This window comes from Cyprinodon tularosa, unplaced genomic scaffold (genome assembly GCF_016077235.1).
Source record: "Cyprinodon tularosa strain WSP-4 unplaced genomic scaffold, ASM1607723v1 ctg358, whole genome shotgun sequence".
NCBI lineage: Eukaryota > Metazoa > Chordata > Actinopteri > Cyprinodontiformes > Cyprinodontidae > Cyprinodon > Cyprinodon tularosa.
In genome coordinates this window covers 266,019-338,107 of record NW_024039072.1, presented here as the reverse complement: position 1 = coordinate 338,107, position 72,089 = coordinate 266,019, and the positions used below count along the sequence as shown (strand labels likewise).

The window sequence follows — 72,089 nt, the reverse complement described above, 5'->3', positions numbered from 1 at the left end:
AGAGAAAATACAATTTTGATCGACTTTGATTAATTGTTTGAAATTCAGCGATTACTACACAGAAGTACTAAATAAAGATGTTAATGTTTAGTCCAGTTCTGTGTGTTAAATATCTAGGTGTTTTTATGTGAATGTGGGTCTTTTAGATAAATTTTTGTGATTTTGATCATGTTTCACATTTTATTGTCACATACTCGCACTGGTCTTGGTCTTGACTTGGTCTTGGACCCTAAAAGTCTTGGTCTTGGACCCTAAAAGTCTTGGTCTTGTCTTGGTCTCGGGTTAGGTGGTCTTGACCACAACGCTGTTGTTAATATTATGTTATATATTTCATGCTTCCATGTTTTTGTTTCTACTTTGTCTTTGTACAGATACTTTCTTGGACTGCTTATAATGACAATAAAGGCATTCTGATTCAGATTTTGCAACTACGGCTAATATGTCTCCTGTCAAACTCCAGGTCTCGGTTCTCAATTATGATTTCATTTTTGTCTAAATACAGATATTTTTACATGTCATGCATACCACCAGTTGTATATGACAACCATCCAGTCTGAACTGATGAGGACATCAATGCAACCCAAAGTACCACGTATGGAGGGGACACAATTTGGATTTTTTTATTTAGCTTTGAAAACATTGGAATCGGGTTGTCCAGAATGTGTGAAAAAGTTGGACATGAGTCGCATATCCACACAAAAAATGGATTTGGGTCACATTTGCTTGCAGTGTGACCATAGCATAAGTTAAGTAAGATGTAAGTAATCCAGCCACATATATGTCTGCAGCTTTCTTCAAAAGATCAGAAGATTGGTAGTAGATTCATGGAGCAATAACAAATAACAACTTCTAACTTAAAAACATCAGTTAAGATTGTAACATGTGCAGAACCAGTAGTTTAAGTCTGTGACATATGCACATGTAGTCATGGTAATGCTTTTGCAGGTAAATGCCAAGAAAAGCTAATGGATTGGACCTTTCCTGAAAAAAATATTTGCCATCTGAAAGCCCTTAATGTAGATGCTTCATCATCTACAATGTTATTCAAAGAAAGGGAATCCTTTGTAAATGGAATTGTAATTATGAAGGGTTGGCCTAACTACAGTATATTTATTTACAACACATTTGCTTCTCAGCTTTTAGGGGTAATGTGGTTCTGCTCTCTCCCTCCTGCCAAGACCTACAGCATGTGCTGTGGTGATGTGTAGCCAAGTGCGAAGCAGCTGGGATGACGATCAGCCTTCAAGCCAAGCCAACGGTTTTAACTATAAAAAGGTGACTTTCCCTCTTCATGTTGGAGGAGGGTTCCCGCCTCAAGTGGAGGAATCTCTGGAATTCCTGTCCTCTTCACCACAACCAGTATTGTGGTGAAGTGGTAGCTGATTCAAAAGGAAAGCTCTCGATTTACCAATTGAACTATGGTTCTACCCTCACCTATGGAAATCAAAGGCAGGTCATAACCAGAAAAGCTAGACCTGAGATACAAGGGGTGGAAATACACTTCCTTTTCAGGGAGGCCTGACACTCTATTACAGATAGGGTGAGAAGCTTGGCCATCTGCGAGAGGCTCAGAGTAGAGTTGCTACTCCTTTCTATTGAGAGTTAGCTGAGGTTGTTTGGACATCTGTTCAGATGCACCCTTACTACCTCCCTCCCTAGGGAGGTGTTCCAGGCACGTCCCAATAGGAGGAGGCCCAGGGGGCATCCCAGAACATGCTGGAAGGACTATATCTTTTGAGGGGCCCAGAAAGACCTCAGGCTTCTGAAATTAATGATAATACTATAATTATACAGGCTGTCATCAAAATGGTCAAATAATAAAGTGTTTGATCAAATTCCAAAACATATCAGTGACATTTCAATATAACAGAATATAGTCTGTTATATTAAAGTCCATATGGATTCAGATCACAGTGATCCTCAGTGTTGGCAGTCAAGGGATTAATACATGAAATCACCAGCTCTATTGATAAAAGAAGTTTGCAGTTTGTTTGTTTGGATAAAAAAAATTTGGCACTGGAGTGGATGAACAGCTACGTAAGGATCATAAAATGGACTTTTATGGTCATGCTTGGACTTTCCTTGTGGTGTCCCCCAGGGGTCACTATTGGGACCAATACTGTTTTTTTTTTACACAAATGACACATTTTAGGTTTCAGGGCTCAGTGTAACTGTTTGTTTACTTTCAGATGATACAAATATTTTCTGTATAGGTGAGAGCTAAAAAACAGGTTTGCCAAAAAATTCCTTTAGTTCTAGAGAACTAAGTTCATGTTATTTTAATTTCATCAAGAATATTTAGATGTAAAATTTAAAGTATATTTTGATATAAGTGGAAAAAAAGTCTTAGTTTTGATTACTGATTAAAAATCAACTGGAAGCCTCACATCAACCATATATAACTATATAGAAAAATTTCTAGTTTTTGTAAAGCAAAATATTTTATATTTTCACAGTGTTTTGCCCAGAAGTATTACACATTCACTACTGTTCACTGCTTTTACCATACCTATTGTATAGTTTGGCATCAACACCTTCAGGAGATCACTCAAACTACTATGCACACTGCAGAAAAGAGCCATCAGTATAATCCATACAGCTGGATATCACACTAATCTATTATTCTTTCATTCCAGGTAGCCAAAATTCTCTAGTAGAATTTTTAAAGCTCATCATTAATGCATAAATCTAGAAGTAAACAAGTTAAAACATTTTTCTGAGAGAGATAGAGGCAACAATTACAGGGATAATCCAAAATTCTAAATTTGATGTGCATAATGACAATCATATGATATTACATCACCACAGTCTATTACCACATCAAATAAGAACTGACTATTGATTTCCTTAAAGGTACAGTGGAGAATGTTCTTTTTCCAGGTGGATCATCAAAATAAGTGGTCCTCCTAATTATCAATCATTCTGGTGATATGTTTACATAAGGCTGTCGTATGTGCTTGTCCTTATTTTCAGTTACCGGAGGGTGAGTCTGAGTTTCTTTTTGGAAAGTAAGCTTGTATGAGCGATGCACACAGCAAATTTTAAACAGAGCGTGCACGAGTAGAAATGGGCTTGTGCATGCTCTCACACACGTTTAAAAGGCATTCCCTCTCGGGTGTGGGTACAGGATTGTGCATGTGCATTTTATTTTATTTTTTCAGAAAGGCATGAACTGACTGAAGGAATAGGTGTACAGCTTGAAACCTTTAATCTCTACACCCAGTAGGGTGTCGATTCATAGTTCCATATTATCAATACAGTAAATTTACAAACCTTATGGAAAACAAGACAATCAGTGAATTCTTCTTTAAGGATATCAGAATCTACAGGTGTTTGTGTTTAATAAGTGTTACAGGAAATCTGCCAAGAACAACAAACAAAATTACATGAGAATGAGAACAAATGAGGGACTCATTGCATTTAGAAATGACCTGCTTAGTCAAAACTGGAACTTTATACTACAGGAGAAAAACATGAATAAAGTTTACAAAACGTTTTCTAATATACATATCATAAAATATGTAGCAAATAGGGTAAATACACACTGGATCACAAAAGGACTGCAGAATGCCTGCAAAAAAACAAGAACCCACAACATAGAGGTCAATAGAAACAGAATCTAGAAAGAAAGGATGTAAGAATAAATAAGTACAAATTTTAAGAACATCTAAACAGGATTATTATTAATAAGTTCTCTTAGTAACCAAATCAGGGATACCATCAATTCTGTTCAGCTTTCCAGGAGTCTCCCTGATATAGATAGTTGTTCACAGAATGCCGCGAGTCGAATAAATGATCCCGGATTTTAGACTATGCGGATTTTAGACTATCAGTCAGGTGCTGACTAATAGTTTGATTGGATCAATCAGGGGGCAAGGAGGGGGCCAGTGTGTTTTCATGGGGGCACAGAAAAGCATGAAATAAGAAATAGGGCAAGGGATTCCAATATATTAATAAGGCGGTATGAGGTGAAATATCTTTTCAATTAGGTTAAAAAAAATTCCATTTCTTATGAGGTCAATATACATTTATAATTTATGAATTTTACATGTTTTTGACTTATTTGAAGTTAAAACTACCGTTTTCTATAAAATTTGAATTAGAACTCAAGAAAAACTGTTAAATTCATGTGTAAAAATTAGAGCATTTTTTTTTATTTGTAGTGGGGGAAAAAACAGGTTTTTGAATAATTAGTAAAATAGAATTTTAAAAGAAAAAGAATGAAATAGATCCAAAGGACCTATCAGTAACCATGTCTGTTCCAGTGCAGATCATCATTAGAATTTCTTTTAAATATTGTGTTTTCAGTACAGGGGCCATAACAGGGGGCCAGGACATGATCTACAGGGGCACTGGCCCCTGTTGGCCCCTGTCTTGAACCGGCCATGGTAAGGAATGATGTCACCATGGCGAGGTGCACTGTATGCTGAAGTCCCAGGAAAAACAGAAAGCATGACCGATGTTCAATGCTACAAGATTGAAAGTATTGAAAAAAAAAAAAAAGACCATTACTGTTCTGTTTTGAAATTACTGTTAGTTAATAAACAGTTGTTGAAAAGGGGTGGGGGGATAAGCATCCCAGGTATATATATATATATATATATATATATATATATATATATATATATATATATATATATATATATATATATATATATATATATATATATATATATATATATATATATATTGCACTGTATATACTGTTAATACCCTTGTGCACCTTCTTCTTTTTGACTATTTGAACTTATGTAACAAGTAAATTTCTCCACTGTGATATCAATAAAGTCAATCAATCAATCAACTCAGTTCAAATCATGAATCTGTTAATGCGCTCATATAAATGGCCATGTTCAAAGGTAGCAGACCAGTTACAATGATAAGCGCAAAGGGAAGAGCGCAGGCTTTCTTCTGAGAGAAGCAGAAACTCATCTTGCCGAAATACGAAAAGGAAAAAATATCTAAATGAAAAGTCAAACAAGGTGGTAAAAAAGATGTTCTTGGCCATTAATGGTGGGAGCTGGTTCAGACGCCTCCCTCTATCCTTTGCTCAGGACAAATGACCAGGTTGCCCACACCCTATCGGTGGGCATGCTTATTACTTAAGGTCCTGACTAATGAGAAAGCAGGCTAGCCAGTTACCTGTGATTCCTCTTTTTATAAGGGTGTGGTCAACCAAAAGTTATCTTGTAGGTCTATAAAGTTGTGAAACAACATCCAAAGTACTATACTTGCCTTATCCCACCCAAGGCCCGCGTCTACCTCTTTTAGTCTTACAAGCCTATATTACCAAGGTAACCAGATCTGGGCTGTAGCCAACACTAATGCCTAATTAAGAAAACTTCCAGTAACTTATAGTGCAACAGTTAAGGGACTTAGCAACAGTTGTTCTGCACAAGGGTATAAAACTATACAAAGGGTTTACATTTTACTTTAGGTGTCAAAGTAGCTGTTGAATGAAACTGTTAATTATAAAACCTGTGAAGATGACATGTGACATCACTCAACCTCAGCTTCAACATTATTAAATTTAGAGTTATACTGTCTACTGAAGAAAGCAGCAGAACTTGTGTTTGTCTTCAGCTAAGGTAAAATGCAATAATTTTCTCTTGTCTTAATAAAAAATGTTCTATTTTAATTATGTGGAAAAAAGTTTTCGTTACTATTACCATCTAGAGCAATGAGTAAAATAAGTATTCAAAGTGGCCTCTGCTGAATTTGTATTTTTTTATCATTTTGTTTTCCTGTAGATGGCAAACGCTTGGCAGTTCATGCTCTTTTGTTGGATGTGGATTCCTCTGAGTGTCCCATCCACTGTGAGCTTCATTGGTTCACCACAGCAATGTGAAAAGGCTAGTTTTGTACCAGGTTACAATCTGGGTGGAGAGGGCTTTGACATTGTGAAGATGGAGAGAAAGGGGGCCTATGTCATCGACGTGGAAACGTGGAACCTTGGAAATGGCACTTGCAAAATGTACAGAAACAGCTACCTGAAAGGAGTTAATCACAAGGTCCCAGTTGCTGTGGTTAACTGGAGAACCCTCCCGAAGTGCAACATGAAGGTCTCTAACACACTCTACGATTCTGTTGAATCTCTCGTCGAAGATTCCACATCATCGGTGACCAATGACTGGAAAATTGGTCTGAACATATCTTTGGGTAACGCATCGGCTAGTTTCAGCCTTGGAGGATCACATTCCAGGGTCTCTAAGTTTGGCATGGCAAAGTCCAAAGAAGACCGCTACAGCTTTGCCCGCCAATCTGTTGATTGCAACCTGTATAGGTGAGTGTACACATAAATTAGCAATCAAGTTTATGGTGTGGTATAGTTACATTTAGAAATAATTTCAGTGGGAATGAGAACAATATCGGCAGATGTTCTGTTTAAAACAAGAGGCATTTATATAATCAGTTCATCAGAATTTTTGTCTTGTAACCGTTTTCATTAGATGTGCATTCAATGCATAAAAGGTAACAAAACAAAAGATAAGAGTAAATTTTTCTAGAAATTACAACATACACTGGCGACACATTATAACACAGAGGAATTATTGAGAACTGTATAAACCTTAAAGATATATATTTTAAAGGGGACAGCTTTAATAGTCAGATTAAAAAAGGAAGGAACTTTAAGGTTATTTGATGGAATCTTACACTGTTAGCACAAAGTAATGTTTAGAGATTCATAGAACTCAATGATGTGTTCAAGTTTGGCTTGTTAACAGATTGTAGCTACCGGTAATTACATTTATTTTTTTTGCTTCACAGGTACAGAATCAACACAGCTCCTCCTATGAGTCCTGACTTCGTATCAGCTGTGAATTCTCTCCCGCCATATTCCTCCATAAATAGGTCTCCTTATCAGAATCTGATCAATATTTTCGGCACTCATTACATAACACAGGTATATCTTGGAGGGGAAATAGCAGCAACAACAGCCTTTCAGACCTGCAAGGCCACCATGGAAGGGCTGTCAGAGACGGAAGTTAGTGATTGTTTGTGGGCTGAAGCTTCAGCTAGTTTTGCTAATATTTCTGATCAAACCACCATGGCTAAACACTGCAAAGACAAGAAAAAGAAAATGAATGGCAGTCAAAGTTTTGGCTCTAAATTTAATGAGCGTATCACAGAAGTGCTTGGTGGTGACGAATTCGGAATTGTACTTTTCAATGTTGATTCAGAGCCTGATGTCTTTAAAAACTGGTTAAACTCTCTTAAAACCACACCTGATGTAGTTCAGTATAACTTGAAGCCACTGCACATGATACTTCCAGATAATCATCATGCAAAAAATGGTCTGAAACGAGAGGTGGAGCAGTACATTATGAGAAATGTAGTGCTGAAGAAATGCTCTGAATCCTGTCAAATAGGACACAGGTCCAGCAAAAGGGATCCCTGTGCTTGTGTTTGTAATAACAACCAGAATATCAAGTCAAACTGCTGTCCTGCTGGGAAAGGTCTCGCAACACTGAAGGTGTACAAACTATTTGCAAAGGGTTTGTATGGTGATACGTGGTCAGAGACAGATGGTTCAGTGGAGGTTAAGTATGGTGACCAGCTAAAGCGCACCAAAATAATCAGTGACAATGACAATCCTAGGTGGCTCGAAAAATTTGATTTTGGACCCATTGTTATCAACATGCAAAACAAGCTGAAATTTTCTGTTTATGATGAGGATACACAGTGGAACCGTGATTTGCTAGGTCAGTGTTCTTTTGATCTCCGTAGAGGGCTTGTGAAGGACACCTGCATGTTTGATCATGGTACGTTCTACTTTACCTACCTGGTAGAGTGTGCACCAAGCCTCGGTGGCAAACGGTGCGATGAGTACATTTCCTCCCCCATGGACCCTTCTTTGACCAAAGCGTTTTACACCAGAAATAGTGTTCTGCTCGGGGATGCAATGAAAATGTTTTCAAAGCCAGGTAGTACATCAGGTTCTGGCAAGCTGTAAGATTTTATTTTATTTTTTTTTACGAAATGCATTTCCTGTCTATTTTTTGTGAAAGATATCAACATTTAAAGTAATCTATGCTAAATGCTAACTTCTTTGACCAAAGTATTTTAAACCAGAAACAGTGATCTGCTTGGAGTTAGAATGAAAATGTTTTCAAAGCCAGGTATTGGATCACGTTATGGTGAACTGTGAGATGGTGTTACAAGCACAGTAAACACAACTGTTTTAAGCTTGAAATATTATATCCTTTAACTTTGGAGTAAAAAAAATATTAATCTTCATTTCTGTTAAAATAAATGCTAACTGGTAAATGTATTTTTCTTTCCTATCTGCTAAATCCTGCAATAAAGCATCCAAAAAGACAATGTACTTTTTTTGTTCTTTTGTTTAAATGGGAATATTTTCTTCTGAAAATGTGCAATACAGTGTAGGTGAACAGTTTATTACACACCCTGTCAAATGGAAGAGTAGTTAGACATAGTTTCCTTTTATGACCTGTCCTAAAAAATGCATCAGTAATAAAGGTCATCAATTGGAGCTACATAAATAAATTCCCATGGTACGAATATGTCTCAATGGTCAGTTTAACCAATGGGGGGCAGTGCATATGTTGCCTAGTCCTTTAGTGGGCACCCCTCAATTTAATCTACTTCTTATCCCCAATTTGCAGTAATGGGTGTCAAGGGGATAATATCACTACTTTCACATTTTAATAGAATAAACCAGTAATAGTATTCAAATATGAAATGTAACAAGTGCACGTCTAACCGAGAGGGTTATTAGTGTGAGAGTGAATACAGAGATCAATTAAGCAGGAAGCCCAGTTAAGACAATGGCAAACCTCTACTCCATAATTTTTATACACATTTACATCATCAGTAGCCGTTTAGATTCCATATGCATCTAATTACCAGCTAAAATAGAGCATAAAGAATGAAAATAAAATATATCACTCACCAAAGATGCTAATTATTTGTAAACAAAATCCATCCTTCTGTCTTTTCACAAGAAGTCTTTGTACCTTCATTTAGTATCAGCCATTCTGGACAGAAATACTTTTAACAAAAGTAAATCTAGATTGCAGATTGTCACTAGCTTAACTTGGCTGTAAACATTTTTCTCTAACGGACCAATCAGAGGACAGAAAATGATGACTTAGGGTGGGCCCACTTGCTGGCCCTGTGGGGAAAATCTAAATTCTGATTGGTTGAAAAAAACATTCCTCAGTAATATTGTTAAGGTAAAATCAGCCAGCACTGCTGATTCTGAAGGCTCTGGGCAGATTTGATTGACATAGCAACAAACTAAACCTGAATTCTGATTGGACAAAAAAATATAGCAGCCACATAATCGTAATGGAAGCAGTGCAGCCAAGAGAAACACTACAACATCAAGAGAATGGACTGTTTAGACTAAATTAATACAGTTTAGGTTGTAATTGTAGATTAGTGTTTCTGATTGATCTTAGGCCACCAGTGAAAGCCTTGAAGTCTCTCAAAGCCCACCACTGAGTTGAACACATTTAAAGTTTAATATTTTAAGTGTTTATTACAAATTAGCAATGTCTCTGGACTTTGAAGGTAAAAATATAACCTATTTTTTTAGAGATATATTTGTAATGAGTTGAGGCTCTATACTTGTAGATAAACTATTTTAACCCCCTACCCAGGGTTATATTGTAATAACTACTCCTAGAATGTTTAAATGGAGTGGTTGAGTCAGAATTAACTTTAATAAAGTTCAGTGTCGTTGGATGAAGGAGTTTGCCCTGCAACCAAAGGGTTGTCTCTTCAAGCTCCTGCTTTCAGTGCCATTGTGTCCTTGGGCAAGAGACTTCCCCTGCATTTCCTCCTGATGTTGGTTACAGGGCCCTGTTGCGCCTGTATATGGCAGCTTCGCTTCTCTAACAGAAGCAAGGCTGCCATAGACAGCCAACTCATTTAATTAGTTGAATAAAGTTTCCCATCTAACTTTTAAGATAAATAAATACTGAAAAGATTAGAAAAGTTAATGATCAAAATCTTAAGTGTTCCTAGGAAACCAAATGGCCTCCGAGAAACTTTAAAATATATGTGATAGTTCTGAAAGAGGAAGTCTAGAATTAATATAACACTGACTGGGGTGTGAATTTACAACAAAGTGTAAATAAAAGGCAAATTTAAAAGCTTTTTGCTTTCTTTGCAAATTAAACCAGGGCAGTTGCTGAGAAGCGCAAATAAAAGTCAGAATAAATTAACAGTTTGCATTCAAGGTTCACTGGTTTCTTTTTAACTGTAATACAGTTTAAAAAGCAATCCTCACAATTACTCATTTCATGAACAATGTGCACAATGTGTTTCCAAATTAGATCTGTTAAAAGGCTGCTGGGAAGGACATTTGACAGAGAGAGCAAAAGAGATCACTGCTTTTGTGAGTCAGGAGTGTCTGTATCACTGTGGTCAATTGTGCTACTATGACGACACCTCTCACAACCCTGCTCACAAAGGTGAAACGTTCTGTTAGTCACAGGATTGTCTCAAAGCACTTGAAATGATAGCAGTCTCCCTGACAAGTGAAACAGTTTTAGTAGCTCCAGTTTTACCTCACTTTTAAACTTGCCGTGGATGCTTGTGATGTTGAAAGAGGAGCGCTTTAGCTACAAACTTCAAGGATAGATACATCTGGACCTTTATCTAATTAAAAAGGCTGAGTTATCACCAGCAATATTCCACTATAGAGAAGAAAACTCTTGCTATGGCCTTTGCTTTCCAACATGTTGAAGTATATGTCCCCTCGGCAGGTGGTGACTTTGTGGTGCTAAGGCATCACAAAGCCCTAATTTTTTTGAAAATGTTTAAAACATCTAGACAAGAGGATTTTGTTGTGTTTTATTCCACTTTACAAGCAAAGTCAATGGAAACAAATAGACACATCTGCAATCGACAACAATTATTTAAGATTTCCAGAGGACTTCTCCATTGCAATTCGCAAGAGCTATAGTTAAACGGACAATGTCCATGTGCATGGCAATTGAATGTCTTAATACATCGGGTAAAAGTGAAAAGAAAATGAGTAATTTCACCTTTCGAATTCATGATCCACCACGGATGGGTTTGTCGTTGGATTGCCAACTTAGTGGGTAGATTTGCCATCGAACTTCTGGCCAGAGAAAAAAGACGACGCATAGTGCACTGGTTTTCGCCATCATGGATAATAGCACGTTGTGACAAACACCAGATACACGGCCACTTGCTCAACAACCGATACCGCAATGTGACATCACAAACCGCTAGGTGGCAGTAGTGTTCTCTGACAAACATGGATAAAAACTACTCTTAATTAATAAATAAATTAAATTAAATTCAGTTTATTTATATAGTGCCAAATTCACAACACATGTCATCTCAAGGCACTTTACAGTTCAACGAGATCATCCAGTCAAATTGATACAAAGTTTTCTAATCTAAGGAAAACCAGTTGATTGCATTGACTCATTGACTCAAATACAATCCCTCACACTAAGCATGCTTGTAGCGACAGGGGAGAGGAAAAACTGCCTTTTAACAGGAAGAAACCTGCAGCAGAACCAGGCTCATTGTGAGCGGCCATCTGCCGAGGCCGACTGGGGTTCAAGGAGACAGAAGCAGAATAAGACTTATCCTTTATTGAAAAGTATGTCATAACTTCATACTTAAAATTCTTTCAGAAGTTTGTATTCTAAATGTGACCGGACTTTTCCATTAAGACAAATTAAGCCTGATAATTAAATACATAAATAAACATTAGTCTTATAAAGGTTGAAAGATGAACAGGTTGTTGAACATTGTTGAAAATCTTTTATTTTAGTGTGAGAATAAAGAGGGTGAAGGATTTGAGGAGAAGTTACCCGATGGAAATGGATGTTTTTGAATGTTTGTTTTAAAGTGAAAACTTTCAGATGTATCATATTTTCAAGTTTTATTGGATCATTAAAATGATTAAGTTAAATATGCTGTTACCACCAGCTTTACAGCTGTTTTGTATTTCGCTTTGGTTGAAAAAAACTGTTGCAAAAATAGAATGATATAACATTTGCAAGAATCACACTTGTACACAGTAACTTCCCTCTGCATTAGTACTGTATATCAAACAAGTAAGTGGAAATCACCGAGCAGAGCTTGCCATCTACAGTGAAGGTAAGATACCAAGGTTTATACCCCTCATCTGCTTTATTTTTCCTTCATTTGTTTAAAATAAGTTTTTTTTCATTAGATTTTTTTATTATTGCCATCCTGTTCAGTGAGTACATTTTGTATTTTAAAGTCCATCCTGATTAATCTGTTTTGAGTTTCGTTTATGTTCTTTTCTTGTAGATGGCAAACATGTGGCAGCTTATATTTCTGTTTTTGATGTGGATTCCTCTGAGTCTCTCATCCATTTTGAGCTTCACTGGTTCACCACAGCAATGTGAAAAGGCTCATTTTGTACCAGGTTACAATCTGGGTGGAGAGGGCTTTGACATTGTGACGATGGAGAGGAAGGGGGCTTATGTCATCGACACTGAAACATGGAACCTTGGAAATGGCACTTGTAAAATGTACAGAAACAGCTACCAGGCAGGAGTGTACCAGAAGGTCCCAGTTGCTGTGACAGACTGGAGAACCCTCCCGAAGTGCACCATGAAGGTCTCTAGCACACTCTACGACTCTGCTGAACAGCTCACGAACGATTCTACATCATCTGTGACCAATGACTGGAAAATTGGTCTTAATATTCCTGTAGACCCGTCAGTCACTATTGGTGTTAGCGCTGGAGGGTCACATTCCAGGGCTTCTGAATTTGGAATGAAAAAGTCCAAAGAAGATCGGTACTTCTTTGCCCGCCAATCCATTAATTGTAACTTTTATAGGTGAGTACGAAGATTGATTATTGTTAATAAATTAGATGTTTCGTTTTTGTGCTCATTGTAGAATGTTTGAAATAGTACCATGGTTTATAAAACAGTGTGAAGAAATTACATTTTCATAATAATGCAAAATCATAGATAAAAGCAATACGACAAAATAAAAAATCAAACAGTTAAAATAATGCATTGAACTGTTATGAGCAAAAACAATTGACTGGGCTACTCTATCACAAACTATGAATTTAAATATTGCCGTCCTCTATAACTCACAGTCGCATAATTTTAACTTTTATCGAGAATTAAATGTAATTGTTAAACAACTGGACGATTAAAGACAGACAAAATGGTATGGAGACTAGAACGATCGCTGGTCTGACAAAAATTCTAAGCATAAAATTAAGGAACATACGACAAAATTTAAATATCAACACTTGATTAAAGGATCCACCAGGATAACAAGGCAAACTAAGAACTTCACTGACTTAGCATTTAGGAACAGAGGAGAAAGAATAAAATGGATTACAATTTGACAACTGGAATCTCAGAGATACTTTGAATGTTAGGAGACGTTGCCATTAGATGAAACGTGATAGAAAAAAATTCAAAGCAAAGGTAAATTTAAACAAAAGCACTTAAAAAACTTTACAGTACAGTTTATTGTTTATCTTTTAACTTTTTACTAGTATGTTATTCTTATACACTTTTCTAAGATCCAAATTTGTGTGACCATTTTTTTTCTATAATCTTTTTGTTGCTGTAAACACCTAAATTAACCCATTGTGGGACAATAAAGGGATTTTCTATTCCATTCTATTCTATTCAAACAGAAGTATTTTGTAGAATCAGCTGAAGAACTATTAAACGATTTTCAGCCAGTCAATTCTTTCAAACATTCACCGAGAATGCCCTCAGCATACAAGAGTACAGAAGTAATCAATAAACTTTAAAATTTCAACTCTAATGACATTTTTAGGTTAAATAGCTATTTTCTTAAAAAGTATAAATATATAATTTCAAGCCATTGCCACAGGTTGCTAATCTTTCCATAAGAATTTGTGCAGTTCAGAGCGCTTTGAAATAGAAATCTCTATCCCAGGGTTTAAAAGTGGAAGCCAAGATTCAATGAGCTATCATCTCTGAGCAATCGCTATATCGATTTTACAATTTTTATCTAATATTATTAAGAAAGTTGTTGCGGCACAACTGACCAACCACCTAGAAGCGAGAATGCTCTTTTACCCATACCACTTTTGGTTTACACTATGCTTTTCAACTGAAATAGCAAACTGCTTTTTAAATGAAAAGTGAAAAAGTCCCTGTGTCAAGTGGGCTTCAGAGATCTAACCCACATGCAGATAACCACTCAGAGACAAAGGAAAAAAGTTAACTGGTTTATTGCAGAGGTTACAAGCTCAGAGAGAGAGATAGATTGAACAGGTTTTCTCAGAGGGAGATCCAGCGATCAGGTGAACCGGAAACTTTAGGGGGGAAATCACAAGGATGAGTTCAAGGGCCGTAGGGAAAAATTATCGAGGCCGATCAATGGTTCAGTAAAGACTCAAATTCGAGGGGCTCTTGGAAGATCGTTGGGTCCAGTTTGTGAGTGTTATGTCCAGACAAGATTGTACTCGCTTGAGGGCGGACAGGCAGACTAGTGATAGGTCCAGAGGAGCAACAGAGCGGACTGTCACAGGTTTTTCCAGAGGTGGGCTTGAACGGATCAGGTAAAGGTTTCCCCTTGCTCAGAGAGACACGGAAATTTCCTTTCAAGGTGGTAAAAGGACCAGGCTTATCCAGCGGATGAGGAGAGTTATCCTACCGGACAACACAAAGGAGAAAAAGGCAAACTTAGACTCAGAGAGACAACAGCACATGGTTAGACTCAGCTAATCTCAGTTTGGCTAGAGTACCCAATACTGGCAAACACTCTGGCGTCGAATTGGTGACAGTCTGCTTTTCAAATACTCCTCTGGTGATGTAACCTGACAACAGCCAGATGCATGTCTCACTCCGCCTAGCTCCGCTCACATACATCTGGGAACCCGCCATAGGAATTGCCTTTACTGAAGGCTGGGCCTTATCAAAACTCCTTGCATATGATTGGATAAGCCACTTGTCTGTCATCTTTATTGACGTGCTATTTCAACCACTCACACCGAAGCTAACCCGTGACGCTGTGAGAGGAGGAGCCATTTGGTAGATCAAGCTCTTGCCAAATCCGGTCGGGAGAAGGGCGAAAACATCGTTTCCACTAACAAAAGCCTTCAAAGCCGTTCTCTGATGTTCTTTTAATTAAACAATATCAGATAGATTGGACAACACAGAAGAAATAGCAGCATCAATGCTAACGCTTGCTTCCTCAATGCGAGCCGCCATTGTTGTTGGAATCTCACGGTCGCTTCTCCACTCCAGGACACACCCACCCTGCGTCCTGATTGGACAGACCATAAATTCGGTTGGGGAAATCACTTTCAATGAGCGGGTTCCCAGATGTATGTGAGTGGAGCTGGGCGGAGCGAGACATGCATCTGGCTGTTGTCAGGTTACTGGTGATGACCCAACGAGCCAAAAAACAAACCCCACAAAAATGACCCTAAAACCCTGGTCATGAGCAATGTGGTGGGAGCTGCATTTATGGACCATATAAAATCATTTGAGTTAACAGTACTTTGCATTTATTTGAAATGCTATATTTTGATTTCTCACACGAGGCGCTGTTGTGGTGAATATTTCATCTTAAGTCTAGAGTACAGAATGATAAAGTTGATCAAGTCATACCTGCACTTTCAAACACAATAAAAGGCTCCACAAGGCTCTATAGTTGGCCCTTTGATGTTTAGTCTTTTTATCAATGACTTAACTTTGCACTACTGAGGTGCCAGTTGTCAGCTCTATACGTATGATGCAGTTCTTTATGCAGCCACCGAGTTACCTGAGCAGCCTGCAGCTGTACTTTCCACCAAAATGTCTGATATCTAACAGTGACTCATCCAAATAAGTCACTTTTAAGTCTCTCAAAAACAGTGACCATGTGTTTCTACATCAGAAAGCTGGAATTGAAATAAAGATTTAATGTTCAATTACAAAATTAAGAAATACATTTTGTAATTCTTCCAGTTACAGAATTTCAATATCTTAGATTAGGTTTAGATCCTAAACTAAAATTTGACAAGCATGCTGTATGAAGAAAATAAAAAAAAATAATACAAAATAATCTCGAATTTTTCAAATTATTCAGAAGCTACTGTACATACTGAACTAGGCAGCTACCCAGTTGCATGACAGCAAAAGCTGTTCTTACAGCAACAAAACTAATTATACAACTGAGTGATATAAATTTCAAATAAAACGCCAACATGGCATTATCAATGTAGCCTCGTGAGACCATCCTGATCTGAGGTGTGACGCAACGAGAAGCGCAACAGTTCAGTCTAAAGAACATGGCGGCTTCAGCCGATGAAACTAGCGTTAGCGTGGCTATCGAGCAAGTTTTATCGGAATTACAGAGTATTTCTTCACTGAAAGAAGAGCAAAACACTGCTCTGGAGGCTTTTCTCAGAGGAAAAGATGTTTTTGCTCTTCTCCCGATTGGTTTCGGCAAGAGTTTGATCTATCAATTGGCTTGTGCCTGGCTTGTGGTTGTCGTTAGTACGTCATATGCTTCGTTGATCTGATTGGTTTATTTGGCCCGTCTATCACCAACATAGGCCAATCAGCTAACCAGTATTTTCGCCCCTTCTCAAAATTACTTCAACGGAAGGTTTCCAGATGGATATGCAGAGCAAATCCAGCTGGCGGAGTCAGGTTATTATCAATGTACCACCCTGGAGAAATATAAATTAATTTATTTTGATAGTTTTAGCAAACATTGTTACCTGATTCACAAGTACATTAATCATTTAACACTGAGCCACTAAGTACATTTATTGAGAGACATCCAAGTTAGTAGAAGCTCCTTAAACCATGACTGTGAAATACTATACTGCAGAACCAGTTATGGACAGACGGCCTTCGCTGTAAAGAGCTCTAAGCTCCGGTACTCATTACTATCTGACATCAAGACTGTAACTGATTTTAAAATGTTGACTTCCAGACTCAAAAATTTGCTAAAAACAAACCAAAACTGCACCAATTTTTATTCAATTTGAGTAGATAAGAGTTGTGTATGAGAAACATGCTTTATAATTTCATAATGTTTTTTTTATTTAATTTTTTTAATGGAAGTATTGTAGCCATAGGTGGATTAATGACCGGGCCTACCGGGCCCAGGCCCAGGTGGCCAGAGGCCCCAAGGGGCCAGGCCAACTTGGCCCCGCGGCCATGATCCAAGCAAAACTACTTTTGCAAAAATAATAATCTTAGGCCCCAAGGGGCCAGGCCAACTTGGCCCCGCGGCCACGATCCATAGAGGGTAAGAGGCCCCAAGGGGCCAGGTCAACTTGGCCCCACGGCCATGATCCATAGAGGGTAAGAGGCCCCAAGGGGTCAGGCCAACATGGCCCCGCGGCCATGATCCATAGACGGTCAGAGGCCCCAAGGGGCCAGGCCAACTTGGCCCCGTGGCCACGATCCATAGACGGTCAGAGGCCCCAAGGGGCCAGGCCAACTTGGCCCCGCGGCCACGATCCATAGAGGGTCAGAGGCCCCAGGGGGCCAGGTCAACTTGGCCCCGCGGCCACGACCCACAGAAGGCCAGAGGCCCCAAAGGGCCAGGCCAACTTGGCCCCGCGGCCGCAAGCCACAGAAGGCCAGAGGCCCCAAGGGGCCAGGTCAACTTGGCCCCGCGGCCACGACCCACAGAGTGCCTGAGGTCCTAAGGGGTCAGGCCAACTTGGCCCCGCGGCCATGATCCATAAAGGGTAAGAGGCCCCAAGGGGTCAGGCCAACATGGCCCCGCGGCCATGATCCATAGACGGTAAGAGGCCCCAAGGGGCCAGGTCAACTTGGCCCCACGGCCACGATCCATAGAGGGTCAGAGGCCCCAGGGGGCCAGGTCAACTTGGCCCCGCGGCCACGACCCACAGAAGGCCAGAGGCCCCAAAGGGCCAGGCCAACTTGGCCCCGCGGCCGCAAGCCACAGAAGGCCAGAGGCCCCAAGGGGCCAGGTCAACTTGGCCCCGCGGCCACGACCCACAGAGTGCCTGAGGTCCTAAGGGGTCAGGCCAACTTGGCCCCGCGGCCATGATCCATAAAGGGTAAGAGGCCCCAAGGGGTCAGGCCAACATGGCCCCGCGGCCATGATCCATAGACGGTCAGAGGCCCCAAGGGGCCAGGCCAACTTGGCCCCGCGGCCACGATCCATAGACGGTCAGAGGCCCCAAGGGGCCAGGCCAACTTGGCCCCGCGGCCACGATCCATAGAGGGTCAGAGGCCCCAGGGGGCCAGGTCAACTTGGCCCCGCGGCCACGATCCATAGACGGTCAGAGGCCCCAAGGGGCCAGGCCAACTTGGCCCCGCGGCCACGACCCACAGAAGGCCAGAGGCCCCAAAGGGCCAGGCCAACTTGGCCCCGCGGCCGCAAGCCACAGAAGGCCAGAGGCCCCAAGGGGCCAGGTCAACTTGGCCCCGCGGCCACGATCCATAGAGGGTAAGAGGCCCCAAGGGGCAAGGTCAACTTGGCCCCGCGGCCGCGACCCACAGAGGGCCTGAGGTCCTAAGGGGTCAGGCCAACTTGGCCCCGCGGCCATGATCCATAGAGGGCCAGAGGCCCCGTGGGGTCAGGCCAACTTGGCCCCGATCCATAGAGGGTCAGAGGCCCCAAGGGGCCAGGCCAACTTGGCCCCGCGGCCACGACCCACAGAGGCCCCAAGGGGCCAGGCAAAATTGGCCCCGCGGCCATGATCCACAGAGGGCCAGAGGCTCTCAATCATTATTATCAAAGCTAATTCTCAAATTGGATGGATCACACAACCTCACTCACATATTCTTTATCAATTATTAAAGGTTGTTTCTGAATTTTGATCACATAACTTAATGCAAATATTCTTGATTGATTGACAAAGCTCATTCTCAAATTTTGATTACACAACCTTACTCTGACAAATTATCATTATCGAAAAGCTCTATCTCGAATTTGGATCACAGAATCTCACTCAAGTATTCTTAGCTGTGCCCCTCCCCCATCGAGTCTTTCATAAACCGGTCTGTTCTTTTAGAATCTCCTCATTTGGTATTTTGAACTCGTGAGAGACTGCTCAAAATTTGGTTTCCTTTCCCTCAGTTCAGACTCAGAGATAATTTGAAATCATTCAACAAGAAGTTTAACGCGCGCACACACACACACACACACACACACACACACACACTTGAGTTGAGCATTACTTGGAAATTCTTATATTTTCCATTTTGCTGTTACTATCAGCATCTTCCCATTTTGTCCTTTTCTTTCGAAAAAGTTTACAGTCTGACATTTGTCACTGCTGTCAGTTAATAACTTTTTGGTCTTTGACCCATTTTGTCATTTTCTCGATTCGATCGTCACTGACCACTCTCTCCTGTCTGGCAGACATCGTTGCTGCCATCATAGCTAGCAAGCTGCCTGCAGATAGCAACATTTTGGTGTCCTTTGTGAAAATATTTAGATAGAAGACAAAAGTGCACAAAGTTGTACAATTATTATCTTTTCAAAATATTTGTTTCACTGTCAGTGTGATTGACCGACTTTGCCGCTAGATTTTGTGTCTTTTGGCCATACCTGGCTAGCGACTAAAAACATCATTTAGCGACTTTTTGGTTGTGAAGATAAGTGGTAAAAGCAGATCTGCCTGTTGGTCTTCCCACATTTTGCCATTTGGTACTTTGCACTCTTGTTGGTCACTCCAAGGCATTGTCCCTGCCTTCAGCTAGTCACTTGGCTCTTTTGGAATATATTTCACTGTAATTGGCTCTCTCTCTCTTTCTCCTCAGTACAAATCAGTCTGTTCCCTTGCCATTTAGACATTTTCTTGATTCGATCATCACTGACCACTCTGCTCTCCTGCTGTCTATCAGACGAATCAGTTGATTCTCTGCTCTCAATTGTCTATGCTAGTAAGCTGTTATTCTCTGCTTTGGAGTGTTGATGCTGGGTTGCTAGTTTTCTAAATCACCTCACACACTTGAAGGAAGCAGCACCGATCATAAACACACAAACAAACTCACACACACACACACACACACACACACACACACACACACACACACACACACACACACACACACACACACACACACACACACACACACACACACACACATAGTTGGTTTCTCTCTTGTGATAGGCAAAGAGCCAATGTGCAAAGAAAGAAGGGAAATATGGATCATAAACGTTTAAGTGGAGGAGCTAGAAAAAAAATTCAGCAAGAAAAGAAAAAAAAGGAATCAGTTTTACTTGAGAGTGTTCCAAATATCTCCAGCTTCTTCAGTACAAAGACATCTGCTGAAAGCAATTCTATAAATGCTACTGCAAATTCACCTAAGGTTAGCAATGCACCTGAGCTAGCATGTAGCTCCCAAGATCCTGAGACCACTACAAGTGTAGACACTGAACCAAATGCTTCTGATGCTTATGATTCAACCAATTCAGCAGTAGCCAGTTGCTCGGATGAATGTGAGGTCACTGCACCTCTGGACAGCATAGAAAATGAGCTGAATCTTTCTTCAACACCATCTACAGTGACAACGTTACCTAGTGATCCCGCTAAATGGGCTGAGACCCTCACTGAGTCAATGAAGGAAGTTCTTATTCAAAGAGGTGCAAAATCATTTCACAACCGTCACAGCCATTATCCAGCTTCTGTGAGGAACAGTGGGCTAGGAGGCAAAACCCGATGCCTAAACAATGAACATTTTACTTCACACTTGCCCAATGGACAACGAGTACAAAGAGAGTGGCTGATGTACTCTCCCTCTACTGGTAATGTTTACTGCTTTGCATGCAAACTGTTTTCCCCAAAAACGCATTCTTTTGTGACAGGCTATTGTGATTGGAAACACTCAGAAAGATTTGGTGAACATGAGCGAAGTGCTGAGCACATAACCTGCATGCAAGCAGTCTTGAACCGCGCCAAAGGTGCCACAGTTGATGCAGACCTGTTCAAACAGTTTCAGGCAGAGAGCAGCTATTGGAGGCAGGTGTTACAAAGAGTTGTTGCAGTCATTAAATTCCTTGCAGAAAGGGGCCTTGCATTTAGGGGTAAAAATGAATCGTTAGGGTCTCCTCTCAATGGGAACTACCTTGGTATTCTGGAGGTCCTGGCTGAATTTGATCCCTTTCTAAAGGATCACATCAGAAAGTTTGGGCAGATGGGTCGAGGTAATACCTCATATCTGTCCTCCACCATTTGTGAGGAATTCATTGAATTGATGGGTGCAAAAACCAAACAGGCTATAGCAGATGAACTGCAAGCAAGCAAATACTACTCTATCATTGTGGATTCAACCCCAGATTTATCTCATGTGGACCAATTGACATTCATATTCCGTTTTGTTAGCAAAGAGGGCAGTGTTGTTGAACGCTTTGTGGGTTTTGAGCCCATTACTAGCCATACAGGTGAAAGTTTGGCTAACTGTGTCATGTCTGTGTTGGAAAATCTAGGGTTAGAGCTGTCAAATTGCAGGGGGCAGGCTTATGATAATGCCAGCAACATGTCAGGGAGGTATAATGGGTTGCAGGCTCACTTAAAGAAAAGCAACCCATTAATACACTATATTCCATGTGCAGCTCACTCTTTGAATTTGGTGGGAGTCAACAGCATTGACAGATGTGGAAATGAAGTCTCTAAGTATTTTGACTTGATTCAGTCTATTTACAACTTCACAACTGCATCCACACACCGATGGGACAGGGTATTTGGCAATTCCAACATAGATCTCACATTTAAAGCTTTATCCAACATGCGTTGGAGTTGCCGTGCAGAATCTACCAAAGCACTGTGGCAGAACTACAGTAAAATAAAAGCAGCACTACAGGTTATTTCCACTGATGACACAGAGAAATGAGACACACGAACTGAAGCTGACAGTCTAGTGCGGAAGCTGGATTCACTTGAGATGGCCTTCATGGCAGACTTTTGGGACACTGTTCTGTCCAGATTTCAGGCCACAAGTCTGCAACTTCAAAAAGCAGACATGGACCTTGATACAGCAGTTAGATTGTTGGAATCTCTGCGCACCTTTGTTCTCTCCCAAAGAGATCTATTTGATCATTTTGAGCAGAAAGCCTTAAACATGTTGGGTGGCACCCCATCTTACAGGGCTGAACGGACGAGGAAACGTAAAAATTTTGCTGATGAATCAGCATCCCCAGATGTTTTGCTTGAGGGAAGGCAACTGTTTCAAATAGAGACATTTATTGCCTCTATTCATCAACTGAGTTCAAGCCTTAATCACCGTCTGGAGGCCTACAAACATCTGAACAATTTGTTCAGTGTCCTTTTCTCTTTGGATACAGAGTCCAATGCTTCAGTCCTTCACAAGGCCAAGATTCTCACTGAATCATACCCATCTGACCTCAATGAAAGTCTTGGACAGGAGCTTATACAGTTCAAATCTTTTATACAGCTCAACAACACTGATGAGGAGAGGACCCCTTCAGGACTGCTCAAAACAATAATACATTTTGGACTACAGCCTACGTTTCCTAATACATACATTGCGCTACAGATTTTTCTCACTCTACCGGTCAGTAACTGTAAGGGAGAACGCTCATTCTCTCTTTTGTCAAGAGTAAAAAATGAGCTGCGCACAAGAATGACTCAGAAAAGATTAAATGCGTTATCTCTAATGGCAATTGAGAGTGAGCTGACAAGAGAGTTGGACTTCAATGATGTGGTGGATGATTTTGCAAAATTGAAAGCACGAAAGAAACCCCTTGCTTAAAGGTGCACTGTGTAAGATTTTTAGGTTATTTCCAGAATTCACCCATTCACTAATGTTAGGCTACCTGTTTTCATGAATACTTACCACCACCATAAAATTCTAAGTATCCATTATGACTTGGAGAATTGCACTTTCGCCATTTCTGGGAAGTGTCACCTGGATTGTGAAGATAGGATTGACTTTAGGCAGAAGCTTGGTGCTTTCTCTGGCAAACTGAACCTCAAGCTTCATTCTCTGCAGCTTTGCATTCTTGTGCAGACTTTCATCCACAAGGAACTTTTCAACTTCCCCACTATCGTGAAGGGGCCATCAAAAGATTTCAGTGTGTCCAGCATGTCTAGTCTCTTACTCTCCTTTCTTTGAGCCATCTCTTGTTTCTCATATGCCCTACTCTCGAATTTTGCCTTCATGAATTTACTCCAGTTGAGTTCAACCTCCCTTTTTGCTTGTGCTGCTGCCTTGAAACCTCTGAGGCTCCTGGCACTTCTGTAAAATTCTTGACCTATTGACTGCGTTCAGTGTGCCCAACTTCTTCAGTTTGTAGTCCACCTTGCCACATTGTCTCTCCATCCCAATGTTGTGCACAGGGGTGCCATCAATGTTACTAGCCTGTTCACTGACAGGGTCCATTGGGAAGGTCTCCTCATCCATCCTCTGCCTGGCCAGGACAGTCTTCAGATGGGGCAGCATGAGATCTGTCAGCTGCTTCACTTCATCCAAGTATTCGGCAGCCACGTCTGACACTGAGTTCAGGACATGTCCAGTGCCTGTCCAGCCACTATAGCATTCTTGGAAATGGGCTATCTTGACCTGCATGCAGCCCTTGTACCATGAACTGGCCTACACCTTTCTTTGTGGTGCTCTCCGATGCATGTTATCATTTTACCTTTCTCCTTCTCCTCAAGCTTAACCACAAATAGATACAGACTTTGAGCCTCAATTTGCTGCACAGCTGCCGTTATGCCAAAGTGTTTTCCTAAGATATTATTTTATTTTTAATGATAGAAGGGAGGAAAAGGGGGCAAGAATCATGTCCGATTTAGTTTTTTGGGTGGGGTGGGGGGTTTATTTCATGATAGCTACCAACTTCCAATACATAATATCTCTCAAATGACCCAATGCACCATCACTGAAGTGGGCATAATCATTTTCCAAAATGTTTATTTTTAGGCCATTTATCCCCTCCCCCTGTGTCTGTGTGAAACCTGTGCTTGTCAGTGTCTGTGTGGTATACCTAATAGTGTGTGTGCAGTATGTGCACTCTTCTGTACAGGACAGTGTGCATGTCTGTTCACAGTATACAGTATTTCTTGCATAGTGCGTGCGTGTATGTGCGCCCACACACGCGGGGGGTTGAGGGGCCAAGACCATGTCAGGCCCAGGGGGCCAACATTTCTTAATCCGCCCCTGATTGTAGCAAGTAACTTCTATATTTATTCAAAAGAACAGCCAGTTACTGGAGTTGAAAAATAGCATTATCTATAAGCTTCATATGCTGCAAATCAGTGACTTGCATTGTTTTTTAACTATGTTTATTAGCAAATAAATTACTTGTCAGAATTATCTACACATATTCAGTATGTAGAAAAACCAATGTAAGAATTAGAAACCCTGATTTTAGTTTTTAGATACTTCAATGAAGAATATCAACTATTACCATGAGCCTCAATGAAATTTACTTTAAGCAGAACCAAATACCAATTTCAATGTGCCCATATAACTTGTCTCAGAGTAAGTGGATAACCATGTGTTAAATGTATTTACATTTGTATTTTTCCTTTAGATTATTTTAATCAAATTGTACTTTATTTTAGAAATAGCTACTAATCTCTAATATGTTCCCCAGTTTAATTTGTATTTCTTTTTCATACTGTAGACAAGCAGCAGTTGTCATCTTCACCATGATGGAGTTGCATCTTACAAAATAAATGATAAAGGATAAATATACATTTAAAAAAATTATATCTAACAATTGATATATATTTACTTTTAATCAGCTCTTTTAGAATTTGGATTCTGAGGCCTCTCGGAGCCATAACAAGAAGTAGTAACTTGTCCGCTATTATCAATCAATCAAACGTCTTTATTGTCAACTACAATTTACATTGCAATCGAAATTTCAGTTTCAGTACAACCGTTCATCGAGGCGGGAACGGATTGACTGAGGCCATGCATGCCACAGAACGCTGCCATTTGGCAGAATGGCGCATTCTTATGGCTTCCCAGGTCCCAAGCGGTTTACCTATAGCGCTGATATTATCATATCATTAATATCAATACTTTTATTTGAATATGCTGCAGTACATAGATCTGTTCCGCTATATGCTGAGGATCTGTTTTTCTGTCAGTTCAGTATGAGAATTGTTCATAAATGTCAAAAGTTACAGTAGGTCAGTGCCAATTGAACTGTTACATGTAATGCACATCATAAAATCAAGACAAATATGCTTATCAAAGAGATATAAGAAGCTGGTACCATGCCTGTGAAGTAAACAGTAAGAACACAAGCTATTAGTTTAGGAATCAAACCCTCCAACTCCCATATCTATGTTTTGTATTTTAATTGCAACTGTAACTTATTTTTCATTCTTCTGTGCTTCACAGGTACAGACTGACCACTAATCCTCCTTTGAGTCCTGATTTTATGTCAGCTGTAAACGCTCTCCCTCCATCTCCTCCCTCAAAGGCATCATCGTATCGTGAAGTGATTGACACCTATGGTACTCATTACATAACACAGGTATATCTTGGAGGGGAAATAAAGGCAACAACAGCTTTTCAGACCTGCAAGGCAACCATGGATGGGCTGACAGCAACAGATGTTAGTGATTGCTTAACGGTTGAAGCCTCAGCTACCTTTGCTAATAGTGCTAGTGTCAATGCCATGGGTAAACACTGTGAAGCACAGAAGAAGAAACTGAGCTCTGCTCAGAGTTTTAGTTCAGAATTCAATGAGCGTATTACTGAGGTTATTGGAGGGGATGAAATGGGAATTGTACTTTTCGAAAGTGGTTCAGACCCTGCTGTGTATAAAAACTGGTTAAACTCTCTTAAAACCACACCTGATGTAGTTCAGTATAACTTGAAGCCACTGCACATGATACTTCCAGATAATCATCATGCAAAAAATGGTCTGAAACGAGAGGTGGAGCAGTACATTATGAGAAATGTAGTGCTGAAGAAATGCTCTGAATCCTGTCAAATTGGACACAGGTCCAGCAAAAGGGATCCCTGTGCTTGTGTTTGTAATAGCAACCAGAATATTAAGTCAAACTGCTGTCCTGCTGGAAAAGGTCTCGCAACACTGAAGGTGTACAAACTATTTGCAAAGGGTTTGTATGGTGATACGTGGTCAGAGACGGATGGTTCAGTGGAGGTTAAGTATGGTGACCAGCTAAAGCGCACCAAAATAATCAGTAACAATGACAATCCTAGGTGGCCCGAAAAATTTGATTTTGGACCCATTGTTATCAACATGCAAAACAAGCTGAAATTTTCTGTTTATGATGAGGATACAAAGTGGAACCGTGATCTGCTTGGTCAGTGCTCTTTTGATCTCCGTAGAGGGCTTGTGAAGGACACCTGCACGTTCGATCATGGTACATTCTACTTTACTTACTTGGTAGAGTGTGCACCGAGTCTCGGTGGCAAACGATGCGATGAGTACATTTCCTCCCCCATGGACCCTTCTTTGACCAAAGCGTTTTACACCAGAAATAGTGTTCTGCTCGGAAATGCAATGAAAATGTTTTCAAAGCCAGGTAGTACATCAGGTTCTGGCAAACTGTAAGATTTTTTTTTACGAAATGCATTTCCTGTCTATTTTTTGTGAAAGATATCAACATTTAAAGTAATCTATGCTAAATGCTAACTTCTTTGACCAAAGTGTTTTAAACCAGAAACAGTGATCTACTTGGAGTTTCAATGAAAATGTTTTCAAAGACAGGTATTGGATCATGTTATGGTGAACTGTGAGATGGTGTTACAAGCACAATAAAATAACAGTTTTAAGCTTGAATCATTATATCGTTTAACTTTCGGGTAAAAAAATATTAGTCTTCATTTCTGTTAAAATAAATGCTAACTGGTAAATGTATTTTTCTTTCCTATCTGCTAAATCCTGCAATAAAGCATCCAAAAAGACAATGTACCTTTTTTGTTCTTTTATTAAAATGGGAATATTTTCTTCTGAAAATGTGCAATACAGTGTAGGTGAACAGTTTGTTACACACCAAATGGAAGAGTAGTTAGACATAGTTTCATTTTATGACCTGTCCTAAAAAATACATCAGTAATAAAGGTCATCAATTGGAGCTACATGAATAAATTCCCATGGTACAAATATGTCTCAATGGTCAGTTTAACCAATGGGGGGCAGTGCATATGTTGCCAAGGCCTTTAGTGGGCACCCCTCAATTTAATCTACTTCTTATCCCCAATTTGCAGTAATGGGTGTCAAGGGGATAATATCACTACTTTCACATTTTAATAGAATAAACCAGTAATAGTTTTCAAACATGAACTGTAACAAGTGCACATCTAACCAACAGGATTATTAGTGTGAGAGTGAATACAGTGATCAACTAAGCAGGAAGCCCAGTTAAAACAATGGCAAACCTCTACTCTATAATTTTTATACACATTTACATCATCAGTAGCCGTTTAGATTCCATATGCATCTAATTACCAGCTAAAATAGAGCATAAAGAATGAAAATAAAATATATCACTCACCAAAGATGCTAATTATTTGTAAACAAAATCCATCCTTCTGTCTTTGCACAAGAAGTCTTTGTACCTCCATTTAGTATCAGCCATTCTGGACAGAAATACTTTTAACAAAAGTAAATCTAGAATGCAGATTGTCACTAGTTTAAGTTGACTGTAAACATTTTGCTCTAACTGACCAATCAGAGGACAGAAAATGATGACTTATGGTGGGCACGCTTGCTGGCCCTGTGGGGAAAATCTAAATTCTGATTGGTTGAAAAAAACATTCCTCGGTAATATTGTTAAGGTAAAATCAGCCAGCACTGCTGATTCTGAAGGCTCTGGGCAGATTTGATTGACATTGCAAATATATAGCAGCCACATAATCGTAATGGAAGCAGCGCAGCCAAGAGAAACACTACAAAATCAAGAGAATGGACTGTTTAGACTAAATTAATACATTTGGAAAGTTTAGGTTGTGAATGTAGGTTAGTGTTTCTGTCATCATTTTCTTAACAGATTTGACCCACATGCAGTAAACCACTCAGAGAACAAGAGTTAAAGTTTTTAACAGGTTTATTGATAAGATCAGCGGGGTTTGGATTCAGGAAACTCAGTGTACTGGTGAACCAGGACTGGAAGTGGGAAGGGAAGTATCAGAGGTTAGTTCAGGGTCAGTGGGAACTTTGAGCGATTATTTGGGGAGACAAAGAAAACGGGACTCACGTTAGTGGAGAAAACCTTCTTCCCTGAATCCAGTCGGTGTGGGTTTATCCAGAGGTAGGGACTCGTTGGAGGTTGGACAGGTTTAGACTTGGTTGGCTCCTGAGAAGCTTGGGAGCGGACTGTCACTTGGAAATCCAGGTAGTGACAGTCCAACGCTCAAATAGTCCTTAGTGATGAGCCAACCAGCCGCAGGTGTTTGAGAGGACCAATGAGAACAGGGCACCACCTGGTGGTGGAGGAAGAGAATAACACAAACACAACAACCCACACAAACTGGATTCCTAACAGTCGATAGAGGCCTTGAAAGGGGAGAGTCCTGTGGCAGCAGAAACATGGGCGTTGTGGGCGTACTCAACCCACGGGAGATACTGGCTCCACTCAGTGGGATTGGAAGCTGAAAGACATCTGAGGCTGGCCTCCAACTCCTGGTTCATTCACTCAACTTGATCATTAGAGTGGGGATGATAGCCAGAAGTGAGGGAGACCTTGGCCCCAAGGGCCGAACAAAAACCCTTCCAAACCTGTGAGATGAATTGAGGGCCTCGATCAGAGTATGTCTTGAGGAATCCCATGGAGGCGGAAAATGTGCTTTACCAGGAGTTAGGCTGTTTGAAAAACTGTAGGGAGCTTGCTCAGTGACACTAGATGGAAGGCCTTGGAGAAACGGTCAATGATAGTGAGAATGGTGGTCATACCTTTAGAGGTGGGCAGTCCAGTGATGAAGTCTATTGCAAATTGGGACCAGGGTCTCTTGGGAATGGGCAGGGGTTGAAGCAATCTGGTAGGGGGCTGATGAGAAAGCTTGTTCCGGGCGTAGGTCTGGCAGGCCAAAACAAACTCCTTTAAGTCGTTTAGTAAGGAGGGCCACCAAAAACGTTGATTAATGAGAGCCACGGTTCGACTGACACCTGGATGGGCTGAAAACTTGGAAGTGTGGAGCCAGTTAATTACTCAAGCACGAATAGATGATTGATCTTAGGCCGATCTTAGGCAGTTTGACGTCTCTCAAAGCCCACCACTGAGTTTAGCACACATAAATTTTAATACTTGAAGTGTTTATTATGAATTAGCAATGTCTCTGGACTTTGAAGGTATGAATTCAATTCAATTCAATTCAGTTTATTTATATAGCGCCAAATTCACAACACATGTCATCTCAAGGCACTTTACAGTTCAACCAGATCATACAGTCAAATTGATACAAAGTTTTCTATCTAAGGAAAACCAGTTGATTGCATTGACTCATTGACTCAAATACAATCCCTCACACTAAGCATGCTTGTAGCGACAGTGGAGAGGTAAAACTCCCTTTTAACAGGAAGAAACCTCCAGCAGAACCAGGCTCAGTGTGAGCGGCCATCTGCCGAGGCCGACTGGGGTTCAAGGAGACAGAAGCAGAGATACAAAAAGCAGCTGTAAAAGGCGGCCCCGTCCAGGAAACACACAGCCAGGCAGACAAGCTCCAAGGCAGCTCCCATGCCAGAGGACGAAGAGAGCACATCCACTCAGTCACGGTCAGAGAAACAGGACCACACTGGAAAACAGGCCGATCTCCAACATCTATAAACAAGGGTGTTGATGGAAGCAGCACAGCTGATGTTTCTTTCCAGGATGACGTCACAGCCAAACAGGAACAGACGAGGCAAAGCTACTCTGAGGAAAAGCAGAGAGAGCAGAAGGTTAGAGATTGAACTAACAGATTCTGCAGAATAGGAGAACAGAGAGAGAATGAAGCAGAATAATGAAATGGGGGTCCCTATGTCCTCCAAAAGTCTAAGCCTATAGCAGCATAACTATAGAGATAGCTCAGGATAACCTGAGCCACCCTAACTATAAGCGTTATCAAAAAGGAAAGTTTTAATTCTAGCCTTAAAAGTAGACAGGGTGTCTGCCTCATGGACTAAAACTGGTAGTTGGTTCCACAGGAGAGGAGCCTGATAACTAAAAGATCTGCCTCCCATTCTACTTTTAGAAATTCTAGGAACCACTAGTAAACCTGCAGATTGAGAGCAAAGTGTTCTGTTAGGAACATAAGGAACAATCAGATCTCTGATATAAGATGGAGCTTGGCCATTTAAGGCTTTATATGTGAGAAGGAGGATTTTAAATTCTATTCTTAATTTAACAGGAAGGCAATGAAGAGAAGCCAGGATAGGCGAGATATGATCTCTCTTTTTAATTTTCATTAGAACTCTGGCTGCAGCATTTTGGATCAGCTGAAGGCTTTTAACTACAGTTTGTGGACTTCCTGATAGTAAAGAATTACAATAGTCCAGCCTTGAAGTAACAAATGCATGGACTAGTTTCTCAGCATCACCCCTGGACAGGATATTTCTAATTTTTGCAATGTTCCTCAGATGAAAGAAGGAAATTCTAGAAACCTCTTTGATATGGGATTTAAATGACAGGTCCTGATCAAAAATAACACCAAGATTTTTTATTTTATTATCTGAAATCAGTTTAATCCCATTCAAATGAAGTGACTGGCTAATCAGTTTCTTTTTCAGAGACTCTGGTCCAAAGACTATAACTTCTGTTTTGTCTGCATTCAGAAGCAGAAAGTTAAGAGTCATCCAGGTTTTTATGTCTTCAAGACATGCCTGTAATCTATGTAATGGGTTAGCTTCATCTGGATTTATAGACAGATATAGCTGGGTATCATCAGCATAACAGTGGAAATTAATCCCATGCTGTATAATAACTCTACCAATTGGGAGCATGTATAAAGTAAAGAGAATTGGTCCTAGCACTGATCCACAGGTAACCTTTGAGCGTGTTGAAGATCTATCATTAACATGAACAAACTGAATTCGATCAGATAGATAAGATTTAAACCAGTCTAGTGCTGTTCCTTTAATTCCAACAAAATATTAAAGTCTTTCTAAAAGAATATTATGGTCAACTGTATCAAATGCAGCACTAAGATCCAACAGGACGAGCACAGATACAAGTCCATTATCTGAGGCCATGAGAATATCATTAGTGACTTTCACCAGAGCTGTTTCAGTGCTATGATGAGCTCTAAAGCCAGACTGAAACTCTTCAAAAAGTTCATTATGGTGTAAGTGATCGCAAACTTGTTTGGCAACTACTTTCTCAAGAATTTTGGATAAGAAAGGAAGATTGGATATAGGTCTATAATTGACCAAGTCATCTGGGTCAAGAGACGGTTTCTTAAGCAGAGGTTTAATTACAGCAACCTTAAAAGCTTTAGGTACATATTCCTGTAACAGAGATAGATTAATCACATCTAAAATGGAGGAGGAGATCAAAGGGAATACCTCCTTAAATAACCTGGTTGGAACTGGATCTAACATACAAGTTGAAGGCTTAGATGAAGACAATAGTTTTGCTAATTCAGAAAGTTCAACTGGATCAAAGCAGTCTAAACCCGGATCAGATTCCATGACTACCTCAGGTACAATCGCGGATAGAGGAGTGCTTATGATCTTATTTTTAATAAGATCAATCTTATTTATAAAGAATCCCATAAAATCATTGCTGCTAAGAGCAGGTGGAATGGACGGTTCAACAGAGCTATGGCTCTGGGTGAGTTTGGCAACTGTATTAAAAAGAAATCTAGGATTATTCTTATTCTCCTCTATTAATGAGGAGAAGTATGCTGCTCTTGCTTTACAAAGGGTCCTCTTATACAGCAGTAAACCATTTTTCCAGACTTGGAAGGACTCCCGCAGGCCTGTGGAGCGATATTTTCTCTCCAGTTTCCTAGCATTTTGCTTCAAAGTACGCAGCTCTGCATTAAACCAAGGAGCAAGCTTTCTATTTTTAACGGTTTTCATCTTCAAAGGAGCTGCGTTGTCTAAGGCAATACGCAGAGAACTAGCAACCCCATCAACAAAATCATCAACCTGTGAAGGGGAATAAGCTATGCATTTGCACTCTGCAGCACTGCTCAGCGACACAGAGGAGAGAGAAAGTGAAGCAGATTCTTTAAAATTTATAATTGCACTATCTGATAAAGATCTACTAAAATTGAACCTTCTTTTGGGGGAGGAGAACTCTGTTAAAGTAATCCTGAAGGTTATTAGAAAGTGGTCAGAGAGGACAGGGTTGTGAGGAAATACTGTTATTTCTTCACATTCTATGCCGTATGTCAGCACAAGATCCAAAGTATGAAGATGAGAATGCGTGGGACCACTCACACTCTGAACAAAGCCAATAGTGTCTAAGATAGCATTAAAGGCTGCTCTTAAGCTATCGCCTTCAATGTCAGCATGGATGTTAAAATCTCCCACTATGATGACCCTGTCAGTATTTAGTACCAAATCAGAAAGGAACTCTGAAAACTCATCTACAAATTCAGAGTAAGGACCTGGTGGACGATACAAAGTTACAAAAAGAAGAGGTTTTCTTGCCTTGAAATTTGGATCAGGGAAATTAAGGGTTAAATGTTCAAAAGAATTGTAGGTATTAACTGTTTTGGGAGTAATCAGTAAGTCAGACTGGAAGATTGTTGTTACTCCTCCTCCTCGCCCAGAACTTCTGGGTATGTGAAAATTTAAATAGCTTGAAGGAGTTGCCTCATTTATGCCCACATAATCCTCTTGCTGCAGCCAGGTTTCTGTAAGGCAAAACAAGTCAATGTGATTACCACAAATCAAGTCATTAACTAGTAGACTTTTAGAGGAAAGCGATCTTATGTTAAACAGACCGCATTTAATAGTTTTAACTTTTTCCCCAATTGGAGTTATTTTGATTTTAATTAGATTATCATGATTTACTCCTTTGGGAATCTTTGCTAATTTATTAGATTTTGGTTGTGGGCAAGACACTGTCTGGATGGAGTAAAGAGTGGGTAACAGTAGAGAAGCTGCAGAGATGTGTGTTAAACTACAACTCTGATTCCTGGTCTGCACCCTGGGTGGTCAGGGTTTTGGAGGACTAATAAATGTGGCCAGATTCCTAGAAAGAAGAGCTGCACCATCCAAAGTGGGATGGATGCCATCTCTCCAAATCAGACCAGGCTTTCCCCAAAAGGATTGCCAATTATTAATGTAGCCCACGTTGTTTTCAGGACACCACCTAGAAAACCAGCGGTTGAATGACGACATGCGGCTAAACATGTCATCACTGGTCAGATCAGGGAGGGGACCAGAGAAAATTACGGAGTCCGACATTTTTTTGGCAAACTTACACACCGAAGCAACACTAATTTTAGTGACCTCCGATCGGCGTAACCGGGTGTCATTACCACCAGCGTGAATAACAATCTTACTGTATTTAACCTTATCCTTAGCCAGTAGTTTCAGGTAGGATTTGATGTCGCCCGTTCTGGCCCCCGGCAAACATTTGACTATGGTCCCTGGTGTCTCTAATGCCACGTTTCTGACTATGGAGCTGCCAATCACCAGAGTGGGCTTCTCAGTGGGTGTGTCACTGAGTGGGGAAAACCGGTTAGAAACGTGAACGGGTTGGTGGTAACCAGTGGGCAGAGATCCACAACTACGCTTTCTGCGTACAGTTACCCAATCGCCTGGCTGCTCAGGCACTTTTGGAGGACAGCTACGCGGGGGGCCTACTTTAACTCCTGGATGTTCAACAGCCTGAAGCCTGGATTCTAACTCTGACACCCTCGCCTCCAAAGCTAAAAAAAAACTACACTTATTACACATCCCATTATCACTAAAGGAGGCAGAGGAATAACTGAACATCTGACACAGAGAGCAGGAGAGAGGAGAGGAAGAAGGAAGAGTTGGAAAAGAGTCAAGGGAGGGAGAGAGAGAAGCCATAGCAATGCTAAGCTAGCGCTAGCCTAGGCTAGCTACTCCTTGCTATCAGAAATAAAACTGTGTGAAACTGACAAGTGCTCAGTAGAAAAGTGCAGCAGAAGGTGCTATGTTTTAAAGTAGTCAGTTAGAGTTACTTAGATACAGAGATATCACAGAGAAAATAACTTAACTTCAGATGGAGTTCCTCTGAACAGCTGAACACTCAGTTAATCCAACCAGGAAGTGAACAGGTCCAAACAGGAAGCAGGAAGCCCAACCCAAAAAATGTCATGAAATGACTTTGAAGGTATGAAATATTACCTATTTTTCAAAGATATGTTGGTAATGAGTTGAGGCTCTCTACTTGTAGATAAACTATTTTAACCCCCTACCCAGGGTTATATTGTAATAACTACTCCTAGAATGTTTAAATGGAGTGGTTGAGTCCGAATTAACTTTAATAAAGTTTATTGACAGTGTCGTTGGATGAAGGAGTTTGCCCTGCAACCAAAGGGTTGTCTCCTCAAGCTCCTGCTTTCAGTGCCATTGTGTCCTTGGGCAAGAGACTTCCCCTGCATTTCCTCCTGATGTTGGTTACAGGGCCCTGTTGCGCCTGTTTATGGCAGCTTCGCTTCTCTAACAGAATCAAGGCTGCCATAGACAGCCGACTCATTTAATTAGTTGAATAAAGTTTCCCATCTAACCTTTAAGATAAATACCAATACTGAAAAGATTAGAAAAGTAAATGATAAAAATCTTAAGTGTTCCTAAGAAACCAAATGGCCTCCGAACAACTTTAAAATAATAGTGATAGCTCTGAAAGAGGAAGTCTAGAATTAATCTAACACTGACTGGGGTGTGAATTTACAACAAAGTGTAAAAAAAAAGGGCAGTTAGTGAGAAGCACAAGTAAAAGTCAGATAAAATTAACAGTTTACATTCAAGGTGCACTGGTTTCATTTTAACTGTAATACAGTTTAAAAAGCAATCCTCACAATTACTCAGTTCGCGAACAATGTGCACAATGTGTTTCCAAATTAGATCTGTTAAAAGGCTGCTGGGAAGGACATTTGACAGAGAGAGCAAAAGAGATCACTGCTTTTGTGAGTCAGGAGTGTCTGTATCACTGTGGTCAATTGTGCTACTATGACGACACCTCTCACAACCCTGCTCACAAAGGTGTAACGTTCTGTTAGTCACAGGATTGTCTCAAAGCACTTGAATTGATAGCAGTCGCCCTGACAAGTGAAACAGTTTTAGTAGCTCCAGTTTTACCTCACTTTTAAACTTGCCGTGGATGCTTGTGATGTTGAAAGAGGAGCGCTTTAGCTACAAACTTCAAGGATAGATACATCTGAACCTTTATCTAATTAAAAAGGCTGAGTTATCACCAGCAATATTCCACTATAGAGAAGAAAACTCTTGCTATGGCCTTTGCTTTCCAACATGTTGAAGTATATGTCCCCTCTGCAAGTGGTGACTTTATGGTGCTTAGTCATCACAAAGCCGTCAATTTATTAAAATTTTTTTGTTGTTGTTTTGCCCTGTCTGGCAATGTAGCAATAAGAATAAATGTCTTGATGCCAAAAAGAGCCCAACAGATTTTACTTTCAGTACTTTTAGTGTAGCTGTATGGCAATTGCCATATTGCTCCACTTGTTTCATGCATATAAATTGCTTTATTATAATTATGCAGGGAGTTTTACAGTTTATATGGACACTGCAATGTAAATAGAAAAGAAGAGGAAAAACAAAAAAAAAGAGAAAAGCTGAAAGAAAGAGGAGATTGAAAGGAGACTATGACAAAACATTTTAAGTCTGCTTCATCACCTGTAACGAGGTGCAAAAAGAACAGCACAACCGAAAGACATGGTACGAGACATACAATAAAGCAACACCTTGAAACTATCGCTGATGTAGTATTATTTAGTCTGACATGTACTCTGTGTTACCTGAAGATATGAATGTGGGCTTTCTGTATGGAAGTGAATCCCTGAGTACCTGGAACCAAGCACCTGTAGTTGTTTGTGAGAGTGCACTTGTGCATGTAAAGTTTATCCATAGAAATAATGCTCAATAGTGGTTGTGGAGAGCCGAAGAGGGGCCCCCCAAAGCGCCGGGAGACCCAAAGCCCCAGATGCCCAAAGGGACCCCAAGAGCAAAGGCACCAAGGAGGGGCCAGCCCAGGAAATCAGACCCCCGCCAAGGGAGGAGGAGAGACATCACATCACATCAGGGTGGCCGGCAGCCAGCCACCCTGATGTGGATCCGGCCCTGGGCCCCAGGGATCCAAGGCCCCAGGGGCGCCCGACCCCCAGGCAGGAGCCCCAGCCAGCAGCCACCCGGGCATCGACCCCCACACCCCGAGCTCCAGCAGTGCACCGGCGAGCCTCGACGCCAGGCAGCAGAGGGAGAGCAGGACGGGGGAATGGGCTCCACACTTAGCGGAGACTTAAGATGTGCTTGGGAGAGGGAGCAGTACATACCACAACCTTGGAGATAAAAAAAAAAAAAACTCACAGTCTCCAACACTCCTTCCCACCCTAGTGCCCCCAATCGCACCACAAAAGAAGAAAAAAAAAAAAAAAACGCGGACACATATTCACACATAACACTCACATCCAATAATACCAGGACCAAAGACCCGGCGGCACTGGTGGTTGGTCCCGGGTTTATCGGATGACCAATTAAGTGAACCCAAAATCCGAATGGGGGGGAGGAGAGTGGCGACCCCCCCCCCCCATCCTGTCCATCCACAAAAAAAAAAAAGGGTGGGTAGATGGACAACCCTGGCCGGCCAGCCCACGCGCAACACGCAGAGCCCCCACCCCAGACGAAGCTCCGCCAGACCCGAAGCCTTTCTAAAATCCTCTTCCCTCCATCACCACCCCCAGCCCCTCCTGCTGTGATTCTTCCCCTACATTAACACTCGAACCACTCACCAGGCAAGCGACAAAAGACTTCCAGGTTGAGATCATTCCCACTCCCCTTCCCTCTCCTTCCCCCACTAGCAGAGTGCAAACCCCTGAAGGGGTAAGCATCTGCCATAGGTGTTAATGTCCGTGCATTCCCCACAGAAAGTAAAGAATTTTTTTTTTCAGTTAATTAATGTGTTCCATAACGTAATGGATGATTAAATGAGTCATTTCAGGTTGAACAAAGGTATTCTCGGCCGCCCTGGTGGTCTGTGGGGGAAATACTGCACTTGCAACTGCAGGAGCACCGACCCGCACCCACAGGCTCAGAAGTCTCGTGAGAGTCAGTCTTGCTTTACGGCGAGAACTGCTACACCCCCCAGTTAAAAGCATTCTCGTTGCTAGCACAGTGGCAATCTTTGTGCAGTTATGCTACGTTCACGCAGCAAAAGCAGCAAAATCGCATCTGCTGCTTCATTTTTGCTGCTTGTACCAGTTAGTTCTGACGCGTGGCTGAAGCAGCTTTGCTGCTCTGGCTGCAAAAGTGTGTCTGAGGCGCGTTGGGCGGAGCTTCACTATCCTTTCTCTGCCTTGCAGCTATATTTGCTGTGATCAGTGGGAATAAAGTAGTTTTAATATGTGTTTAAGTGAGAAAATACACCTGAAAACGTAATCAGTGCAGTCAGTTCATTCAGATTATTATCCTGCCTTCAATATTTTTTCTGTGGGAGCCGCTCAGACCCCCACATACCAGGGATGCGCCGACAGTATGGATCCCTTCATCAGCAGCGGTTCACCGCGGCAGCTGGTAGGTGTTTTTCATCTAAATAATCCAAACTGCATATTCTGCCGGCAGATTTCTGCATTTTAAGTTAATTTAGGCGTCAATAAACTGTTTAAGAGCAGTGATCATCAGCGTTGTGTCTCTCTCCCTGCGTTAAACGCACCCGACGCGCTGCTGCAGCCGCTCAGACATGCTGCGCCTGCAGCTCAAAACGCACCGCGGGACCTTTGCATGTAAACTCGCTGCTTCTGTCGCGCCAGCTACATCCAGTGTGAACGCAGCGTTAGTCATTCGCTGCTAAGCTCAAAACAACCGCGCCTGGCTTGACGGAGAAACCAGGAGAACAGCTGAGCATATTTACGACAGTGCACTTTTACTTTCGCCCTCTGGAGGGAGCCTCACTGGAAAATCAACACTGGTTGCATAGTGTACCTTTAATCAGTACTTCCACTTTTACCAGAGTATTTTTTAACACAAGTATCTGTACTTTTACTCAAGTACGGAAAGTGAGTACTTTTGCCATCTCTGGCTGTAAGGCACAACAAGATATATCCATCAACCTCTACAAACCATTAAAGATGTCACTTATTTATGATTTATTTATTTTTTTTTTGTCAGAATGAATTGATTCCACATTAACTTCTTTCCTTAATCTGAAAGAAAAGTGTTGCAACTGAAACAGAATTGTGAAAATGATATCATTTTGTTTACAGATCTAGAAGATTTGGGTGTTTAATAAGACACTTTTGCGTACATTAATGTAAACTAAAGAACCAAAGAAAAAAATAAAAATCATTAAATATACTCCTTGATCACTAAAAGGAAACGTTTGGTCAGCAAAGAATAACCAATGGGTCATTATTTATACCTAAAAATAATACGTTTGCGGTGATTTAATGAATTTAGCATTCATCAGTAAAAAATTTAAAACAATATTTTTGGTTGCAATCACTGAGTTCGGGAACAGATATTTTTGCACAAGTATAGTAACACATCACTCCTGACATCTGGCAGTGAGGTCACGGTGCTTGTAAGCCTAGCGCCATTCTCACCACTTCACAAGCAAAGTCAATGGAAACAAATAGACACATCTGCAATCGACAACAATTATTTAAGATTTCCAGAGGACTTCTCCATTGCAATTTTCAAGAGCTATAGTTAAACGGACAATGCCCACGTGCATGGCAATTGAATGTCTTAATACATCGGGTAAAAGTGAAAAGAAAATGAGTAATTTCACCTTTCGAATTCATGATCCACCACAGATGGGTTTGTCGTTGGATTGCCAACTTCAAGTGGGCAGATTTGCCATCGAACTTCTGGCCAGAGAAAAAACATGACGCATAGTGCACTGGTTGTCGCCATCATGGATAATAGCATGTTGTGACAAACACCAGATACACTAACCTGACAACAGCCAGATGCATGTCTCGCTCCGCCCAGCAGCGGAGCTAGGCGGAGTGAGACATGCATCTGGCTGTCGTCAGGTTACAGATACACGGCCACTTGCTCAACAACCGACACCACAATGTGACGTCACAAACCACTAGGTGGCAGTAGTGTTCTCTGACAAACATCGATGAAAAGTACTCTTAGTTAAAAACACTTATCCTTCATTGAAAAGTATGTCATAATTTCATACTTAAAATTCTTTCAGAAGTTTGTATTCTAAATGTGACCAGACTTTTTCTTTAAGACAAATTAAGCCTGGTAATTATATATATAAATAAACATCAGTCTTATAAAGGTTGAAAGATGAACAGGTTGTTCAACATTGGAGAAAATCTTTTTTTTGAAAGCGTGAGAATAAAGAGGCTGAAGGATTTGAGATGCAGTTACAACATCAAAATGTATGTTCTTCAATGTTTGTTTTAAAGTGAAAACTTTCAGATGTATCATATTTTCAAGTTTTATTGGATCATTAAAATGATTAAAATAAATATGCTTTTATCACCAGCTTTACAGCTGTTTTGTATTTTGCTTCAGTTGAAAAAAACTGTTGCAAAATTAGAATAATATAAATGACCTTTGCAAGCATCACACTTGTACACAGTAACATCCCTCTGCATTAGCACTGTGTATAAAACACGTAAGTGGAAACCACCAAGCAGAGCTTCCCATCTACAGTGAAGGTAAGATACCAAGCTTTATACCCCTCATCTGCACCTATTTTTTATTTAACTGTTTAAAATAAAAGTGTTTTTTTTTTCATTTAATTTTTATTATTATTGCCATCCTGTTCAGTGAGTACATTTTGTATTTTAAAGTCCATCCTGATTAATCTGTTTTGAGTTTCATTTATGTTCTTTTCTTGTAGATGGCAAACATGTGGCAGCTCATATTTCTGTTTTTGATGTGGATTCCTCTGAGTCTCTCATCCATTTTGAGCTTCATTGGTTCACCACAGCAATGTGAAAAGGCTCATTTTGTACCAGGTTACAATCTGGGTGGAGAGGGCTTTGACATTGTGACGATGGAGAGGAAGGGGGCTTATGTCATCGACACTGAAACATGGAACCTTGGAAATGGCACTTGTAAAATGTACAGAAACAGCTACCAGGCAGGAGTGTACCAGAAGGTCCCAGTTGCTGTGACAGACTGGAGAACCCTCCCGAAGTGCACCATGAAGGTCTCTAGCACACTCTACGACTCTGCTGAACAGCTCACGAACGATTCTACATCATCTGTGACCAATGACTGGAAAATTGGTCTTAATATTCCTGTGGACCCGTCAGTCACTATTGGTGTTAGCGCTGGAGGGTCACATTGCAGGGCTTCCCAATTTGGAATGAAAAAGTCCAAAGAAGATCGGTACTTCTTTGCCCGCCAATCCATTAATTGTAACTTTTATAGGTGAGTATGCAGATGGATTACTGGTAATAAAATAGATGTTTCGTTTTTGTGCTCATTGTAGAATGTTTGAAATAGTACCATGGTTTATAAAACAGTGTGAAAAAATTACATATTCATAATAATGCAAAATCATAGATAAAAGGGAAGAACAAGCAATACGACAAAATAAAAAATCAAACCGTTAAAATAATACATTCAATTGTGATGAGCAAACACAATTGACTGGGCTACTCTATCACAAACTATGAATTTTAATATTGCCGTCCTCTATAACTCAGAACTTCACTGACTTAGCATTTAGTGATAGTTATAAAATGGATATACAATTTGACCACTGGACTCTCAGAGTCACTTTGAATGTTAGGAGATGTTGCTATCAGATGAAAAGTCTGATAGAAAAAAAAATTAAAAGCAAAAGTAAATCTAAACAAAAGCGCTTTAAAACACAGTACAGTTTTTATCGTTTATCTTTTAACTCTTTAAGATTATACTGAGGTGCCAGTTATTCGCTCTATACTGATGATGCAGTTCTTTATGCAGCCACTGAGTTACCTGAGCAGCCTGCAGCTGTACTGTCCACCAAAATGTCTGATATCTAACAGTGACTCATCCAAAATAAGTCACTTTTAAATCTGTCAAAAGCAGTTACCATGTGTTTCTACATCAGAAAGCTGGAATTGAAAGAAAGATTTAATGTTCAATTACAAAATTAGGAAATAAATTTTGTAATTCTTCCAGTTACAGAATTTCAATATCTTAGATTAGGTTTAGATCCTAAACTCAAATTTGACAGGCATGTTGTATGAAGAAAATAAAAAAAAAATAATACAAAATAATCTCAAAAATAGTTTTAAATTATACAGAAGCTCCTTACTGAACTGGGCAGCTACCCAGTACATGCATGCTGTGGTGTTTTCTCACAAATCCTACTGCATGTCAGCATGGGCATAAGCTGTTCTTACAGCAACAAAACAGGCTTTATCAATATACCACCCTGGCGGTATATACCTCAAGAAGGTTCTGGGTTAGATTCCTGGCCTGGGGTCTTTCTGCGTGGAGTTTGAATATTCTCCCTGAGCATGTTTGGGTTCTCTCCGGGTACTCCGGTTTCCTCCCATAGTCCAAAATCATGGTTAATTGGCTTCTCTGAATTGTGCTTAGGTGTGAGTGTGTGTCTGAGTGGTTGTTTGTCTCTGTGTTGGACTGTCCACCCTGTACCCTGCCTCTTGCCTGTAGACAACTAGGGATAGGCATCAGCCCCACTTGAGATAAAGTTTGTCAGATTGTTTGCTTCATACTGTAGACAAGCAGCAGCTGTCATCTTCACCATGATAGAGTTGTATCTTACAAAATAAAAATTATATCTAACAATTGATATATATTTACTTTAAATCAGATATATATTTACTTTAAAATTGGATTCTGAGGCCTCTCAGTGCTATAACAAGAAGTAGTAACTTGTCCCTCTATCATCAACCAATCAATCAAATGTATTTATTGTCAACTACAATTTACATTGCAATCGAAATTTCAGTTTCAGTACAACTGTTCATCGAGGCGGGAACGGATTGACTGAGGCCATGCATGCCACAGAACGCTGCCATTTGGCAGAATGGCGCATTCTTATGGCTTCCCAGGTCCCAGGCGGTTTACCTATAGCGCTGATATTATCATATCATTAATATCAATACTTTTATTTGAATATGCTGCAGTACATAGATCTGTTCCGCTATATGCTGAGGATCTGTTTTTCTGTCAATTCAGTATGAGAATTGTTCATAAATGTCAAAAGTTACAGTAGGTCAGTGCCCATTGAACTGTTACATGGAATGCACATCATAAAATCAAGACTTGCTTATCAAAGAGATATAAGAAGCTGGTACCATGCCTGTGAAATAAACAGTAAGAACACAAGCTATTAGTTTAGGAATCAAACCCTCCAACTCCCATATCTATGTTTTGTATTTTAATTGCAACTGTAACTTATTTTTCATTCTTCTGTGCTTCACAGGTACAGACTGACCACTAATCCTCCTTTGAGTCCTGATTTTATGTCAGCTGTAAACGCTCTCCCTCCATCTCCTCCCTCAAAGGCATCATCGTATCGTGAAGTGATTGACACCTATGGTACTCATTACATAACACAGGTATATCTTGGAGGGGAAATAAAGGCAACAACAGCTTTTCAGACCTGCAAGGCAACCATGGATGGGCTGACAGCAACAGATGTTAGTGATTGCTTAACGGTTGAAGCTTCAGCTACCTTTGCTAATAGTGCTAGTGTCAATGCCATGGGTAAACACTGTGAAGCACAGAAGAAGAAACTGAGCTCTGCTCAGAGTTTTAGTTCAGAATTTAATGAGCGTATTACTGAGGTTATTGGAGGGGATGAAATGGGATTTGTACTTTTCGAAAGCGGTTCAGACCCTGATGTGTATAAAAACTGGTTAAACTCTCTTAAAACCACACCTGATGTAGTTCAGTATAACTTGAAGCCACTGCACATGATACTTCCAGATAATCATCATGCAAAAAATGGTCTGAAACGAGAGGTGGAGCAGTACATTATGAGAAATGTAGTGCTGAAGAAATGCTCTGAATCCTGTCAAATAGGACACAGGTCCAGCAAAAGGGATCCCTGTGCTTGTGTTTGTAATAGCAACCAGAATATTAAGTCAAACTGCTGTCCTGCTGGAAAAGGTCTCGCAACACTGAAGGTGTACAAACTATTTGCAAAGGGTTTGTATGGTGATACGTGGTCAGAGACGGATGGTTCAGTGGAGGTTAAGTATGGGGACCAGCTAAAGCGCACCAAAATAATCAGTGACAATGACAATCCTAGGTGGCTTGAAAAATTTGATTTTGGACCCATTGTTATCAACATGCAAAACAAGCTGAAATTTTCTGTTTATGATGAGGATACACAGTGGAACAGTGATCTGCTTGGTCAGTGCTCTTTTGATCTCCGTAGAGGGCTTGTGAAGGACACCTGCATGTTTGATCATGGTACGTTCTACTTTACCTACCTGGTGGAGTGTGCACCAAGCCTCGGTGGCAAACGATGCGATGAGTACATTTCCTCCCCCATGGACCCTTCTTTGACCAAAGCGTTTTACACCAGAAATAGTGTTCTGCTCGGAAATGCAATGAAAATGTTTTCAAAGCCAGGGAGTAAATCAGGTTCTGGCAAACTGTGAGCTATTTTTTACGAAATGCATTTCCTGCTATTTTTTTATGTATTTTTGTCCATTTTTTGTGAAAGATATTAACATTTAAAGTGAACCATGCTAAATGCTAACATATACGTAATCCTGCTTTAATGTTGCTTTCCTATCGACCAAATCTTGCAATAAAGCATCCACAAAGACAATGCAAGTCTCTCTTTCATTATTTTAAGGGTATAAACAGAATATTTTCATATGAAATTATATTTTTAAATTTGAACAGGGAGTGAGTATTGATAACTTATCAAATAAAAGTGAATTTTGATAATTTCTCTAACTGTCACTGCTCAATATGACAGATGTTATTGATTAAGAATGTATCTATAAAGCCAAGATTGAAGGATACCATGTTCTTTCCTGTGCTTGATCAAAAAGAAAAACACCTTTGTTTGGTTTACTGTACTAAGATTTTTAGGTGTTCTTAATGTGATAATAGATGTTTTTGCTACAAAGATAAAAAAACTGCTTTAAAAATAAAAAATAAACTCCTTTAAAAGTAATGTCTTACTTTTTACTGGGGTTGTCCCCAATTAAAGTCAGTCTGAAAAGTATATAGAACTGAAAATTAGTAGAGGAACAGACAGAAAACTGAGAAGATTGGTGAAATTTGCTATCCTGTACTTTAAAGATCTCATGTTTTGCTGAAGCCTAACCAAATAAAAGGCCGGTAAATCCAAAGACTTCTAATGAACTAGATTCTTGTGATCAAGTGAGGATGCAGGCCTTAACATGGTGGAATATTTTACAGGGATGAGAACTACAGACTGATTTGAGTTCTAGTGGCTAAATCTGACGTCAAGGGATAAATATATACTGCTATATTGATGATCTCCAGCTATATCTGTATATTAATCTTTAAAATTTAGCCAGTTAGAAGAACCATTGGTTCCCATTCTTGCTGCTCTTTTTACACACCAGAGATCAATGAGTGAATAACAGGCTTCCGCAGCAAATGAATCTAAGGCCAGCTCACACCGACTACATTCCATGTCTGCTCCATCATTGCTAGCAAAATATGTTGGGCAGGAATACACACTCCATCATGTTGGATCAGTTCATGCATTGCCTCAAATTTTGAAGTGTACTGAATTAACTCTCCCCATGAGGGTTGGAGGAAAGACCATCTAAAATATGGGAACCAATGAAATAGATTAAACCTACGGTATCTTTAAAAAATATAAATCTGGATTACTTTACATGATCTTTTGAATTTAAACAAGACGGAAGTTGTCATCTCTGGAACAGAGTATTTGGAAAAATAAAATGCATACGATTCCCCTCTGATGCTAAAAAATTGTTTTCATCAGGACTATGAACCTCTATGATATTTACTTGACCAGTTTTAGCTGAAGAAGTGTGCTGGACAACAATAAAATATTCAAGTACTTTAGCAGGGGATGAGCCAGTATGCTAAGATATTATATCACATGAATAGAAATACATTTTAGACTCAAACACATTTTGACCTAACTAATTAATGCACATAATGAACAGGGGGAGACATAACACTGATCCCTAGGCAGCCCCCAGTGAACACTTATATTCAGAACACATACCATCAATTGCATTTTATGTACTGAATCATGTAACTAAAGAAATTTGTCCACCCGGAAACTGGTCTGATATTAATTCTATTAATTTAATTTATTAAGTATTTATTCCAGCCACGTTTAACAAAATAATTGATAACAAGCACAAATTGCTAAAAAAAAATCTTACCTTTTATTAGCCCCTTAAATTCTGCCCAGTTCCAGGGGAGGACCTAGCCTGGCGTAGTCCGACTCAATTCTAGTCAGAATATGAGTCTGATACTGCTCCATAGAGCTGTGATTATGGGGCGTGTTTTGAACGGACCAGGAAAAAAAATGCCTCTGCACTCAATTGGATAGACCTACAACCAATAAGAGCAACGGAGTGCGTGACGTATGTTAAGCGACGCATAGTTGTTGTCAACAAAAATCAAAGCGTGCAGTTGCACGCCTAGAATAAGAAGATTAGACTTGATCGCGTTTCTCTTTTCCTCTTTTAAAATTAATTTGCTGTCGATATCTTCTAGAACAGACCTAATAGCAGAATCTACTCACCTCAACTCTCCAGCGGCAGCCATTGTTGTTGTCGCCCAAGCGCGCTTTGGTCACGTGGTTGATTACATTACTGTTGATCATCTGTCCATCATCGTATAAAGCCCGCCCTGACAATTTGATTGAATCGCCAGAGGGTGGGCGATCATACTCGCGCTACTATGGAGCAGAGCCAGACCGAACTTCCCGACCTCAAACCTTGTGGGCGGGACTAAGTTCGGAATGGCACCCAGGCTAGGGAGGACCCCCCTGAAAAAGCAAAGAGTTCCTGAAGTCTTTCCTTTTTTATCTAATAGCCAGTCAGCAAGTGTCCCCCACAGCCCCCGTCTGCATCTTGGCCTCATCAGACAGCCTACAGCATTGCTATATAAGGTGAGGCTGGAGACTCTCTGGCCAACATATGTCAGCATTAGAATGTCCATGTTGGTTGATCCACACAGAAGAGTGAACAGATATAGAAATGAACAGATGTAACAGTTATTTCAAACAGAAAATGAAAGTCCTCCGCTGTATATATATAAAAAGATAAAATCAACTTTAACACACTTTTAATGGTTTACTTGTGTGTTTTACTATTGAACACATAAACCTGAAATGTGAATCCATAAGGCATATTGAAAAAAACACTTGACCACAGAAATCACAAAACATGGTATATGTAGTCCTAAAATCATCTGATCTGTCTGCTGCACATTTCTGTGTTGTCATTTTTACTGCTGTGTGACTCTTTCTGCTCTGCTAGCAGGTCCAACAGAGCTGTGCCCTAAAAATGTGCTCTGGTATTTGATGACAGCTAAAGTTTTTCTTCAAACTCTGCTTCCTCTCCCTCTGATAAAAACCAAAATCTTTCTGTGGAAACCTCTTATTCTTCATTCCTGTCCAACAGCCACTGCAAATGTAATCAGTTTAGGTATCAAAGTTCACTGGTTGAGTCATAAAAGTCAAAATAGTCTGGAAATGCATCAATTTAATGCTATTTACTAGTGATGTTTTAAATACACATGTAAAACATAATTTAAATACACAAGGGATTTGTAATGAGAATAATATTTCACAAGCACTTTAACTCTCACAAAACCAACAGGCCACCTCAGGAGGATGCTGTCCCACATCACAGTCATATACACTCCAGGGGATTAATAGAGGCTGTCCCATAAAAAATTCTGCAAATGTTCTATTTATCATAATTTGGTAAAATTACAGTACAGTTTAGTAATAATATAAGTAATAATGATATTCATATAAAAAGCAACAGAAGATTCATTAAAAACATTAAAATTTTTTTACTTTTCCTTAAATTCAACCCCTCAGGTTTGATAAAATGGTTTACCAAAAGGTGATGAATACTGGCATATGGTCATTAGCTGTAATATACAATTTGATTTATAAAAAATTATTGGGTTGATGTGTAAAATTAATGTCACATTTAAGATATGCCTTTTCAAAAAACTGAGCAGTTTCATCTCATTAAAATAGCCTGTTTCCTTATTCCTGCAACACATGAAAAGCTGTGAGATAAGTGTGATACAAACCTTACAAAGCACAAAATGTGTTATTTCTGTGGGCAAATTTTTTAGCCAAAGCATCTATTGCTAATTTTTATGTAATTTAACGTCATTTTATAGAAAAGCTTCCTCTACGAAATGCTGCCTTTTAAGCTTTGGTCAGATCAATCAATCCATTTTGAGTAAGCAGCTAGCTTTTACAAGGCTGCTACCAAGAAAATGTAAAATGCACATTCTAAGTTTCTTGTCATCCATAGCTTATGTTTAATTCCAAGTTTCATTAAGATTATCCAGAAAATTGATAGATCCCCCTTTTCTGTAACTAACTACCAGTTGTCTCTAAGTCTGATTAGCAAAAAAGTTTATTTCTTGACTAATAGAATTAGAAATGTGATCCAAAAAAAACTTGTCTTTGCATTTTAATAAAGTCATGTTAAGATTACTGTATTGCTTGTACACTCTCTGCACTTCATTGCCTAGTAAATGTGACTTATGCAATGACAATAATACACTCAACATAGATTGATACTAATAATTTCAAAAGGAGTTTATTGAGATAACATGCAGCTGCTCTTCAGCCAAGATGGGCTCACTGGATTCTCTGCAGGAGTAGAGACTCAGGTAAGTGACTTCAAAACTCAAACGGGAAATGACAATGAGCATGAAAGCCACCAACCTGGCAAAGTTCAGTCCGAACCCAGAAGAAGGAGTGAAGTCCAGAGGAGCTGAACTCCTTAGCTTCTTACGACCTGCAGCAGCCAGAGCACGCAGAGGAACCGAAGGACCGAGAAGGTCAAATCCAAGCCGTGGTCAGAAGACAGGTCCAAGGTCGACAACAGACTGAATCCAGGCAACAGCCCAGAAACACAGGGCAGGCAAAATAGAGCAGAACTGGGGAGGCCAAAACTCAGAAGTCCGTGGGCAGAAACAGGTCAGGAACAGGAAGAACTATACACAAGGATCACTGGAAGTAGTCTTGCTAGAAGCTGGAATAATCTGGCACCAATGCCTGGGTTCCAGTGGCTTAAATAGCAGCAGGAGCAGGTGGACATGATGAGATATCATGAGCGCAGGGCAGAGTAAAGCAGATGAGAGCAAAAAGGAGTAAAACCCAGCCTAAGATGCCAAGATCAGGACAGATAAGGAGAATAACTTCCATTTTCTATTACTCAACAACCAAATCTTTGACTTCAGGCGAACGGCTAAAGCTAGATATGAGTAGCTCAAGATTCCCCAAGCCACCTTTCTAGATAAACAGAGAAACTCTGCCAAGGTAATACTTACCAGAAATGGTGCTGATCCCCTCACTTTGCATTGCATTGTAAACACATTCCATCCATCTTTTCCCACTTATTCTGTCAGGATCATGGTGGGGCCAGTAATTGTCACTGGCAGTCTATCGGTGAGGGGTGGGGTAGAGCTCTGACAGGTAGCCAGTCTGTCGCAGGGAAACATATAACCATGGACACATTTAGTAACATATAAGGTCATGTTTTTGGACCAGGGGGACCGTGGGAATTGAACCTTATGGCTGCAAGACAAATGTGCTACTGACTGCTCCGCCAAGCAGCCTCAGTGACATTCCAATTGCACTAAATGAGATCAAAAGCTAATTTGGCACTGTTCCAAATTCTTCAAGACAAAGTTTGTTTTTCAAATATAAATTTCACACCAAACTGTGATATCATTACCTAATTCTATTGATAATGATTGCCAGCCATTTTTATTTATTTTTCCGATTTCCGATTTCCAGGACAGTCCCCGTTTTCAACCACCTGTCCCCAGCTAAAGCTGTCCCCGAAAATGTCCACGATTTTTACTGTTTTATGAATGAAGGGGAAAATGTTGCATTAAAACTGTTATTATAGTGGAAAGAGCGCAAGAGCATGCTGTGCACAGAAACAGCTGTTAACATATAGATGAGGAGCAGAGTTCACCAGTTTTAAAACGGACGAGGAAGTTCGTTATCACAGACGCAGTCACACTGTGTTACCCTTAAACCCCACATCCTCTGTCACCACCCCACCCTGTTCCAGACTGCCTGCGCAAAGCAAAGCCTATAGCCTCCTCAGGTCCTCATCATCAACATCATCGGAGCGCGAGAAGAGCATGCGATACGTGGTTTCTGGCCACATATTTTCTTTTTGTTGTTGATTTTTGTAACAGCGATGACTAGGATCAAATAATCTTTACATTTATCCTATCAAAAATAATAACAGGTTATTTAAAACAAAAAACACAGCTTTATCTATGAATAGAAAATAGGATTGTGAAAATATATTCCTGTTAGTTTTCACTATAACTTTATTAAATGACATATCATTTTTATGCTGGTCCTGAGAGCTTATTTTTCATTCACGTATACGTGTAATGACAAAACGTGTATTTTTGGTGTGGCTGCTTCAAGCTGCTTATGAGAATTATCCAGATTTATAGATGTGTTTTAATACATTAATTCTTTAATGTTTTAATAGTGACAGATTTAATACAGGTTGCTGGAGGCTACCAAATGCTCTGCAGCTGTCCAGGATAAAGTTTATACACCTGGATGCCATTTCTTTTTATAGTTATCATTATGTAGAAAAAAATATGTTTTTCAATTTTTGTATATAAAAAAGAGGGGAAATTCGCGTAGACTCTGTATTAATGCAAACTGACCTGTCCCTGAACACAATTTTATGTTGCTCACAAGGGAAGAAGACAGATAAGACTGAATAACCAGATGGCACTAATAATTTTTTGGTTTTTACATCAACAGCAGCTTGTGTGGCAATATGACAGTATATCAATAGCAATGCTCTCTCAATCTAAGGTATTTTGTAATAAATTTATAACATATGTAAATTTTCTGGCCCTTTCTGGAACCATTTTGAGACCCCTGGTTTACATTAACAACAGCTGGTGTAAAAATGGTCACCAGCTTCTGCTCTCCAGACATCGAATTTCTGACTGTTAACTGCAGACCGTTCTATTTGCCCAGAGAATTTAGTGTGGTTAGCATTACTGCTGTTTATGTGCCCCACAGCTCTAATACAAAAGAGGCCATGAAGATTCTATATCAGGATATATCTCTATATCTCTATATTTATATCTCTCAGAAATAATCTCTGAGGTTCAATCTGCACACACAGAGGGCATTTTCATCATTACTGCGGGATTTTAATCAGGCTAACTTTACTGTGATTCCTAACTTCTACCAACATGTAGACTTTGCAAATCGGGCTCAAAACATTTTAGAGTTATCCTACACTAACATCAAAGATGGATTCAGAGCAGTTCCCCGCCTCCACCTCTGGTCATCAGATCATCTCTCTGTAATCCTAATTCCTGCATACAGGCCCCAGTTAATCAGGGCTTTACTGACAGTTAACAAAGTCAGAGTGTGGTGTGAGGGGGCCATGGAGAAACTCCTAAGATTGTTTTGAACGCTCTGACTGGAATATGCCATGACTGTGTCAGCCTACATCCTCCAATGCATTGAGGACGTCAGCATCACAAAGAACATCACCACCGGAGCAAACCAGCAACCCTGGACAATTGGGGAGGTACGGAAATCGCTAAAAGCACGGAACTCAGCTTTCAAGTCTGGTGATAGAGAGCCACAGAAGCCAATGCGTGCCAACCTCAACCGTGCCATCAGATCAGTGGAGAGGAACCATAGCCATGATGCAAGCAACACCAGGAGGATATGGCAAGGTACACAGGCGATTACACATTGACATTTTTTAACCGGAACCACCATCGTCGTTCTATCTATCTATCTATCTATCTATCTATCTATCTATCTATCTATCTATCTATCTATCTATCTATCTATCTATCTATCTATCTATCTATCTATCTATCTATCTATCTATCTATCTATCTATCTATCTATCTATCTATCTATCTATCTATCTATCTATCTATCTATCTATCTATCTATCTATCTATGTGTGTGTGTTTGTATACAATCATCAGAAGAAAAGATCTATTTACACAAACTAATTATCCAGATTTATTTTTCTGTTTTTTTTGCTTTTTGTTTTATACATAAGAAATTGTTATGGAGTTGGAGGCTGACAGTAAGCATTATTCTGCCAAAATATAGTTTCAAATAATACAAGTTCGACTTTTCTTTCCATCAAGCCTAATGTTATACTCATTTGTATTACATTAGAAAATACACTGTACTTAGATGAAGCACATACAGCATATCTGAAAGGGAAGTCATGAACTAATTTAGAAGGCTTCTTAAAATATAAACGTTTTTGAGTGGCAATGCTGCCATCTGCTGTTGCATATACAGTAAAAAATAATGTACTCCATAGAACCATTCAATATACTTTAATACAAAAGGTTAAAATTTCACCCATACAATCGATTAGACATGTGCTATAAAATTCTATGCAGAAATTGATTTTATGTGTATCTACTAAAGCATAATTATTACACTCATGAGAGCTGTATTAAAGGAAACACAAACCACCAAGTTTTCTATAAGGTTTTGGACAGTGTTGTATAGTAACAAAGTAAAAATACTTCACTACTGTACTTAAGTATATTTTGGAGTACTTTATACTTTCCAAGAGTATTTTTTTTTTTGAGAACTTTTACTTTTATTTCACTACATTTACAAACTTACAAACTTAATTGCATACTTTTACTCTGATATATTTTCAATGTTTGGTTTAGTTACTAAGTAAAAAAAAAAAAAACGAACGAGAGAAACGCAAGTGCTTTGACCTCACCTACTGACTACAAAGTTGCGTCTTGCCTGGGCTTGTGCATCAACACCAATAGGATACGCCTCTTTCGCAAAGCCAGTCTAAATTTATCCTACACTTGGTTGTGTATATTATTTTAAGTGAATTTACCCTTCAAAGTTTACCAAAATGTAAAAAAAAATGTCATTCAAACTGTACTTACTTTTTGTGCTTATACTTTTCACAACATTAGTTGAGTACATCTATTTTTACAGTAATTCTTATACTTAAGTACAAGCCATTTCAGATACTTTAAGACTTTTACTCAAGTAACATTTCAGTCAGTGACTTGGGCTTTTACCAAAGTCATATTTTGGAGAGGTACTTATACTTTTGCTTTACTCCGAGATTTCAGTACTTTATACAACACTGGTTTTGGAGTATTTGACACTTGTTATACAGCCCTGTTGATTTAAAAAATTAGCACGCCCAGAAAAAGGCCAGTGGCTGGAAGATGGAGGGGATTTAGCTGGGAGCTGCAGGGAAGGGGTCTGCCATTTGGCTGGCGTTTGACTGGTGCTGCTACTGTAAGCATTTGATAAAGTTGTCCACAGCAGCCTGGGAAAGCCCTGATCCCTTTTATCTCCCAGTACTGCCTCAGCATGCAGGCCTGGACAACTGGTACTGTAGCACTACCATCAACAGTCCCCTGGTATGCCACAGAGAGCTCCTCTCATGCCTTGTGGCAAACTTAGCAGAGATTAGCATACCAGTAGATCTCTTCCCTAAATTGTTTGACAGCATTAGCACACGCTTAGACAAAGGAATACACTAAAACAGCTGTCAGTGAAGGGAATCCCTTGCGCTTCTTTCAAGGTTGCTCTCACCATTCAGAGTGATGGTGCTTTGTCTTGACTCCCATGGTAGGTGTTAAATTACCAAATGTTAACTCACACACACACCCACACACACACACATACATACTGTACATTCATGTATATATATGTGCAACATATACATTAGGTAATAGATATCAAATCTGTTTAAAGCACAGTAAAGACTAACCTGTTACGGACTTTTACAAACTAATTAGTTACAGTGGTAGTTACTGCAAAAGTAACGTTACTGTAATACATTACATAGTAACACATTAGGATAGCGTGACCACACTGATTAGTGTTACGATGCAATTGAAATTTGTTATCATGTTAATTCCAGAGTCCTTAATGAATTAATCACATTTAATTGAATTTTAATCAAAAACATATTGACGAAGTAAACCACATTTTATAATAAAAAAAATGGAATGAGAGTGATGTCCTTCAGCTAAGAACAAAGTTTTATGAAGTGTTATTTATAGAGTTTGTCCCGAGTGATCTCTTTTCAGGGAAGAGAACCAGAGGTAGAGCTTCAAGGTGCATAAACAGAGCCTGTCTTTAACAAATGATGTTTCTGCCCGGTTATTGAATCTAACACGTATGGGAGGATATTATGTTTCCTGCACATTTTTGGATCTGGTCAGAGGTCCAGATATGACAACAATCTATTGACTGGTTCTGGGGATGTTAGAACAGTTTTTTTTTTTTCATCAGAGCATTTTTTTGTTGGACAAAGAAACTTTTTCAAATAATAGCTGGCAAGTCTCCTGTTTAGATATGTTGTACACATGTCTTAAAATATAATGGATACTAGAGCTTGAGTGGTGTACTCGGATGGCTTGCAGCAGATGTTACAAAATTTCCCATATTTTCAAATCCAGAACTTGACATGTATGTTTTAAATGTTGTAAAGATATTTTACAAAATAAGATTTAAATACATAAACGTATTCTCACCAATTCCTCTTTGCCATAGAGAAAGATTGCGTCCCAATCCCAAACTGGCCCCTAAACACTAACCCTGAGCACTAACCCTCCGTTTGCAGGTTCCCTTTGAGTGTCCGCCACATTAAGTGCCATCCTGAAACACATAGTGGGTAGTGCCAGTGAAATGTTCAGCCCTTAAATAGCGAGTCTGCATCAGTTGCAGGCTTGCTGGAATTCGGCAGCAGGTGTAACATCGGACTGGTGTCAGAGGAAAAATGTTGGAGGAAATGTAAATTCTGCTGGTTTGAGCATCTTCGTCACACTGACAGAAAATCACAAGTTAGTATATGAATAAAACTTAATAATAATAATAATAATAATAATGAATTTTATTTATAACGCACTTTACATTTGACTTCAAATCTCAAAGTGCTACATTAAAAAAGGGAAAATTAAAACAAGTTTAAAAGACCATAACACTAAAAACAGAGTAAAAAGACAGTCATTAAAATCAATACATTAAAAGGCATACGTAGCCTATTAAAAAAATCTGAAATCAACAATTGTAGGCATTTCTAAAAAGGAAAGATTTTAGTCCTTTCTTAAAACAATCCACCGTCTGTGGGGCCCTAAGGTGGTCTGGGAGGGCATTCCACAGACGGGGAGCTGCGGCTTCGAAGGCCCTGTCGCCCATTGTTTTTAGCCGTGTCCTGGGTGGGGCCAGATGGTGCTGTTGGCCTGACCGGGTCCGGGAAGAGGTGTGTGGTGTGAGCAGTTCAGTGAGATACGTGGAGGCCGCACCGTGCACACAGTGATGGGTGTGCAGAAGAATCTTGTACTCTATACGGGCGTGAATGGGGAGCCAGTGTAAAGTGTGAAGGATGGGAGTGATGTGCTGGTGTTTCCTCACCCTCATCAGGACCCTGGCAGCGCTGTTCTGTACGTACTGGAGCTTCTGAAGGCTCCTGCCAGAGATCCCGATGAGGCGAGCGTTGCAGTAATCCAGCCTGGAGGAGACGAAGGCGTGGATGAGCTTCTCTGCAGCAGGGAGGGATAGGGAGGGACGGAGTTTAGAAATATTACGGAGGTGAAAGAAGGACTTACATAAATTTGTTTCAGAAAGGGGCAAATGTTTAATGTTACGTTAACCTGGGCCACACAGGTACTGCCACGCACATGGGGTGTCATTGCGCTGCCATAGCAACGACTAGTTTCCTTTTCCGATGGAAGGAAGAAGCCATCCCATTGTCGTTTATACCCCCCACCTTCAATCAAGGCGCCTTTCACAGCTGAGAGTGAGACTTCATTGGGAGTGACACTTGATATTTAAGGGTAAGTGGTTAGGGGGTGGTTTAGAATTCAGCCATGTGTGATGGCTTACCATAATTAATCTGAAAAGATACCTTTACCTTTTTTTTTTAATAATGAGATTTCACTTTTTGTTAATTTAAACCAAAATCCTATGCAGCTAAAATAAATAACTGGATAAGTAAAATTAAAAGTCCATCAATGATGCAGTGCCATTAGTTGCTTACCCTCTAAGACCCTGTGGAAATTTCAGCAGCAGTTATTGACTTTTGGCTGTATGTGTTTGCACTATTTATTTTGCCATACAAAACAGCAAGTTTTTAAAGTGTGGTAGGCATTTAATAAATGATCGTCCTGAGATATGCTGATCGTTTTGGCTTGTCATACTGATTTTAATTACAGCCAACTGGGTGATGCACTCCATATTAGAAACGGCAAAAACACAGGGCTACAACTCAGGAAAAAGTCATCCTCTTTGTTTTATCCTTCTTTGTCACACTAGCTGGTTCCTCCACCCTTGGATGCACCCTCCTTCACTTAAATCCAGTGGCGGAATTTCACTAGACAAGTGATCAAAGACCACTAGCACGATACCAGGTGCGCCTGTAACTTCAACTGTTGACAACCACCATAGAATAATTCCTGCGTTCCTTCTCTGCTATCTTTGAAAAAAGAGCATGAAATCTAAACAAGGCTGGGTGAACCGCTGTGAGATTGAGTCTCTGAAAACAGTTTCTTCCGTCTGTTTTTTTCAACTTTTTTTTGGAGGCATAGGTTTTTCTTTCTTTTGACGGTGATCTGCACTACCTTCTCTCCCCTCCCCCTCTGCACGCTGTGTGGTGGCCGGTTTGAGGAGTTCAGTGACAGTAAATTATGGTACACTTGAGAAAGACGAGCAGCAGGAGTTGTGGAACAGAGAGAGAAAGCACGGCAGGGTTTAGGCTTTATTAAGACTCAGCCACCAGTCACCGGCACAGCAACCCAACATGTAGGTGAAGGATGCAGCACAAAGTATCTTTCTTAACATATAGGTGGTCTGCCAGTAAAATAACATTCATATCAGCTGTAATGCCTATCTCATGTCTACAAAGTATCTGAAAGGGGTGTTGGGGTATTTTCTATAGAACTATTATAGATGGATACTGTACTATAACCCTGTGTCAGACATTGTGTTATGATCAGAGGTTTATAAAAAGTTTTATTGTGATTTTAAGATTTACCTATTGAATTTTCTCAAAGCTTTTATTGCTCCTGTAAGTATGCATAACTTTGTTACTTATCTGCCATAATAAAAAAAAGTTTTTAGGCGGATGTGTGCATCCCAATTTATAAAACTTGGTTGTTAATAAAATATTATCTTGTAACTTGTATAACAAATAGCATAGAAAAAAAGGTAATGAGTGGGAAGAGGCTGCTTGTACAACTCCTCTGTTAGATCGTATCTCTTTGTTTGACTTTTATCTTTTTATGACTATGGGAGTGGCTGCCTAGTGGTTAGGGCAAAGGGTTTGGAATCGTGAACTTGTAAGTTTGAAACCTACTCCAATAGGCTGCCACTCTGGGTCTCTGAGCACCCTTAATCCCCGATCGCTCCCCGGGCACTGCAGAGTGGCAGCCCACTGCTCCCCAAAGGGGATGGGTTAAATGCAGAGAGTTAATCTCTCCATTGTGAGATCAATAAAGTTCAATTTAATCTTTAATTTAATCTTTGATATGTCAAACTCTTATCTATAACATCATATTGGGGAATGTAAGTAACTTGTGCTGCTTATTGTGATAAGTATTCCCACAACAGTAGTAAGTGAAGTTAGTTTTTTCATACTTCCTACAGTATGTCTTAAAATTATGCAATCAAACCAAATTTTGTAGGCTCCATCTTGTTCAGGTGCTATGACATCAAACAGTACTGGTTGGAAGCAGTGGGGAAGAAACTGTTCTGGAATCAGACTTGCATCGGATGCTTCGGAGTCTCTTTCCATAGGGCAGCAGGGAGAACAGTTCATGGTGGGGGTGTAGGGGTCATTTATAGTGCTATGGGCTTGGAACATGCAGCGCTGAGATGAAATGTCTATAATGGAGGGAAGCTCCGATGAGCCTCTCTGCTATTCTCACCAATCTTCTCACCGTCCTCCACTCTGAGACGCTGCAGCCTCCACACCAGACAGTGAGACAGCTGGTCAGAAAGTTCTATGGTGCTTCTGTAGAAGGTGGTGAGGATGGGTGGGGGCAGGTGGGCCCTCCTAATCCTCGACAAGATATCCATGCACTTTTCTGCCCTTTTGATTAGTAAGGTGGTGTTTACATTATAGGTGAGAATTTGGTGCTACTGAACACCTCTACAGTTGAGCTGTTGATGACCAGTGGAGCGTGATTAGGCCGGTTCTTCTTGAAGTCCAAGATGATCTCCTTGTTCTTCTCCATGTTCAGAATCAGGCTGTTATCTCTGCACCAGTCCACCAGCTGCTCCACCTCCTCTCTGTAGTCCTGATTGTTGTCGTCTCTGATGAGGCCCACCACCGTGGTGTAGTCTTCAAACATAACAATTTGATTGGTGGTGAACCTGGGGACACAGTCATGTGTCATCAGGGTGAACAGCAGGGGCCTCAGGACGCAGCCCCGAAGGGAGCCTGTGCTTAGGGTGATGACATCAGAGGTGGTCTGTCTGACCCGGACTGATTGAGGTCTGTTGGTGAGGAAGTCTAGCAACCAATTGCACCCAATGAGGGTTGTACTGAAGCCCAGCTGTTCCAGTTTGCCCATCAGATGCTGTGGGATGATGGTGTTGAAAGCTGAACTGAAGTCCAGGAACAGCATCCGCACATAGGTGTTTTTCTCCTGCAGGTGCGCCAGGCTCGGGTGGAGAGTAGCAAAGATGGCGTCCTCAGTGGAGCGGTTCAGTCGGTAGGTGAACTGGAACGGGACGAATGCTGGCGCCAGACTGGAGATGATGTGTTCTTTAAGCAGTTCATTTTATCATGATTGAAGTCACTGCGAGAGGCCGGTAATCATTGAGTGAGGTGACCTGAGGCTTCTTTGGGACCGGAATAATGGTGGCAGACTTTAAGCATGCTGGCACTATGGATCGGTCCAGCAAGGTGTTAAAAATATCTGTGAGGACACCAGCCAGCTGATCTGCACAGTCCTTGTACACCAGCCCAGGTATGTTATCAGGCCCTGGGGCCTTCCTTGGGTTGACTCTACTCAGAGTTTTTCTCACTTCAGCTATGTCCAGGTTTAGTGTCTCCTCCCGCTGGTGTGAAACGGCTTTCACTGCTAGAGTACTGTTTAGTGCCTAAAACCTTGCAAAGAAGTTGTTCAGTTTATTTAGGAAGTCAGTGTTTGCTGCATCTACCGGGGAAGAGGGTGTGCTGTAGTCAGTGATCAGCCGAATGTCTTTCCACATCCTCCTGGTGTTGCTGTCGTCATGGAAAAGATCCTGGATCTTTTGGCTGTGGTTCTGCTTCTCTGATCTGATGGCACAGTTTAAGATGGCATGCTTTGCTCTCAGTGCCTCTTTTTCACCAGACCTGAAAGCTGAGTTACGTGCTTTAAGCGATTTCCGAACCTCTCCTTTCATCCAGGGTCGTTGGTTGGCCCGGATTGTGATGTTCTTTTTGATGCTGACGTTCTAAATGCATTTGTTAATGTAGGCTCACACAGTCACGGCAGACTCAGTGTAACTCAGTGTGTCTGAAGTCTCCACGGAAATCAATGGCTTAGATCAGGTTTGGATCTAGGATATTGGTCTTAGGGCTACAAAAAGCAGATTACTTTGCATGTGGACACTTACATAGACTGATATGCAAAAACACGCCACTTAAGCTGCCTAAATGTACAACACCCTCCCAGTAAAATAGTAACTTTTTAATGGGATATTTTTTGTTGAGTTATTTAACTCTGTAACTCTTTTTTAACTTTTAATTTTTTGGTGTCTGCTCCATCTTAAAGACTGTAGCATCCATCCAAAAGTTGTAATATTGAGGAATATTTTATTGTTATGAGAATTCTGGCCTTTTCTCTTTGAAGCAGTTGTTATAGCACTGAATAGAACAGAATATCAAACTTAAACAAAATAACTGAAGCAGTAATGATTACTTTAAATTATATCAAGTAAAATATTGAATTATTGAAAATCAATAATCACATACCAAAAATCAATAATCACATACCAAAAAAGGGTGGCAGAAGAAACTGGTAATTTGAATGTTCATATAACATATTTCAATTGCTGTCAAAATTGAAAAAAGGAAAGAGGGAAAAGGAGGAGAAGAAAAAGTGCTGAAAAAATACATTTACATTATAAATGCACAGGTTTCTTTTCAATTCTTTCAATTCTCTGTCAGGCTTTTAATGGTAGGCAAATTCAAAGTGGCAAAAGACTCCCACAGCAACTAAAGGTAAAAGAGGAACAGTGTGTGTGACCATAGCTGCATGTGGTCTTTCTCTCCTACATACACATTCACTCTATGTCCTGGTTCTTCACTCCAAATCTTACTGTACTACCTGATGCATTGTGTGCAGAGGTTTGCATGTGTGACTGACAGGTGTGTGAGGGAAATTGATTGCAGTCACCCCTTTGTCACTTGCATGCTTCCCTCCAATCCACCTCTTCTTTGCCGCTCTGCACAATTTTTTTCTTTCCTTCTTCCAACTCCTTTCACTCTGTAATTGAACTTCTTCTGCTTTGCTTCTTCTTTTCTACTAGTTTGTCCTGGATTGTTGGCAGAGGATTGCTGGAAATGGTATCCCGGGGAACGTTACAAACACTCTGCAAGGCGCTCCGGATCCCGGCACCAGCCAGCCCCGGCCAACCAGCCGTGCCCCACGGTGATATCGCTGCATCAAAGCCACAAATCTTTTCCCCCCTTTTTTTTCTTTGCCTCCCTTTGCATTTCTCCGTCTCTTTTTCTGTGGTGGCACTTCCAGCAGCTTCAAATGTTTAAACTTCATATATCAGCCTCATTACGGAGGCTCAAAGCCTTCCATCTAATACTAAAGGCGCTCATTTCAATTTTTAATCACACATATGTACGAGTGCTGTGCTCAGCAACTATCCTACACGGGTGTGTGCATACACACCCTTTCAGTCACATCTCTGCTCCTTCAGCTCTTTTACAGTGTTCTGCCCATGAAGTTTTCATATTCAAAATCAGGGAAAGTATGAGGTAAATGTTGATCTGACGTGTTTGGAGTAGGAGTCATAATATCCAGGATTCATTTAATATTTTTTTGTGAGCACAGTAGCATTGCTAGTGGGTAGTACAGTGTTTGACTTGGGGTAACTGTCGCCTTGGAGTGGCAAACCGAGGTGCTACTTTAGCGCTGCTTCTCTCTTTGATGTCTAATGTGTAGTCTGAGCGTAGAGAATAGTGTATATGAAATATACAGTGTCACATCACTCAATTCCCTCATTGGATGTACTGTAACTATGTAAGGCCTTCTCACACTCGGTTACCGTGTGCATACAGGCTTGGCTAAGCTACAGAGAGACTTTGTATCTCAAGCAATAACTGGGAGAGAGAGAAAGAATCCTTTAGATCTTCCTGCAAGAAGAACACCTTTGAATCTGAATTTCCTTGTAGTAAAAAAACCCTTTGAAAATCTAATGCATAAACATTATCTCTCCCCCCACACCCTTCTTCTCCTCGCTCCTTCCATCCCCTCCCTCTCACCTAAAGCGCAAAAGCTTCTCAGCGACTTTGGAAGAACTTCCCCCTTTTTTTTTAAGTCTTCAGTAACTTAAATAAGAGGCAGTCTGGGATTTGGATATTGTTATGTCTCATCAAAGGATGAAATCTTCTGCTATCCTCCCTTGCCGGGTTTCTTGTTGTCTGTCAACGCCCGGTCTTCAAGAAAGATGCTTCTCCTCAGCACGCTGCACTACACTGTAATCTAAAATATCTCCCCTATCCATTTCCATTTTACAATTTTGATTGTATTTATTTATTTATTTATTTATTATTTTACTAGCAGACAGCCACAGAGGTTGGTGTTGGTTCAGTCCTACAGAAGAAATAAAATGAAAATAATAAAAACCACTGGAGGGTGAAGTCACCCATCTTTGTATTTCAGCAACCACTTCATAAAAAAACATGTTTAAACTCTTCAAGATGACTTTGTAACTGGTGTTTGGGAAAGAATTGAAATAACTGAAATATACAGCCAGAGATCTATAGCATCCTGTGGTCATTTGGCCAACCCTGTCTGTCACTCAGTGGCTGCTTTACTGTGAGAAGATAAGTGATAGACGATGGATGGATGGATGGATTGTCATGAAACGAGACAGATGGACCCAGTATTCAAGGTGAGACAATCAGTTAAAGTTCAAAACATTTATTGAAATAAACAGACAGAAACAGAACATAAGCGGGCTGCTGTGGATCTGCAGACCTGCAGCGACTGCAGGAAAAGGGGGTTCCGGTCCATACAGGAAATAGACAGATCCAGGTCTCCAAGTATTCACAGTGCTATAAGGCAGGTTCAGAGTAACAGAGAGTCCAACAGCGTGCTCAGACTGAAACACTGAGATAAAGACAGGCAGGCTCAGATGCCGACGGGCATACTCAGTGGTTGAGGGACAGAGACAAGACTTGGTACCAGGATTTCTGCAGGACTTTGAACTGGTCTCCTCCTACAAGCCAGGCTTACGGGAACAAAACTGACCTGAGGGATCTGCAGAGAAGGGCCAGAACAGGATCAGAAGACAAGACAGACACTAAAAACCTCTCAACCCACTGGCTGCCGGGAACGATGACATGAACATTAGAAATAAACCATACAAAAAACAAAGCAAACAATAATCTGACCCCAATAGCTTGGCTAAGCCAAATATAAAGCAGAACTAGCAGGTGGATGACATGAGTGATAATTAGGAGCCGGGCAGAGGTAAATAGTTGGATGACATAAATAATTAAGGTGAGCTATCCGGGCAGATCATGATATGGATGGATGGATGGATGGATGGATGGATGGATGGATGGACGGACGGACGGACGGACGGACGGACGGACGGACGGATGGAAATGCAGAAACTTACGTGTACATCCATTCAGAGAGCAGCTGTCAATAATAATATTTCTAAAACAATATTTTGCCCTCTAGTGAGTTTTGTTGGTGTTGTGGATTTGTGTTTTTTGTGTGGGGTTAGAAATAACTCACTAAGAGTAAGATTCCTAGAAGTACTGGAAGTCACTGGACCTGTTCATAATATATTTATTGATTTGATTTTGCAGTTGACAGCCTCTTGCTGCCTTCTGCAACATTGCACAGTGGGTGGTCGACAGTCAAGTTTGTGTTTTCCTGTTGTCAGCATCATGCTGTTGCAGCTTGGAGTCTAGAGCTTCATCAGTACTTTGATGGATTGCTACGAAGAAAAAGGACTTGCAATAGCTAAAATTAAAATAAATGTTCATTTCTTCGTGATTCATTTAATGTCACCTATATGTCATCACTCTCCCACTCATTGCATCTAATTCTTTTCTCTCCCTTCTATAAAAACACTCACACACCCCATGAACTCCAGCCCATTATTGACACCCCTCTTTTCTCCTCGGCTTTTGCACCTGCCGCTGTGAACAGCAGGATCCTAGTGTGTGATTCTGTTCATCCCTCGCTTTTCTCTCAGCACTCACCGCTCCGTCCCTCCATCCCTTTCTTTTATGTGTGCTCTGCTGTCAAGCCCAGCTGGATCAGGCCTGCCACTCTATTCACATGCTGTCTTTGTTGTTGTTGAAACATTCAGCTCTAAACCACTGATGGTAAACCCCCTAAACTCATGTCTTTTGAATGATTAAGTTGAAAAGGCCCAGAAAAATTGCAAATATAGCCATATTCCCATTTTTCTTGCTTATCCATGTCATAGATTCAAATGAGGTTATCAGTTCTTTATTTTTATTTTGTTTCAAATCCAACAAATACTTCTTTAAGGAATTCCCAAGTATTTTTCAAATATTTTCAAGGATAATTGAATACATAATTATTGCACAAAGCTAATTATGACCAGTTTTTATCAACAGTTAGAGCATTTTAACATATACCAGTCTAAGTAAAGAATGAAAATGAAAAGGACTTGTATGTTAATATTTCTTGTTAATATGAAGTCTGACTTACAATGCACTATCCAATTGCTATCAGCATGTGACTTCCTGTGGTGCAGTACTCCATGTGTGAGCTATCATAATAAGCTCTGGCTATGTTGAATGCTATATGCTTTAGACCAGTGGTGCTTAAGTCCAGTCCTCAAGAGCTACTATCCTGCAACTTTTTGATGCACCTAATTTTTAACACACCTGAATCAAATGAGTGATTGAGCCTTTTGATTCAGGTGTGTTAGAGAAGAAATGCATTCAAAAGTTACAAGATGGTAGATCTTGAGGACTGGATTTAAGCACCCCTGCTTTAGACCCTGTTGTGTCTCTAAGACTCATGTTTTGTCATAAGAAAATAAGTATCTCAACTGAGTTGCTCTGATTTGTTGAATGTGCAATGATCTTGGGATTGATGCTGGGCTAATCACTCTCTCCATACACCTGCTCAGCTCCACCCTTTCCACAATCAGCTCTCACAGGTTTCTGTTCCCACCACTATATAACCAGCCCTCCGACCAGATTATCTCATACCAACCTGCCTGCCTGTCTGTTACCTGACCTGTTCTGCCTTTGGTTACTGAGCATGCCTGATTCCGTTCTGAAACTGTACACCTGCCTGGAGATGTGAACTGTTCTGCCTCTGGGAATCTGTCGGCATCCCTCTCTCTGGATCACAAATCCAGTAAAGTCCCACACTACCTGCCTGCTTACCTGCCTGACAGCCTGCTCCTCTCAAACTCCTGCTGATTTGCGCACCTAACGTGTTTCTGAAATAAATTGCATTCAAACATCACTGTCCTGTCTTGGTTGAATTAGGGTTCCGAAATTTTTTTCCTCAAACAATGAGTCTGTTGGGGCAGAATATCTCAATTCAATTCAGTTTATTTATATATCGCCATTTCATAACATATGTCTCAAGGCACTTGGTTCAAAGTTTTCTATCTAAGGAAAACCAGCTGATTGCATTGACTCATTGACTAGAAGGTAATCCCTCACAGAGTATTCTGTCTTTTAATTCAGCTAAATTCAATTAATTTTTATAAAGCACTGATTCAAAACACATTTCAATAAGACAACATCAAGCTACTATGATGAGAAAAAGCAGAGCATAAAGTTAGGGAGAGAATTAATCCTGCAGAATGGGAGAATTGAGAAGCAATGAGACAGAATGATGAAAAGTGATCCTTATGTCATCCAGTAGTCTAAGTCTATAACATGGCTATAAAGCTGGTGTAAATTCTCAGTCATCTGGTTCGGGGCAACCACAAACAGTCAAAAATTTATGCCTGTTTGTGGTAACTATAGAGATGACTCAGGATAACCTGAGCCACTCTATCTATAAGCTTTGCCATAAAGGAAAGCTTTACTGTAATCCTGTTCTTAAAAGTAGACAGGGTGTCTACCTCATGAAATAAAACTGGTAGTTAGTTCCACAGGAGAGGAGCTTGATAACTAGAACCTGTTTCCCACTGAAATTAGTGGGTTAACAGAGGTTGCTCAAACACAGGTTTACCCGTTAACAATCTGCATTTAGTCCTCTACCAGTGGGTAAAAAATGATGTATCTGATATATGTATCTGACCTGCAGCTGGCAATCTCGACGCAGCTTAGAGGGAACATTGCATTCAACATACACATATCTGCCGGTATGTGCTGTTCTGCTTAACAGTGGGCCTACCTGTAGTGTTTCTTTTGAGAGGAGGGGGGACTCTGTCTCCATAGACAGCCACAGACATAGGCTAGTTGGTTATTAGCTAAATTACTTTTTGCTGATGAAATACTGATGATGACACTGAAGCAAAAACACAAGGACTCAATGTAAAGTGGTGACACAAAAGCTTAAAAGAAATATGTCCCAGAGTGCAAATCTATATCTGTTTTTCTGTTTATGAATAAGATTTTGCTGGAAACATTTTGCTGTGTTACTATATAATAAAGATCAAAGTTAATTAATCTATTGGCATGTTAAACAGGTTCGACTCCATCCATCTTAGTTACAGACAACACTTGAATCCTACAGGAATGCTAGTTATCAGGCTCCTCTCTCGTGGGACCAACTACCAGTTTTAGTCCATGAGGCAGACAGTCTACTTTTAAGGGTAGGCGTAAAACTTTCCTTTTTAAAAAGGTTAGTGTGCTGATGAAGATTCTCAGTCATCCAGGTCATAGTCATTCCATAAAAGTTCAAAAAAATCCATGGGACTTGGTTTCCAAGATTTGAAAACGTTTCGCTACCTCTCCAGGAAGCTGTCTCTTGTTTGTAAGAAGAGAAAGCTCTCTCTGCTTTTTTTCATAGTAGCTTCATCTTGTCTATTCCTGTTTGGCTTTGACACCATCCTGGAGAGAAATATCAGCTGTGCCGTTGCCATCAACACCTTTGTTTACAGATGTTCGAGATCAGCCTGTTTTTCAGTTTAGTCCTTTTTCTCTGACTGCGACTAGATGGATGTGCTCTCTTCATCCTCTGACATAGGAGCTGGCTCGGAGCTCGTCTTCCTGGATGTGTGTTTCCTGGACGGGGCCGCCTGTTTGACAGTTGCCTTTTGTATCTCTGCTTCTTTTTCCATGTCTGCTTCTGTCTCCTTGAACCCCGGTCGGCCGTGGTAGATGGCCACTCACACTGAGTCTGATTCTACTGGAGGTTTCTTCCTGTTAAAAGTGAGTTCCTCTCCACTGTCACTATAAGCATGCCTAGTGTGAGTGATTGCCTTCGAGACAATGAGTCGATGCAATCAACTGGTTTTCCTAAGATAGAAAACCTTTAAATAATTTGACTGTATGATCTAGTTGAATTGTAAAGTGCCTTGAGATGACATGTGTTGTGAATTGACGCTGTATAAATAAACTGAATTGGATTGAAATTTAATGTCAATTTCTTTGGTCACAAATTTATTACACTAAACTTAAATGTGAAGGAGAAGATTTGTGAATTGATGAAAAAATAGAGTTTTATTGAAGTTTTGGGGAACTTTCTCCTTTATTACTTTGTCCTATTCTTCAATCATCCTTTCCTTCTATAGTGTTCACTGCAAAAGTTCAAAAAGTCAAAGCATCTCTATATTCACATAAGATGAATGCTGTCTCTGTCTCAGCTCCTCAGACATGAAACATAAATATTATGTAAATGTCGTCTTTGATTCTGTTTAATGTATCCAGGGTACAAGGTGCAAAAAATAAAAGAGACTGGCTCGTCTTTGCCTATAAAGCATGGCAGTACACCTTTACAGGACATTGAAGCTCCCTACTGTGAGGATAATAGGAAGAAATTGTTTTGCAATGAGATGAAGGGATAAAGAGAAAAGTAATATTTCTTTCAAAGACTTTTCAAAAACCCTCCATGCTCTGCTTTGGGAGTGCAAATATAAAAAAAAAATGGCTGAGCATAATTCAGTGATAGCTGATTGCTGAAATGTTCATCTTTGATGCTTTTTCTCATTTTTTGTCCATCTTAATGAAACATCAAAAAACAATGGTTTTGAAGTGAAGATTTTCAGTCGTGGGCTTGTGTTTTTATGTGAGCATGTACTTATACTCTGGCATAACTGAACCAAGTTAACAAACTGCACACTCTCCAGCATTTAAAATATCACAAACTATAATCTGCAAAAATAAATTTTTAACACTATTTTGCAACATAGAGTTATAATAAGTTTTTTTTGCTTTTTATAAAGGAGAAATAAGGGTAAATAAATGTTTTTTTTATTTATGGATATTAACCTCAAAATGCATTCACCATTATATAATTTGTATTATTACAAACAGGAAAAATTGTATAATTAAAGAGCTACCTTGGAAACTAAAATTTATAGGAATTTAAGCTTCAACCCACATTTCAGTTTGCCAAAATGTTAGTGTTTTAATGTGAACAAACTGTCTATATATATACATAACTATATATATATATATATATATATATATATATATATATATATATATATATATATATATATATATATATAGATAGATAGATAGATAGATAGATAGATAGATAGATAGATAGATAGATAGATAGATAGATAGATAGATAGATAGATAGATAGATAGATAGATAGATAGATAGATAGATAGATAGATAGATGATTCTGACTGGTATATTTTATATCTCTTTCTTACTTGGTACACATGGGCAGCAGACACTGTGTAATGATTTAGGTAATCATCTCAGATACCTTCGGTTCTTCCACTCATCTTTATCCCACCAGTTTGTTTAAATAGCGACTAATAAATGTAGCCCCTTTACCCAAACATAAAATAAGAATATATATTGAAACGCAAATTCCTTGACAACTACACCCCATACAACATATTATTGAGTCAAATTCATTGATTGCTTCTATACCATACCACATTCATGGAAGAATATGTTGCTCTGTGCAAGGAACTTGCACTTGCTGTGCAACCACTCTTCTGTCGATACTTTCACATTAGTGTTTTTATAATGTTAAGCTCACTCCAACCTCTTTTTCCTTTTTCAATAATCTGCATCTCCCTCTTTGTTTCTATTTCTTACCATTCCTTTCTTCACGTTCCTGTACACTTATCTTCACCTCTATTACTCCACCCCACCTCCTAGGTTTAATGAAGTCTGCTCTTGTGTAATCTCACTGCGATCAGTCCCTCTCACCTTCCTTCTCTGACTCAGGTGTGTTCTCTAACAAAGAGCCATTGTTCTTAGAGACTTCTGCTAAAGCCTGCCCGGCACAAGCACACACCTGCAACCAACAATGATATCTTTATCAAACTTACAGATACATGCACACACACATTCATGAACCCGCACAAAAAAACTTTGATGTTCAGCGGATCAGGCTATAAGGCAACATGTGAAGGTGGATAGTTTTAAATCACTCTTGTTATCTCTTGTGGAGAAATGAAGCAAGAAGGGGCGTATGGAAGACAAGAGACAGTTACATGTTTTAGTTAGAGTTACCACAAGCTTATAGTGGTGCATGAAGTACTCAACAGTAGTACTTGAGTAAGAATATTGATAGTCATAGTCAAATCTTACTCAACTACAACTAAAAATTACTCTGTCGAACATCTACTCAAGTTAAAGTATTGAAGTACTCACTTTCGAAAATATTTAACTAATCGATACAGAATTCAAAAATAAAAAATACATTCCTAATGAATGTTGCCTTTGTTTATCTTATACTTCAGCCTCAAATTGCTTTGTCAGAAACAGGAATTTGCATTACAGGTGGAAAGCTACATTGCGCCATCGAATGTTATGTTTTTCGGTTTTACTTCAACATGTCGGACCTGAACTTTAAACAACAAGTTGCGGTGCTCTATTTACTTTAGAACACTGATCAGAGCATTGGCCTTTCTGAGTCCAGCAGATCATCAAGACACCTCCTCACTGGTCAAAAGGGCACAGAAGCACTTGTACTTCTTGTGGAGGATGAGGAGAGCCCACCTGCCCCCACCCATCCTCACGACCTTCTACAGAAGCAACATAGAGAGCATTCTGAATAGTTGTCTCACTGTGTGGTGTGGAGGCTGCAGCACCTCAGACTGAAAGAAGGAGAGAAGAGTGGTGAGAACAGCAGAGAGGATCATCGGGGCTCCTTTCCCCTCCATAAAGACATTTAATCCCAGCGCTGCGTGTCCTAAATCGGTAACATCATTAACAACCCCTCACACCCAACCTCGGACTGTTCTCCCTGCTGCCCTCTGGCATTAGGCTTCACAGCATCCACTGCTGGTCCAGCAGATTCTGTAACAGCTTTTTCCTCACTACCATAAGACTGAACTGAGGCTGAACTGTTAAAAAAAAAACTCTAAATCAAGTTACAGACTCTGCATCACACTGAAAACATCATACCAAATAGAACTCAACTCAACTCTGCATTTTTGCACCATATACAGTACAGACCAAAGTTTGGACACACCTTCTCATTCAGAGAGTTTTCATTTTCATGACTATGAAAATTGTAGATTCACACTGAAGGCGTCAAAACTATGAATTAACGTATTTTGACAACAACTGAAAATATGCCTTAAATTCTAGGTTCTTCTCATTATATGAAATATAGTAGAATAAAATAGCAGAAAAGTAAAATAATGCACTCCAGTAGCATAAGCCCACAGCAACATAACTATAGATACTGTATAGCTCAGAATAACCCAAGCCACTCTAAGACTCATTGAATGAACATTATTGGCTAAGTCAAAATAAATAATCAAGGTTCTTCCTCACAGCCTTACATTTTTGGCCTTTATGACATACTCTATATGTAGAGAATCACTAATGCTGCACAACACCCTAAAGGCCAAACTCTTATTTTGAAACATGGTGGTACCATGATGCTATGGGACTTATTTTCTTCATCTGGAGCAGTTGATGCAAATTAAAGTTAAATGCAGATAAGTTCTAGAAGGCAAAATGTCACTGCTGGGAAACAACTTCTGACTACTGTGAAGGTTCTTGCCCCATGAAATTTTCCTTTTACTTCAAGATTACAGTTAAACTTTTATTGGTCTATTGATGAAATCCAGTAAAACATGTTGAAGTCATTGACTGTGATGCGGCAAGATACAATATGTTAAAAAGCATTGAATACTTTTTCAAAAAATTGTTGCATCTTAGACAACAATGATTTCTGATGCACTAAACAAGTAACACAAGGTTTCCAATGCACCTGCTGCGGTTTATGTTAAAGAAAACAGACAAGTAATCTTTGTTCATTTTCCCTGAAACCTGAAGTCGGTGTGCACTAAGGGCAGTAAGTTGGTGAAGGGATGGTGACAGCAGGGACTGAGGCGATAGAACAAAATGCAAGCAGTCAGAGGAAAATAAACAGAAAAGTAAGCAGTAGGGAGCATAAAAAAGGGAGAAAAGGGGGAAAAGGGGGAATAGACAGCACGAAGCTCCTGTGGTTGAGCTGTCACAACGCCATCACCTGTTACCGGGTGAAGGCCTCAAGGCAGGCTTTTTCAAAGTCTCAGACATCTATGTATTTGAATCAATGCAGTGTGAGGTATTCCTCTCTCATATTGTCTGGATTTAGACTTGCTCTTTACGACAGAAACATGTTTCAACTGAGGTTGTGATGCTAACACTAAACTCTGTCTGTCCTTCCTACATCTTAAGGTTAAGGAGGTAAAAAAAACAATGAATATTACACTACATTTTAACAATATCTGACTTGGAGGCAAGAACATTAATGCTGTTAGTATGTGTGCACAGCATGTGACACACTACATATAACAACACAATACAGGAGTGTTATCTGTGTGAGGAAATGGCTAGGGTTAAATTAGGAAATCAGTTTCAAGTTTCAAACTGAAAGAAGTTCACAACCTCAGCTTTGCACTTCTACTTGTTTGCCTGAACTCCAATTTGCACCGAGAGCACTGTAAAGTTGTGAAGTATTTTGAGAATAATCTTAAGTGGGTTATGAGCTTCTCTGACGTTGGAACATGGGAGACAGGGGGTTGGAAAATGACTGAGGGGAGGGGTATGGGTGTGGGGGTAAAGGATGCTTTTGTGATTTTACATGTGACAGGATTGAAGCGAGGGATGGAAATAGAACAATGGAAGAAATGCTGAGCTTCTAAGGAGGCCCTCAAAGACTTCCAACTCAGAAGCTGATAAAAGCTCCTCTACTTCATATGCCTGCACCCCCTTTTTCTCTCTTACAGACACACGCCGCACACAACCTATCTCACTGAAGAGAATATTATCAAGCCTTGTGTGTGTGCAGCTGAGCGACAGATCGCCAGGGTGTGACAACCATGATGGTTTCAAGCTGAGTTTTTTTTTTTTCTTGAAACAGAGTCGAGGCAATGTCACATCCTGATCGCAGCTGGATGAAAGTAGAGTAAACATAGTAAACATGCCATGATTTTTTTTAAAAAGCATCTAAAAATGAGCCATACAACATGAGGACGGCCAGTGTCAGAAAATTATCGCCTCTTTCTTTGGTCGGCTGTTAGTGGCACTGCCAATATAAAATATTTGGTGGATCAATGGAAAGGTTTTTAACACAGTCTGCTATAAGGGAAATTTGCCTAATAAGAACAGAAAACAATTTTTATTTTGTTTAGACACTATGCAAAGCATTTTAGCAGATCTGATTTGGCAGTGGGATATAAATAAAAAATGAATTTTGATAATATCCAAAATAAAGATATTTACTAACTTCCCCATATAAGGTGTCTTCAAAGAGTAAAGAGAATGGATTGGACCACTCTGAGATAACATTTTATCATGCTGTTTAATTGGCTAAAAACGCAAATGAAAAATGGGTGAAGAAAAATTAGCTGACATGTATATTCCATGACTCAGACCACCCTCTTTAATTCGTTGACAATTTGCAATTTTTGGTATAGGAATCACATCTTCTTACGACTGGTGTTTTGTGTCTAGGGGTAGCAAAGGCACACAAAATAAAGTCAATGCAATACTGCTGGAAGCATATATGATGAAAAGTGTTAAAACCCAGCACCTGTGCATCCAGACTTCTTCTATAAACATTATAGGTAGTAGAATAGGGGCGTTCTAGTAGGGCTGGGCGATATAGAAAAAAAGCTTATCGATAAAAAAAAATGCATATTGATCGATATCGATAATTATTGAAAAGATTTGAAACCATATTTTATGTGCAGCTCTGCCTGGACTTTTTATAATATTGCTAAATGATTGAATTTTAATAAAAAACACTTCGACTTCGAATTAAATCTTTATTTAACCAACTTTTTTAACCATAACAGAATTGTTTTAAAGAAAAATAACTTAAGAGACCTGAGTTATGTTATTAAATACTGACAAAGAATAAACTTAAGTGACCAGAAAAGTGACCAAAATAAATATAACAAATAAATAAATGCCCCCCCACCGCCCCCGTTTCCTGCTTTAACCTGAGTTATTACTTTGAAGTTTCTGGCCCCTTAGCATTTTTATCTCAATTGTTAGAACTACGTGGGAAACTGCCCAGAACTGAAAATATATATATATTTTCCGAAGATTCCTCGGAGGAGAGCCGCGTCGGGGCC

The 72,089-nt window shown here is 40.0% G+C and overlaps 2 protein-coding genes across 4 annotated transcripts; both read left to right on the top strand.

The window, feature by feature from the left end:
- The first annotated feature begins 5,750 nt into the window (after positions 1-5,750).
- On the top strand, positions 5,751-7,954 carry LOC119790216 (perforin-1-like). The gene is made up of 2 exons (XM_038295660.1): positions 5,751-6,283; positions 6,769-7,954. The coding sequence occupies exons 1-2, from the start codon at positions 5,751-5,753 to the stop codon at positions 7,952-7,954; spliced, it is 1,719 nt and encodes a 572-aa protein (XP_038151588.1).
- A 4,095-nt stretch (positions 7,955-12,049) lies between these two features.
- LOC119790203 (perforin-1-like) lies at positions 12,050-43,749 on the top strand. Of its 3 annotated transcripts, none has more exons than XM_038295637.1 (3): positions 12,050-12,111; positions 12,289-12,824; positions 25,284-26,819. In XM_038295637.1, exons 2-3 carry the CDS (start codon positions 12,289-12,291, stop codon positions 26,467-26,469), a joined length of 1,722 nt encoding a protein of 573 aa, XP_038151565.1. In that variant the 5' UTR covers positions 12,050-12,111; the 3' UTR covers positions 26,470-26,819. The 3 variants fall into 3 exon arrangements, with proteins under 3 accessions (XP_038151565.1, XP_038151567.1, XP_038151566.1); XM_038295639.1 differs by lacking the exons at positions 12,289-12,824; positions 25,284-26,819 and adding exons at positions 39,860-40,395; positions 42,407-43,749 and having other exon boundaries at positions 12,071-12,111; XM_038295638.1 differs by lacking the exons at positions 12,050-12,111; positions 12,289-12,824; positions 25,284-26,819 and adding exons at positions 39,618-39,674; positions 39,860-40,395; positions 42,407-43,749.
- Positions 43,750-72,089: the final 28,340 nt, after the last annotated feature.

Bases quoted from the DNA above. Each gene is read 5' to 3' on its own strand.
- LOC119790203 (XM_038295639.1), top strand. From the start codon at position 39,860: ATGGCAAACATGTGGCAGCTCATATTTCTGTTTTTGATGTGGATTCCT. The intron at 40,396-42,406 runs GTGAGTATGCAG...TGTGCTTCACAG, and splicing joins ATTAATTGTAACTTTTATAG to GTACAGACTGACCACTAATC.
- LOC119790216 (XM_038295660.1), top strand. From the start codon at position 5,751: ATGGCAAACGCTTGGCAGTTCATGCTCTTTTGTTGGATGTGGATTCCT. The intron at 6,284-6,768 runs GTGAGTGTACAC...TTTGCTTCACAG, and splicing joins GTTGATTGCAACCTGTATAG to GTACAGAATCAACACAGCTC.